The sequence below is a fragment of the Corvus kubaryi genome, unplaced genomic scaffold, assembly GCF_017639235.1.
Source record: "Corvus kubaryi isolate FWS band 111438036 unplaced genomic scaffold, C.kubaryi_AGA036_p1.0 133, whole genome shotgun sequence".
Lineage (NCBI taxonomy): Eukaryota > Metazoa > Chordata > Aves > Passeriformes > Corvidae > Corvus > Corvus kubaryi.
Genome location: NW_024580667.1, coordinates 26,282,495 through 26,353,287, shown reverse-complemented (window position 1 = coordinate 26,353,287; position 70,793 = coordinate 26,282,495). Strand labels below are relative to the sequence as shown.

Below are 70,793 nucleotides of genomic sequence, written 5' to 3'. Positions count from 1 at the left end.
AGTGAACGCCTCAGCACAGTTCCTTGCAGCTGGAAATTGATCAAAAGGTTTCAAGGAGATCAGCTCTCTGCAACTGTGCCTTAGGTGGCTCAGAAAGTCCTAGGATCTTTCTACAACCTTGATGTCTAGATTTCTTGTGGCAGATGCTATTAGCTTGAAAAGTTTAGGAAAATGAACTGTGACAGTAGCCACTATGAGAGAGTGGGTCCTTGTGCTTGTATACGTCCTTCAGATGGTATGATAGCGTAAACTGAAGTCATAGGGTAGTTGGGTTTTAGAGTATGCACATTTTCCTGTGATATGGCAAGACCCCCTTAGGTTGACTCTTCTGGTGCTTGAATCTATCAGAAAGTGAGTTTTGGTAACTGTTAGGAATGAGTAAGTCAAAGGAAATAGTACTGCTGGGGCAATGGAATCACAGAAGTGAACAAGTGAACAAACTCAGGCACTAATCCTGTGGGTTTGTCTTGCAAACTCTTCTTCTCTCCTACTTGCAACATCAGTTTTTAATTTTTTTTCTTCCCTCTGCCATCAGGATTTAACTGCATTGGCAAAGGAATTGCGAGCAGTAGAGGATGTGCGACCTCCACATAAAGTAACGGATTACTCATCCTCAAGTGAGGAATCAGGGACAACAGATGAGGAAGATGATGATATGGAACAAGAAGGAGCAGATGAATCTACTTCTGGACCCGATGATGTCCGAGCAGTGTTAGTCCCTCTAACAGTGTTTTGCATCTGTTTTCCCTTACAGGGGATTGAAGGAAAAGGATGTTAGCTACTTTGGCTTGTATGTTAGTTCTTTCAGCTTACTACAATCTATGAGCAAGACATAGCAGCCTTGTATGTTCATATATTCAAACACTGAGGCTAATCTTTTCAATGTCCTTTCCCTCTTCTTCCTTGATTTCTTACAGAACAAGAAACTGTTTAACAATCTCTTGATAGAGAGGCTTTTCTAGGCAGCTTATGTAAATATTCTACTGGTGTCACAATATAAATTAATTCTGAGTATTCCATGATTCAGGGCAGTGACAGCCAAGGCACTAGTGCTGTTATCTCACTCCAGTTATTTCTTGTCTGGCAAATAGGTCAACGTTGAACTTGAGCAATGGTGAAACAGAGTCAGTAAAAACCATGATTGTCCATGATGATGTGGAGAGTGAACCTGCCTTGACTCCTTCTAAGGAGGGCACCTTAATTGTTCGACAGGTATTGCTTTTCCTTCCCTGTGCAGTGCTGCACCCTTTCTGTGCTCATTAACCCACTCGCTCATTCACCCATGCTGTTTCTACATTATATTTGTTGTTCGTATTATCAAGACGCAGCTGTAGTGAATTTCAGATGAGCAAGATGTTTGATGCATGCAAAGAGAACAGTAGCCCATCACCCCTTGCTTCTGTTTTGCATGCTTTCCAGTGACACTCATGGCAGCACCATGCAGAATATCTCAAAGTCTGTGGGAGAGAAGGGTAGAAAAGCTGCAGGTGTGTGGAGCAAGTACCTGGAGCAAAAACTTAGTTTAGTTTTACCACAGAACCAAATATGTGTCTCAGGAGTGGGGCTGGGAGGGAGACTGGGGTGGGAGCACTCAAGGTTTTTTAAAATTGTTTTGAACCTGTAGTTGAGGGCATACAGACCACCCAGATAATATACACACACATGTACATGTGATTTCACACAAGAGTCGGTGTGGGGGAGAGGCAAAATAGGTGGTGAGGCAGAGAATGTGGACAGAGCTAGAGTGCTGTGTTGTTGCCTTTGATTCTGAAAATATTGCATCCTTGTGCCTCTGAAAGATAATGGTTCCCTGTTAATGAGCTTGTGTGTTAATGAGCGTGTTAGCTTATAGGAGTTTCCTCAGTAATCGCATTTCTGAGTTTCACAACTGAATGCTGATTTCTTAATTGAGCCCTCTTGTTTGAAAATGAAGGTTTCATGGTTATTGTTTTAAATAATTAGCTGAAGGGATTCTCCAGAAAGTCCGAACTGCTATCTGTATAGGATCTAAGTTAGTTTAAAACAAAATAATAGGGAAAAAAATCCCCATCCCCAAAAATGTGCTTGTCCCTGTTGTGGTGTTGGACTTAGCAGCACAGTTATTCTTCTGTTAATTGGTGGAACTGGCTGTGCAAGTCAACCACATGAACCAAGCTTTTGCCTGCCGGTGGGAATTTGATGAATTCTAGTATCTCTGCCCACTTTCCATGCAGGCATCAAAGCATGGATTGTCAGCTTATTTAAAAAAATAATTAAAAAAAAAAAAAAAGTGAAAAGGTAGGAAGTGAGGGAGAGAAGGAGAGAGGTTGTTAGGGATATAGACCTTTAAGCAGCACTTGAGCAAGACAAGTGTGCCTGTTTTTTCTACAGAGTACAGTTGACAAAAAGCGTGCCAGCCATCATGAGAGCAATGGCTTTGCCGGTCGCATTCACCTCTTGCCAGATCTCTTACAGCAAAGCCATTCCTCCTCCACTTCCTCCACCTCCTCTTCCCCATCCTCCAGCCAGCCGACACCCACCATGTCCCCACAGACACCCCAGGACAAGCTAACTACTAATGAGGTATGTCTTACACCACAGCTGGCTGCTTTCATAGGGTTATAGCAGCATTGCCTAGTAGCTAGTTTGCAAAGGAACTCCAGCCAACCTCCCCTGCTTTTTTTTCCTGTCACCTTTGTTCCCACCTCCCAAATAACACATTTCAGTTCTGTGTAAGAAGCCCTTAACTCTAGAGCAGTCCCACGCCAAACTTGCCAGTTTACTATTTTTGCTTCCTTTTAGTGAGTCATTAATTGCATGGCGTTCGTTTTAAACTAAACTTGACTACTGCATTTTCAAGCCAATACTCTTTTTTAATTCTGTTTTATTCCGGGAGCAGGCTAATTGCAAGCAATGTGCCTCTTCAGAATTAGCAGTTAATTTTGGCTTTGTCAGTAAAGGCTGGACTAGTGTCTCCACACATATGAGGAGCTGCTTGTGGAGACTCACCCTTTGGGAGAGGAAGTGGCTGTGGAGGGATTTTGCTCACTATAGCTTGCCACGTGGGCTGGGTGAACAAATCAGGTGTTGCCTGGGAGGGTTGTAAAAACCTGAGGTATTGTTATTTTGAAATAATGAATGGGGGGAAATATTTGGGTTTTTTTCCAAGTATGTGTGTACCCTGAGAAGCAGCTGTGTAAAGATCACTGTTCTCCGCCAATGCTGATTGTGTCCAAGGGGAGAAGATTTCACTATGGGGGAAGCTCCCTCTTGCTGTCCTGGGCTGATCTCAGGATGGTGCCTTCCTTTACCAAGTGCTAGTGGGAAAGCCTGGTCCTTTACGTGTGTGTAACCCCTTGCAGCAGAGGATATGTATACATGGGAATGAACGAAGGGTCTTTTGCCCCTTACCAACCCCAGCAGTGAGCAAGGAGCCTTGTATGGTGTCACTCCTGGCTGGGTGGCCAGCCTGGCTTACAAGGAGAGTCTCAAGCAGGGGGTCATACAGGGCAAGCGAAACCCGGTGAAAAGAAGCTGCTGCTTCTCAGGGTACAGTCCTGCCATGTAGGTGTGCAAGTGTTGTGGTGAGGAGAGGTTGCAGTGAGCTGGGTAGGCTTATGGCAATGTGCATGTTTACCACATAATCAAAAATGCTTCTTAACCACGTAGCAGTAGGGTGGGTGTGAGGGAGTTTCCTCCTGGAAATTCATTTAGCATAATACTTAATTTTCAGCTATGCTTCATTGGTCTTTGATCTTTCTAAAAGCGCACTCTTGTAGTTTATAGAGATCAGTTGATTGATCCAGAGATATGCTTGCTCTTTACTTTGATCTAAGCAATACGTAAGCAGGGTTCAGTTAACTCAGCTTGGGAAGTGGAGGTTGTGGCAGTGCCTGGTGATGGAAGAGCCTTTTGGTATTGGGTTGTGCAGGGGAGGGATATACTCCAAAGACCCATTGCTATTTTTTTCTGTAGAGGATTAGGAAGATCAGAGGTTGAAGATTAGTTGATGCTAAAGAAGTGTCTTGTAACTATGTTTGCATAAAACTGAGCAAAAACCCAGTACTGCTTGGTATAACTTACCACATGCACACCCTTTTTATATATATACACACTTTTTTTTTCCCCACTTGTCTCATTCTGCTTCAGTATGATATGTTGTCACTGTAATACTAAACTGGCAAGGGTTTTTAAGTCGTTTCATTTCCACTTTTAACAGTTCATTGTTTCACTTGTCTTCTTTCTTTATGTTTTTTCATGTTTAGACCTCATAACAAGCACCAGTGATTTTATCCACTACATATTCATAGTGTCATATCACTGTTTGCTACACCTTCCACACTAATGAGCACCTTTGTTCGATACAGGTTTAATATGTTGCTTTGTCAAATAAAGGTGGAAGAATCTGCTGCAGCTTTCTGGCAAGAGGCTCAGGTTAAACGAAATAGGGAGAATGAACAGTAGCGAACATTGAAACATAGTCCATTATAGAAGTGAATGCTTGATCCCAGATGGTTCTGATTTTGTTGCACAAGCCAAGAGATCAAACATCATAATATATTAAACTACCTCAAGTCAGGAGATGCTTCATAAATTCAAAAATTGTAGATAGTGGACAGTGTGCAGATAAAATAGTATACATACATTTAAGCAGATTTTCAAAAGGAGAGACATTCCCTTGCTTTGTGCCTAATTGTAGTGGTCTGTCCTAAAAAACTTTGCTAGCAGCTGAGGTTCAGGGATGACAGTTTAGCTAATTACATTTTGCTGTAACATGTGCAGTGTGCATATGTATCTAGTTCAGGTGTGGTGCCTGCAGTGCATTGTGTATTAATAAAGGAAGGATAAAAGCTTGGGGAGGCTCTGTAGCATAATTCTGTAGTGGCTTTAAAATGTTGGTGTTTGTTATCCATGCTTTTTATTGTCATTAATATTAATAAAGTTGAAATTTACATTGCAGACTCAGTCCGCTAGTAACACACTCCAGAAACACAAATCTTCCTCCTCCTTTACACCTTTTATAGACCCCAGATTACTACAGATTTCTCCATCTAGTGGGACAACTGTGACTTCTGTGGGTAAGTAAAGTAGCTGAAGATGACAATTGAAAAAAGGGTTCAGTGATTTCAGTGGCTCTTTAAAGTACTTAAGAATGTTACCATCATGCTTTTTATTTGTTTTGCAATGTATTGCATAGTTTATTTTCTTTTTCCATTTACATTTCTTAAAAAAGAAAGACTTTCTCAGTATTCTGAGTTACTGATTTGAGTTGTATGATGTAGAGAATATATGGCCAGAATCTAGCACTGGAGGGATATTACATGCACTTTACGTTTTTTTCTTCCAGTAGGATTTTCTAGTGAAGCAATGAGATCAGAGGCAATAAGGCAAGACCCTACGCGGAAAGGATCAGTTGTCAATGTGAATCCCACAAATACACGGCCACAGAGTGACACACCAGAGATTCGCAAATACAAGAAGAGATTCAATTCTGAGATACTGTGTGCGGCCTTATGGGGTAATGCAAACATGTTCTTCCTTTGCCTCCTGCACTCCTGAAGTGTAGACATGCCAGTAGGAGCTTGCAGCCTTTGATAATGTATCTCCAAAACTGTAGCTGTTTCTCTGCATTTATTCAGTGCTTGTTTACATCTTTTTTGTTGCAAGACCTGATTATTATTGTGTTTTCTGCTTTGATATAATTTCCCACTGGTACGTACATGCTTCTGATGGCACAGTTTAGACTGAGCATCATAGAATCATTAGGGTTGGAAAAGACCTCTGAGATCATTTTTGACTCAACACCACCAGATCAGCTAGACCATGGCACTATGTACCACATCCAGTTGTTTCTTGAACTCTTGCAGGGATGATTACTCTATCACCTCCACTGGCAGCCTGTTCCAATGCTTAACCAGTGAAAAAGTTCTTCCTGGTATCCAACCTGAACTTGCCTTGGCGCAGCTTGAGGCAGTGTCCTCTTTTCCTGTCACTAGTTGTCTGGGAGAGGCTTCATGCAGTTGATCAGGATATCCTTTTCAGCTCTCTCTGAACCCTAGTACATCTCTTGCAGCTTTCGGGAGCTTATAGTAGTCCTTGCAGTGTACACCTGGTGCACACAGAGTATTTCTTTTGAAAAATAATCATCTTCTTCAGGCTCTTGTTAATGTACTGTTTCAGGGCTTGATTAAGATGTGTTGCGTAAGATGACTTGTCACCTCAGCCATCAGTATATGTAGGAAGTAAGAGGGAAAAGGATAGAAGGAATATTTTCCATTCTGAGACTTAGCTTTGTTAAGAGTGATTACTGCAGAGAGAAGCTGGGTACGAGATGTCAGCTGACTAAGTGTGTCTGGTCTTCTTGTCACTAGGGATAATTTGTGTTGGTGTCAGACAGTCAGGATTCCACACTTCATCAGGCTTAGAGCAGTGCCTGTTGCCTGCTACAGTGTGGAATCACTGCTGCAACACCCAGTGAAAGCTTTTCTCTGTTGTTGGTTTCTTGGCCAGAATCTATGGGGACACATGAATTTTTTCATTATCTAAATGTTAATAGTTGATGCTTGTGTATGTTACATACATGTTTATCTAGTATCCCTAAACTTGGCAGACTGTAAATGCACATGCAGCTCATTTTAAAAACTAAGGAAGAAGAGAATTGGCCATTGCCCTAAGTCACATGATTATTATATAGGTAACACAGTCCCCTCTCTTTTTTACATTTTTATAGCTCTTTCCAAGGCTTTAGTTCTCTTTTGGCGTTATTTCCAGCATTTCCTATTTCTCAGAACAGTACTGTTGTCCCAATCTTCTTGTCTGCAAAACTGTGTCAATTAAATAGCTCTCCCAACACCTTGTCTTCCTATCTGCTGCTTTCTTTATTTCCAGAACTTACTGGTAAGAAATTTTACCCCAACACTATTTCTGCTTGAACTTCTGTGTAAAGTTCTCTGATAAAGTTAAGACTTGTGCAAATGTAAACTTCCAGGCTGTGAGAGGGCAAATCAGAGAGAAATCGCATGGTGTCAGTAAAGATGACTCATAATTTCTCTGATCTGCCTTGTTTTGCCAGTAGCAATTCATGTTAATGGTTTTATATTTCTTTGATCTATGTATCTGACTGTTAGGGTAGTTTAAAGAATAGGTGTAAAATCCTAGAGGTGTTTTACGGCTGTAACACAGCCCTTCCTTGTTGAACATTTAGGGCCAAACTGATGGTGATACAAGTTGGTACACATTTGCTTCTTGGTAAGGTTTAACTTCCTTTACCCTTAAGAAAATTAAACCATTTAATGGTGATGCTTTTCATTCAAAAACAGGGGGACTTGCTTTGCTTTGATTTGATTAGCCTTACCAGTGGTAATGCCAGTAGTATCTGGCAAGCTGCTAATTGCATTAGGTCTCTGATACTGTGTCTTCTAGTTTTGAGTGGTGAAAGTCAATGTTAATGACATGGATGCAGTTACACAGATTTTTACACCCAGCCTCCACAGACAGCCTGTGCTTTTTCAGGAAGCATTTGCATTTGTTTGAAAAAGCCAGAACTGCTTAATTGTAGGGTGGCAGTAGAAGAGCTCTGCTGTCTGTGAGTAAGGAGGATGTCCGCATTGTAAAATTCAAGCACTGCTTGCCACCAGCATAGTACCTTGTTAGTTTCATCTCCAAGTGCATGTAGCCAAGGGAAGGGGGACAGGTGTGCATGAGAACTCAAAGCAGAAACAATTGCACCACAAAGGCAGCGGCAGGAGAGGTGAGGGTGGAGGTGGCAGCAATGGAGCCCTGATGTGCAAAGAGGAGAAGGGACCCTGAGGGAGCAGTTTGCACATGGCTTGCTTTGAACTGTAGCCCGCACTGGAAAAAGTGCAGAAATGCATGTTGAAGCTTATAGCTTTAGTCAATGGGTACTGGAGCTGCAGGAAGGAGACCAGCTGCTGGGCAGCTCCTTGGCTGGTTTGGTGCTGCTTCAGCCTGTGCTAAGCCCTGACTTGTGTGTGTCTAGCTCTCCCTGCTTCCTTCTGCTGCTTCTCAATCTGATGATGTCTCCCAGTATGAGAGAGAGTCTGTGTGAAATGCTCTTGGGTGAAATGCCTACTGCCCATGGGAGCTGTGGGATGGGATCCAGCTAGTGTTTAAAAAAAGATTGGATGTGGCACTCAGTGCCGTGGTTTAGTTGAGATGGTGCTGGGGCATGGGTTGAACTCAGTGATCTTGAAGGTCTCTTCCAACCCAGTGATTCTGTGATTAGTGCAAACCATGTGGGGGATGCGGAGGCAAGAGGTGGGCAGCAGAGGGATGAAGGAGGTGTCAGCAGCTAAAGGAGAGCCTGGAGGGTGACAGGCCTCCCAGGAGAAGTAGCAGAAGAGTAAATCCAAGCAAAAAATGCCTTGAGGCTGCTGGGACCTCTAAAGTTTTCTTACTGAGAAGGCTAGAGAGAGGAAAATGGAGAGATGCGTGATAATTTCTGAACTCACTATGGGCTGCATCTTTTTTTCTCATCCACCTAAAGGCTTTTAAGAGTGCTTCAGCATCAGCAGCTCAGCCCCCATCATTACTTCCTCTGGGCTGCAGCTCTGCTTCCCCCTAATACTCTCTCCCCTTTCAGAGATACTTGGTGTCCCCTGGGTCAGGCCTTCCTTTTTGCAAGCCACTCCCATGCCTGGTATCCAGGGTGTTGTTTAGGTGAGCAGTAATGCCCTTTTTCAGTACTGTAAGAAGGCATGTCACTGCTGTAGGTGCAGACTGCACTGAGACACACACACACACCTGGACACTGGGCACACCTGCTCTATCAGAAAAAGTTCATTATGGGATCAGCCCAGATGGCCCATTGGCATCAGTATAGTTGTGTGTGGGGTTAATTGTCTGACTAGGGATTAAGACCATTAAGCAGTGTAACTATGATGATCTTGTGTGAGTTTTGCTTTTCTTATTTCATTATTTTATTGTGCTAAAGCATGGCAAGTTTTATATTGGGATTGCAACATGGAAGCCTAATAAAGTGAGTCATACATTTGGTTTGATTTCCATTTCCTGTAGTGTATTTGAACTGTCTCTGCAAAATTTATGAGCTTCTGGACTTAAATATTATTGCAAATAAATAGTTATAAAATTTAAGAGTGATAACACAATAGGAATTTAAAACTTAGTCTCATATATATCTATGATGTAAAAAAAAAGTAATTGATTTTAAATAGTAAGGTTTTATGGTCTCTTGGAAAGTGTTCCAATGGACCTTTGGAACTTTGTATAAAGAAACTGGACTACTGACTTCTCTCGTCTATATTTGCTTGATCTTTAGGAGAAGCCTGTGGAAACACGAGATTACTGTAGTTCCTCTGGTTTTAGCATTCAGATGGAAAAGATTGGTGTGAAGCTGGGAACAAACCCAGTGCCTATCCTTTTACAAGAGGGCTGCACCACAATCTGTTTCTCCCAGTGGGAACTGTTTTTACTGCCATGTCCATGTCAAAAGCATCCTGCTACCACCCCCCTAACAACAGCTAATACGTATTTGGAATACACAGGCTTGCATACCACTTTGTGCCTCACTCCTCCTCCAACATTAGCATGCCTTTTTGTTTGGGAACTGGTGCTCTAGAAAGCTCTCCGTGGTCTTCCAGTCTCTTACTCTTTTGGACACCGTTTGGTGTCAATAGTCACTGTGGGCAGGTAATGTAGAGAGCCTCTGCATCGTAAGAGCTTTTAGGCTGCAGGCAAATGAGACCCAGTCAGCAGTGGTTAGACCTGCTTGAAACAAGTCAGTTGCTGTATCAATCATCACTTCATCAGAATATGTGGAAAAGGTGCTTACTAACTTGGATCTCTGGCTTTGTTTTTTCTAGGAGTGAACTTGTTGGTGGGCACTGAAAGTGGTCTGATGCTGCTAGACAGAAGTGGACAGGGGAAGGTTTATCCGCTCATCAATCGAAGACGATTCCAGCAAATGGATGTACTTGAAGGGCTGAATGTCTTGGTGACAATTTCTGGTAAAGTTAACTGTTGAACATTATATTTTTCCTCCATCTGGCATGGCATGGCAGAAAGATTTTCTTGGCAGCCTGTGTATTGAGGGGGAAGTCCTGACTGAAGTCAGTGGGTTTTCCATCATTTCACCTCTCTGAGTCTACAGTTTATTTCTGCAAGTGAATCATTTTCCACACAACACCCATGCCTGGTTGCTCCCTGTCCTTCCTTCTGTGGGGTGACATTTAAAAATGCTGCACAAGTTGGGGGAAATGTCTGGCTTTGTTCCCTTGTTCAGTATTTGAGAGCTGGAAATTAATGTTTTGTGAAGTTTGGGAAAATGGCATTCTTTCCCTCTGTCATGATTGCCTTCAACCTGGCCTCTTTCTAACCAAAGCACAGTGTGCTACTTGGGTTTAAAGACATTTTTCTTGTGCGTTAGAATCTGTAGAATGGGGAAAGCTCTTGCAAAATAGGGAAGTAAGTGTGATGCGCAGTAAAAGTGTGAGAGAGAGGAGTACGGTGTGTACATGGTGTGGAAATGACCAGAGAGCAAGAAGGGAGATTGGTGCCTGGTCTCTCACTGGGTAGAACTTGGGAATGACAAATTAATGGGAGATGAAGGGTGGTGGTGATGCTTGTGTTTGTTTTCTGTGTGCTGATGAGAAATATGTTGTATGAAGCTTGAGATTGCAGACTCTTAGACTCTAGAAAGTTATGGCATAAGGTTAACCTGCTGTTAGACAATTTGATGTGGTGCATTGTTAGTCTTTCTTCACTGGTGTTGTTCAGCCATTTACCTTCCTTTTGTTTTGGTTTGTTTGGGAAATAAGTCTTTGCTGTGCTGTGTGTGACTGGGAGAGGTTGTTAAATGAGGTTTCTCACAGGATTTGCTGTTGTTCAGACTCACCTAAATTTTGTTGAGGCTCCAGAATCTCTCTGAGTCTGCTGGAGGAGATCTCTGGCTCTCCCAACACTTATTCAAAAGGACACACAGTAGACAATTTAGTGGAATTTAATGCATTAGCCATGTGTTACCACAGATCCAAAGACCCATGCCCATGCTGCTGTCATCAACATGGGATTTGTTTCTGTCTGGAACAACTGAATTTTGTTGGTTTGTCACTTGCTGCATTCTCAGATACAGCTATGCTATGAAATCTATAAAAAGAAAAAGATGAATCAGGCAGCATTTAAAAATACACAACCTGCTGTGTGTCCTTTTGATGTCTAGTGCTGTATGTTAAAATATAAGCCGTTGGAAAGGCACCATTTGATAGATTTTATACTATAGCAGACCTTGTAAACAAAAATATTGTATAATCCAACTTGTGTAAAATCTGTTGGTTTGAAACATATGCTACACAATTCACAAGTGTCCGTGATTCAGTCTTGTGTATAATTGTTTTAAGTTTGTTGATGTTTGCGTCAGTCACAACTGGAGTACCCTGACACATCCGTTTTCTTTGTTTCCTTCAAAACTATTGCTTCCTCTGTGGAGACACGCTACATTAACCCTTAAGAAATCAGCTGATCTTTGTTCTATGCCTTTGTGTCTGTGCCATCTCCTGTGTTTTATGGGAGGTTACTGGAGTATGAGGCAGAAGAGGCATCCTTGCCCAGTGAAAGGCAGGGCTGGGGGAGCATATTCAGTGAAACCATAATGCTGTTATGCCCAAGCTTCCCCTTATGTCCTGCTTTTGCCTTCTGTGCTCCACATCTCAGTTTTTTACTCTCATGCTGGACTTCCCTAAGCATCTTTTTATTTGTGATGAGTTGCTTCACCACTCCAGGCAAAATTGGGATGCTGGAATGAAGTTATGTTTCTGCAAATGGTGTGTTTTGGCAGATTAGTTATTGAACTCCCTCTGAGCTTTGTCCCCGCGCTGCTGCAGCTTCGCTGGGAGTATTGTTCAGCTCACTGTGGTGCACTCAGCTGTATGTTCCCCTGAGTTTTTTGGGAAGTGATGTGCTGATGGTGGTAGGGTTTGAAAGGTGTCACTGCGTTGTGCGAAGAAGCTGCCGTGTGCTAGGATTTTAAGAGGATTGTCACCTAAACTTGGTTTTAATAGACACACTCTTGAGTCTGAAAACATTATATCAATTCTTGACCCAATTTATATTTGAAGTACAGAACTTTTTGACAACAAAGCTTTTGATACTGAGATGCTGAGCCTTCTAGAAATGGTACAAGAAAGCCGTGCAGGTAAAACAAGAGTAGTTGATTGGTTCTTCAGTTCATGCTGTTGAGAGGCAAAAAACATGGTTTCTTCTGCTGAGATGATACAGTGCAGAGTCATAAAACTGCTGGAGGAGAGAGTGGCAACATGCATACAGAACACGCTCCAGTTGTGGCTCCCTGAGGGTTTTGCCAGCCCAGCTGGCTGATGGTGGCACCAGGAAGGTAGGAGGAGATGACAAAGTGGAAGAACTGGTTGGAATCTGCCTGCTCAATAATTAAAAACCACAGTGACAATAAAAACAAAAACTCAATATAGGGAAAAGGACTTTGCCTTTGAAACTATGTCTGTGGGAGAATCCAGCCTGGGAGTTCTCATAGAATTCATTGTCTGATTAGTTCATTTGATGGCTGGAGCAGAGTTTTCTTTCTTATTCAATGGTCATAATGATTAGACCCCTGCAAAAGATAAAAAAGACCAGATTTCTGAGAGCTGTTTAAACTGACTGGTAGAGCTTTACAAGGAGAAGGATCTGATCTCTGCACTCCAAATGGGAACATTAAGAGCAGCAAAACTTGTTGAAATACATGCATAGCCATGTTTATATAACTAACTGGTCCAACTCTTTTCGTGTCAGGCTGCAGAAAGGCAAAGGAATTTCCTGTCTTGTGACTTTTCCTTGTGGTCTAGACACCAAAACACAATGGGAACACACTTGAGATATTTCTCAGTTGTTTTGAAAAATATTTCTGGTTGGAGAGAAATACCCTGGTGCACATCATGTGAACCAAAGGGAAAAAATGTAGCCGCGTGCTGGGAAATTCCCATGTGTGCTGTTTGTTCTGAGTCTTCGAGTTTGAGTAAGCTACTGGGGAAGCTACAACCATGGAAAAATCTGAGGCAGAATTTATCTCCTTGTGGACAGGGACTCACGATGGTTTTAAAAGCATTTGGAACATTGTACTGACCCTGAGCCCTCTGAGTTCTTCCTTGCCCAGAACTGCAGTAGCTTCTGATATGAACTATGTTTCCTATTTTTCAGTGTTTTTAAAAGAGCCCTTGTGGCTATAATTTGCAGTGTTTTCATGGAAGGACCTTTCCTTGGTTACATGTGGGACTTCTGGAAATACTGTTTCCTGCTCTAGTCCTCCAAATCTTGAGAAAGCTACAGGAGTGGTAGGGCTTTACCCCTTTATGAAACATGGCTTAATAAATTTTAAGTCAGGAAGTAAATCAGGGTACTCATTTACTGCCAAATCTATAGTCCCATTTGTAATGGAGATAAACAATAGATGGTGCAGTGTTACTTCACATTTCATTGCATGGCATCAGAACAGAAGGGCTTTTAAAATTGAGTGACAGATCCAGTATTTGCAATTACCTCTCCAATTCCACTTTAAATTTAAGCTCAGTGAACAGATTTTTTACTTTGAAACTGCCTCTTCTTTTCCTCCTGTCCTTTCCCATCCAAGTAGTCATAAAAAGATCTTTTAGACTGTGTGTATTTTTAATGCAATGGCTTGTGGTGCTGGAGTCGATGGAGAAGCCTGTTTGCAAGCTGTGCTTCCCCATGTTGCTGCCTCAGCCCCTGCAGATGCTTTTCCTGACAAGCCTACCTCTGTTGGGGATCCCCTGCCATCAGGGTAGGGGGTCTGTGCCAGCACCGGCACAGCCAGCTCCATGTGGAGGATGGTCTCAATGCCTGGGCCTCATGTCCTGCTGCAGCCAGTATCCCCTGAGCAGCCACCTGTGAACTAATCTGTCAGCAGGCATCCTGTGAAAACTTAAATGACAAATTAAAGACATTTAGCGGAACTCTATAGCTGGATCTGGCTAGCAGGCTGCCAGGTGGACCATCTTGATAGGAAGTGGCTTTCGACAGCACAGACCAGTACAGTGTCGCTTGGCCAGCCCAGCAGTGACTGCAGTGACTTCTCTAGCAGCTGAGAAACACTGGACAGGCACATGGCGCTTCATTGTGGCTGGTGAAGAACAAGCATGGAGCTACCCCGCTGACAAGTAGGGTCCCTGAGAGCATCTCCTGTTTCCTTTCCTTTCACAAGGACCTCATGGAGCCTTATTAAATGGCTCCTAGTCAAAGCAGGGGTGATCTCCCTTCCTCAGCCGCAGCTTCATCTGTGGAACTGTAATGGCTTCAAGCAGCAAAGCAGCGGGAGAAAAGAGGATGCAAGCTTTGTGTATGTGCATTTAGGACTATCTTCTCACTAGTTCAGCAAATGCTTTGTAGGCCATTAGTTGTTAAAGAATCACTGATAAAGTTTGTCATGAACCTTGCATTCATTTAAAGAGGCCTTCTCCTATCAAGAGTTAAAAGTCTGAGGCGTATTTCGATGATGTGGCAGATGCATTGTCAGTTGAAGATAGGGCAGCCTGGGCAGGTAGCTTCTCTCACCTGTGGAGAAGAAACACCTTTCACAGTTTCTGTGTGCAGTCTGATAAGTATTACACCCTTGCAGTTCAAGGGAAGGGCTGCTGACAAAGCAGTCATCAGCTTTTAGCAAGCAGATGAAGTTTCAGGTCTCATATTCCATCCTCCTGCTCTCCTCCAGTTTTGTGTCAAAAAGAGCCATTCTGACTCAGCTATATATATATATATATATATTTTAATCTCAGTGCATGACTCTCTTGTGCTTTTGTTGTGGGAATTCCCTGTTCTAGTGGAAGTTGTCTAGGTCCTAAGAACCAGATAGCTGAAGAGTTATTTCCTTGAGTTTGTCATTTATGTTCGTGTAGTATTGCCATGTGTCTCTGTCATTGATTATCGGGAAAGTGCGTGTCTGGGTGGAGTCTGGAGTGAAGCTGTTATGGATGTAAAAGCTAAGGGAGATGTCTGTGGTTGCAGCATTTTCTCCTTCATTGTTGTTTTGGTTTGCTTTGCAGGGCTTTCTGTTTGCCTGGGTAGGGCTTTTTGCAAGTATCTTCCTATGGAGATAAACCATTGTTTTAATTTTGTGGCCAGGTAAGAAGAACAAGTTGCGAGTTTACTATTTGTCATGGTTAAGAAATAAAATCCTTCACAACGATCCTGAAGTAGAAAAGAAACAGGGCTGGACAACGGTGGGCGACTTGGAAGGCTGTGTGCACTATAAAGTTGGTGAGTAGCAAATGCAGTAATCAAATAGTTGGGACAAAGGATGGCTGAGAAAGGGAACTGCAGTGCATGTAGCTATTGGGTTTAAAGTTCGGTCGGTTTTATTTCTAGCTGTCTTACCTGTTTCTCAGGGTGAACTTGATGGCAAAGCACCAAAATAGATGGCAAGTTACAGGGTTAAATTGAAGATGAGAGGGATTTTGTGGTGAGACGATGGGCTGGGAACTGGAGAGTGTGCGAATCCCATCTGTCTCCTTCCTGTAATGGATGCAGCTTCCAGAAGGGTGCTGATATGGGCAGTGAGGGCTGGTAACATTTCACCAGGTCTATTAGACCCTTTAGGTAATAGAGGGATTCTTGTCCCCAGCAACTGTTTTCTTTGCTAACAGGTTTCCCTGATCTTGTACCATGATGAATTTACATGCTGGAATAGATTGAAAAAAGTCTCTTTTTAATTAGATTTTAGAGACTGGGGGAAAAAAAAAGAGTGGGAGGAGAAAGGAAGCCCAGGTAGCAGATGAGCTTTGGGGAAGTATCTGGGAACAGAGGCATGTCTTTAACTTCAGGATGATTCATTGATTCCCCTTAGCTCATGAAATTCCCTAATGCCATCTCAGATCTGCTGCAGTACAGTTACAGAATCAAGTGTGTTTTCATTAGACAGGTGCCCTTTGAGTGGTTTTAAGTAATTTAAATGGATTTGGCTATAGAAACTTCCACCAAAGCTGGTGAAAGACATGTAGCATTCACAGCCAGCAGAGTATACAGTGAGCCTGCTGCCCTGCAGGTGGGAATATGAACCAAGAGCTCTTTCTGCTGCTTCGGTTTCATGGTGCATCCTAATGGGCACTGGATGTTGCCTCTGATTTGATTTTCTCCCAAGAGCCAGCTCAGTTCCTTTCCAGCTGTGTCAGTCGGTGTGGAGCAGCAGCAATCAAACTGTTCTCAGTCTCCTCCTGTCATGCTCGTGCTCTTGGAAAAACCTGCTAATGGGGCGTAATCAATAACAATGGCAGTAAGTGACTGCTGAACCAGGAGCTTGACCCCAAAAACAATTAATAATGCACTTCTCTGGTATCATACCCCAGGGTGTCAGCAGCATAATGAAGTGGCCTGTTAACAATACATCAACAGCTATTGAAAGGAGGCTTTCCAGCAGGGAAGCGTCTGAAACAAAGAGCATTCTCTTCCAGATGAAGAGGGGTTTGTTACCCTGGGCTGCAGCCTGGCACTGAACTTCCCTCTGAACCACAGAAATACAGTAGACTTTTTCAGGTAGTGAGAGGCCTCTTTGACAGCTGCGCTTCAGTTCCCAAGAAGGACAGCTCTGCCAGTAGTTGGGCTTGCAGTCTGGACGCTGTCACCGAGGCAGCTGGCACTGATCACTTCCTTGTCTCTTTGATGCAACAGGGGTCTCCGATGTCAGGGTGAAGTGGTATTTATGGATCTCAGTTGCTTCAGGCAACTTTTGGCTCCTCTAAATGAGAAATTGCTCTTTTGAAACTTAAGATTTGGGTGAATTCCCAGATAGCACCCAGAGCAAATAATAAGAATTATCAAATGTCCCCTTTCACAGATGAGGTGGTTTTGTTCAACACCCCCCTCTTCTCCGTGAAAAAATTCCAGGAAGTCTTGTAAGCTAGACAAGACTGAACAAAAGCTCTGTTTTTAGTCAGTACAGCTGTGGAGGTTGAGAGAATTTATTTTGTCTGTTGAAAAAGTGTCAAGTCCCTTAACACTTACAGTTCAGTAGTCTTGCTTTCCTGCACAGCTAAAAGAGCAAGCAGTAGTGTGGATCATTATTGTAATGATGCTTTATTTCTGATTATTTCTGTGAATCTTTTTTCTTTTTCTCAAATGAGTTATGTCAGACTTTAGGGACAAAGGAAAGTGCTCCACTATCAAGCTTGCCTTTTGCTTTTGAAATTGAGTTATGTTGTAATTTTTTTTTTCTTCCTCCTTTCCTCTGGGTAGTTTCTCCATCAGCTCAAAGTACCACTGCCAGTGCTGTGACTGGAACTGCCAGTAATGGACTCTTCCACAGTCACGGCCTTCTTTTATTGGAATGTCCCTGTCTGAAAATTCATTTTCCTGTCTTGATGACTAAGCACTGTCCAATGTGGAAAAAAATAAGTGGAAATAAGTGTGTACTGACTAATTAATTCTAAAGATGGTGGCATGGTCAGTTGCTAATAAGAGTAATGACTTTTGCAGCATAAATGTATCAAAGAGCTTAACTTCATAGAAGTAGCAATCCTAAAATATAGTGTTACTAAAACTCTCAGTATTTCTTCATACTTACATAAATTGTCTTCTTTCTTGATGTAACTGGAATGACTTTGTAATTATGCTGAATTATTTTTTGTTTTCTTTAATTTCAGTAAAATATGAAAGAATCAAGTTCTTGGTAATTGCATTGAAGAGTTCTGTGGAAGTCTATGCATGGGCACCAAAGCCATACCATAAATTTATGGCCTTTAAGGTAACAGTATATTTCAGCCATAGGTAGGATTTTCCCATAACCACTTGCAGTTATCCCTTTTACAAAAATGTTCTGACATTGTATCATGGCCATGTTCCAAGTTCTTTGGTAAATCTCCACAAACTTTGTATTATATTTTAATTTAGGAGGGTTTTTTTTTTTAATTCTAGGAGACAATACACTTAAAGGTCTAAATTGTAACCGAGCATAAACTAATAATGACACAATATCACAAGTCTTTGTTTGCTCTGAGTGATACTCAGCATTGTTATGGGACTATTTTTGAATGCTGCTAGAATGAAATTAGCTGGCTTGGTATAATTGCCAGGCTGATTTACAGACAGTTACTGTTGGTTGTGCAGATAGAAGTAAGTACTACAGGAGTGCTGAATTGCCCTGAACTTTGGGGAGAACAATTCTTACTAAAAAAGCAAACAGGCCAAGTAAACCTGACAGAAAATAGCTTAGGTGATTGAAATGCAGCAGTTTGCAGAGTAATCTGTCCTTATTCATGAGAGACATGTTAGCCTAATGGGTCTGGTGTCTAGGGACCAGAGGGATGTGGAGGAATAAACCCACAATGTGTGCATGCGAGCATATTTTTATAAACCCCACTGTTTTTCGAAGCACTAAAGTAAATCTCACTGATGGTTGTCTCACAGTCATTTGGAGAATTGGTACATAAGCCATTGCTGGTGGATCTAACCGTAGAAGAGGGCCAGAGACTAAAAGTGATCTATGGCTCCTGCGCTGGCTTCCATGCTGTTGATGTGGATTCAGGATCGGTCTATGATATTTATCTACCAACACATGTAAGAGCTGCTGCTGTGGTTGGGTTTTTCTCTTTCTTTCTGGTGGATCACACCACCTCCTCCCCCCGCCCCAACCCCTTCCTTTCCCCAAATGACTGATGTGTCTGGCTGTCCCTGTGGATCACTGCCAGATGTTTGCAGTGGTAAATTGGATGGAGGGGTCTAAGCAGATATGGCCACATTTGCCATGGGGTTTGTGCCTCACTGTCAGTCCTCACGTCATAGTCAGTATGTCTCTATGGTCTGGAGTTGCCCACTCAGATCTGACGTGGACCAGTGTGACTGTTCCAGGGGTAGCAGGTAAATGGCCAAGTGCCCTGCAAATGCCCAGCAGCACAAATGACACAACAGCCCACTGATGGGTTTCAAAAGGGTTGGCCTTAGTGGTAGTTTTTGTTCTAAGGCCAGGTGGCCTTAGTTACCAAGATTTCCTGTTGGTCATTGTACACAGAGGTGTCAGATGGGCCACCCCAAGCACTATCCAGTGCAGTGCAGAGATCTGAGGTCTGCATCTGCAGTGCTTGCTCCAGGCTCCCTTTCTGCCCATGAAAAGAAATAGGCACCCCTACAGAGGAATTAATCTTTCCTTGGTTTAGATGTCTGCCTTAGGATGAGAGGATTTATGCTTCAAGGGTTTACAGGTCTTGGTCACCGTGTATGGTGTCTAGCTCGAGGGGAGCAGATCTAGTGCTTCTAAAGTGAGTGAATTTGGGACTAGATGATCTTTAGGGTCCCTTCCAACCCAATCCATTCTATAATTCTGTGAATCCCTGATGTGTCAGCCAAAACCAAAACCCACTCATTTCTTTCTTCTAGCACAGGATCTGCAGCATTAAAACAAAAGTTTCCTCTTTCTGTCTCTGTAGATCCAGAGTAGTATCCAGCCTCACGCAATCATCATTCTCCCAAACACGGATGGGATGGAGCTACTGGTCTGCTACGAGGATGAAGGAGTTTACGTCAACACATACGGAAGGATAACCAAGGATGTGGTTCTGCAGTGGGGAGAAATGCCAACTTCAGTTGGTAAGTGCCTCTGGTGTGCCATGTACGATGTGCTCTTAGGGAGTGTGAGTCTGTGCACATGGGCAGAAGGAGGGAACATCGAGTGTGCTGCTTCTACATCTGAAGTCAGTGCTGTATTATTTCTGGAAAACAGCTGTTTTGGCTGAAGTTTTTGTGAACAAAACCCAAACAATCAAATTGTGGAGTTCATGATTGAAAAACTCACCATGACCTCTGTAGGCCGCTGCAGAATTTTTGCTAGATAGCCACAAAGCTGTAGAAACCTTTCAGTATAAAGGCATATAAAGTGGCAGAGGAATAAAATATTATGGGTAAGTCCATGTGGATAACAAAAGGTGTACCTCATTTGATGTCTTTAATTCACCTTCAGATTACTCATCTCTCCAGCTCAAAATAAGGTTGAGAGTGAGAACAATAAGTGTAGTACACAAGTACAGACCAGAATCCCTCTTGCTTGTGCTGCTGTAATTCAGTGCGGAGCATAGCGTGGGCTGTGGTCACACCTTCCTTTTGTTGGGCAAGCACATTGCATTTTATGGGCTGTGGGATGCCTGCACATATTGGGAGATGACTGCTGATAGCTGTTTGAGCAGCAGGAACAACAATGGAGGAGGAAATTTAAAGACATTTCATGCACAGCATGTTCACTCCTGTGCTGATTAACTCTTGACTAGATCTAAAAGCAAGCAGAATATATCAGCTGGCAAATTCCAGAGCCTTTGGAGATTGGAATGCTTGTGAAGTAGTAAATGGCACTGAGGCAGCCAGCACCATTTGAACATCTTGTCTGGCAATTTTTAGAAACTATTTGGCCCAGTTAGCACTAGTGAAATATTTAAAAATAAATAATTTTCCATCAGGATGGTATATGCACTGTTGGTGTACATTATATTGTAGTAGATAATTTGATTTAATTTCACTGAAAACTAATATGAATATGTTATATAAAAGGAAAGTACTGCAAAATTAAGTATTTTTAAATTTTTCTGGCTAGGAAGTAGTTTTTATTTTTCTGTTAAGAATGCAAATCAGAGGCAACAGCTTAGTCTTCATTAAGTTCCCCATATGTTATTTTTGACAGCATTCCTAAGACTATCCATCAAACTGCTTTGTGAATATACCTTTGCATAATGCTGGTGACTATACTTTTTATTTAATTTTCTTACTCCTGTCAAAAATAGATTATTTTCCTCACACTACTACTAATCTTGTTCCCCTCTGACACTAAGGAAAAATGTTTGATTTGTTGCTTTATTTGTACACAAAGGAATGCAGTATGTCAAATAATAATATTTCTACTTTGAGAGTTTAATGTGAACCTCTTGAGAGATATACGGAATGATTTTCAGTTGGCTTTTGCAAGGAGATCAGTTTTTCAAGTATTACTCCTATTAAGAGAGCCTAGGTAATTTTTTTCTAGTTTTACCTTTCCCTCTCATTCTTTGTTTTTGCTGACAAACTCCTTCAAGGAGGGAAAATAACATGTAAGACACAGAGCTGGTGCTTGGGACACACTGTAGTGGATGGGCTTAGTCTATTTAAACCTTGGCTTCTGCTTTCTCCTAGTCAACACCTAATTAATCCATCTCTTTGTCCCAGACTTGGAGAAGAGGCCTGTGTAAAAACTCAATGTTCCCTCAGTTTAATTAAAGGTTATAGAGTTTCCTTTGTTACAAATGCTCAAGGAAGAAGTATATAACATAGAAAGCACGCAAAAGAAATTAAAATAAAAAAAGGTATTTTTTAGGTACATGTTCTGAGGACAGAAATAGCACTCTGAACATGTGTGTGGCTACAATAACACACATGCAGGTAATTTTTAACTAGAGTGTATCAGGATATTCTGTGCTTTTTCCATTTTTCCTGTTGCCCCCTGCCCATGCTAATGTGCTGTTTTCTCTCCAAAGCATACATCCGATCTAACCAGATCATGGGCTGGGGAGAAAAAGCTATCGAAATCCGGTCGGTGGAAACTGGACACTTGGATGGTGTGTTCATGCACAAAAGGGCACAAAGACTCAAATTCTTATGTGAACGCAATGACAAGGTACATTCCCTCCCACCAAGTTTGTTGCCAAGATGATAAACATGTGCTTCAGTTGGGTACTTAGGTTGGGTTGACCCTGACCAGCAGCTAAACACCCAGCCAGCCTCAAGCTCTCTCCCCTCTCCCATGGAAGGGAAAGAAAATAGTCAGAAGGCAAAAAGACTCATGGATCGAGATATGGACAGTTTAATAAGCCAGCAAAAGCTGTACGTGCAAGCCACACAAAGTAAAGAGTTAATACACGGTCTCCCATGGGCAGGTGGATGTTTAGATGTTTTCCACACATAATGCTTTCTTGGGAAGACAGATGTCATCACCACAATGTCCCTCCTATCCTCTCCCTTTCCCTGAGCCTTTATTGGTGTACATGATGCTCTATATTATGGGACATCTATTTGGTCAGTTTGGGTCAACTGTCCCAGCATTGTCCCCTTCCAGCCTCTTGCCCATCCCAGCCCTCTTGCCTTTTAGGGGTGAGGGAGCTGGAGAGAAAGCCCTGATACTGTGAAGTATTGTTCAGCAGTAGCCAAAACACTGGTGTGTTAACAACACTGTTTAACACAGATGCAGAGCCCTGAACCCACAGGCCACATGAGGAGCATCAACTCCATCCCCATCAGCCCAGACCAGCACTGCAATTGCACTGCAAATACTGGGGACAGTGAAGGCACATTAGAACCAGTGCTGTCCTACCTGTTGAATTTGCTGATCTCTTTTCTTTGCAGGTTTTCTTTGCCTCCGTGCGGTCAGGTGGAAGCAGTCAAGTCTATTTCATGACCCTTGGCAGGACTTCACTTCTGAGCTGGTAGAAGCGGTGGGATTTGGAGAGGAATTGCTGACATCCAGAGTCTGAGATCTTCATAACTTGGAATTATTTTCAACTGGAGTACAGACCTGCACGAATGCAGCACTCTGTGTAAATGTGTGTGCAGGCATCACTGGTGTTAGGTTTCTTTATGTTTTTCAACTGAGGCTGCGACGCAGCTGGTGCTGTAAAGATATTGCCATCAGGTGCTACAATGTCTTTGAGATTTGGGATCACGCTAGAAAGCTACAGGTCTTCTTTTCCCTTCAGCTCCAGGATTCCTAGGATTTGAAGGACTCTGTTTGTTAGTGTTAAAACAGAGAAGGGGGAAAAAAGGAAGAAAACCAAACCAGGCTTACCATGAATATGCTGTTTGTTGAGTGGACAGGAGGCAGGCAAGAGAAGGTGAGAAGTGGTGTAGAGAGTCAGACTGGCTGAAACAGAGGGCAGATCTAGTCTAGTAATGTTAACAATGTATTTAATTGACATTTCTTTTTTGTAATGTGACAATATGTGGACAAAGAGGAAGGTGCAGGTTTTAAGAAGTTAATATTTATAAAATGTGAAAGACACAGTGACTAGGATAACTTCTTCTTGGGGACAGGGAGGGTGGGAAGGGGCTTGGGGTGGAATTCTTAGGGTTTTTTTGTTTCTGCAGTTTTATTTTGGCCTGGCCAATAACTTTAGTCATTTTCTGTGTACCAGGTGTTGCCTGAAACATGTGCAGATGATAAAAAAAGAAAAAAAGGAAAAAAAAAATTCATTTTCTATAATGATTCTGTGTTAGGCCAGAACTTGGTTATGTCACAGTATTAGCACTGCCTCAGTTAAAGGTTTAATTTTTGTTTAAACCTAGAAGTGCAACAACAGTTTTACCACAGTCTGCACTCGCAGAACTAAAAAAAAAAAGAAAAAAAAAGAAAAAAAGAGAAATAAAATCCAAACTACATATGTTTATTTTTTGTGCCTACCTCATTGTTTTTAATGCATAAAATAAAAGAGGTGGTTTAGTTTATACGTTTTTAGAAGAAAACCATTAATGTCTAATTTAATCTTAATACCAAAACTACCAGATTGAAAGGTTTCTGACTGTTATTGCATAGCGAGCTTCAGCAGGAGGAGAGAGTAGTCCGTGGGGGCAATAGTTGTAGCGGTATGGCAGTGAGACACTGATTAATGTAATTTGCTTACAAAATTTGGTAAAGCAAGCATTTTTTAAACCAGTTTCATCCTTAATAGAAGTCTGAATTTAGCCTAAACCAGAGGTTTCACTCTTCTAACACGTGGGCTTAGTAACAGGCAGGTAAAAGTAACTAGGCTAGTTCTATAAATTGTTAAATGTTGTAGGAAACATTTTGGGGCGGTGATGTTTTTCTTTTTTAAGAATGCAATGCACTAAAACTCTTTTAAGAATGTAGTTAATACTGCTTATTCATAAAAACAGCGTATACCTGTGTTTAGATGTAAGATCCCAGCTCTGGCTTTTTTTCTTTCTTTTTTTTTTTTTTTTAAGTCAGTTTTATTTTATGAATAAGTTCTGACATTTTTAATAAATGTCTTGAGAGTAATAATTTGTTTAGTGGCTACATGTTCATTACTTGAGAACTCTTGAGTGTATAATAATCTGTTGATGTTGTAATAATGCACAGTGTCACAATTCAGCCATTTTCCTTTTTGTTTTCTTTTTTTTCTTTTTCCTTAATTCCTTTGGTGGGGTACTTTGCTGACAGCTGCCTTAAGCTGTTCATTCAGTGAACAGGCTCTTAGTGTTTCATGGGCTTTGTCTTCTGCTGTGGTTAACTTTCCTTCATGGCATGACAGGTAGGGCTTTTTAAACACGTATTCTTCAATTCAGTCAAGCTGATGGCTCAAGCGACTGGTCACACAATCAATTAAGAGCCAAGAGCACCAAGTGTGCAAAGCTCAGACTCAACAGACCCTTCTTTTGGTGTCAAATCTGACTGCTGTAAATCCTTCAACCCCAGTCAGCGCTGCTGCTGAAGACTCTCCTTCGAACATCGTAGATGGTTGCAAAGTGAGCGGTAAATGCGTACCTCCAGCGCATGCATGTGCACACAGCAACCCCCACTCCCCCACCCCCCAAAAAGAATCAAAACTCAAGAAAGCCTTACATTTGCTGGCGGAGGAATACCTAGAACTATTTTTTTTTTAATTGTATGACTTTTGGATAGTGTCGAAGGTGAAGGATGTGTTCTTTTCAGGCCTGGTGTGGTCAGCCAGAAGAACGATCAACCTTTTGTACTATAATGAACTAAAGGGGACTTGAAAATGCAACGTGATGGTAGACATGGGTGTAATCACAGAGCTGCCCTGTAGTGTAGTTTGCCGAAGCTGATTCGATCGAATGTCAGTCTGCGTGATTTAAATCTTCCAGTGCTATGTGGTCAAAATTAATCTAGTCCTTGAAAGCTAATGCTATTCACCTAGAAGAAGATGCTCCAGTGCTGTAGGGATGCCCAGGTCATGGATATGTGCTGTTGAAGTTTTGAGGCTCCGGGGGAGGGTGGAAATCTCCTTCCTTCAGTGGGTCTGCCCATCTGGCAGCTTCTGCCTCCGCAGAAGTGCCAACATGGCAAGGTAAAAACAGTATTACAAAACCACTTCATATACCAACATCGAACTCTTCAAACAGTGCTTTTGTAAGCAAAGAAGAAAAGAAAAGCTCCTAGGTTTAGTTTTAAGCTTTAATAAGTAATAATTTTCTGTATCTTTAAGTCAAAGTAACCCTAACTTGTATGACTGCAGTGTTTTTATTTTTTATCTTATGCACATGTTATGTTGGAGAAAATGTTTACAAAAATGGTTTTGTTACACTAATGTGCATCACATATTTATGGTTTATTTGAAAGTGATTTTTGTGGGTTTTTTAGTTTTTCATAGTAGTAGTAGTACACTTTTTGTGATTTATAACCCCAAACTCTGCTGATTATAAAGATGCTAAACAATAATACAAAATGACAAACTGCATTAAAATTACTAATCGTAGAGCTGCAAAGCAGACTGGTGACAAGTAAAACACTCAGCCTTTTTTTTGCAGTGCTATCTAACTTGTCTTCTGTGTATTATGGAAATTACTGTTTTTTCCCCGTTTTTCCTTAAATAAAGTCAAATTGACACCTATTGTATGTGGAAAGTACTTTGAATATCTACTGGCTGCAGAAGTCAAGCTGCATGTTGCCTAGTTGCATGTTACCATAAGAACAAAAGTCTTATTGTCAAATCTCATAATTTTAGAGACTTTGACAATAAATACAGGCTTTTGAGGGCTTTTTTTGTTGTTGTTCTTTTTTTTTTTTTTTTTCTAAAGCCCAATCTCCTGATGCAGTTGCTCTTTTGAGAATTGCAGTTTTACTTTTACAGTGAAAATCTTAGAAATGTGAGTGTGGGCCCGGAAAGAAGTTGTGCAAGGAGAGCTTGGGTGCATTGTGAACGTGCCCTCCTGCCACGCCGCCTTCAGGCATGTGGTTTTTGTAAGCTGGTATTGCTTATTGTCAAGAGTGCAATGAACGGCAGTCCAGAACCAGACTCTTGCACAGCATAAAAGCATGGCTCCAAAAAAGCCAAGCTTTCCTAGTCATAAGCCACAAATACTGAGCAGGTTTGATGCTAAGTTGCTGTTTTCATCCCCAGGGTTTCCCTTGGGCTTTGCCTGTGTTTTTTCACCACAGGCTGTGTCTGTTTTCTGAAGTGGAGATAAACAGTAGACGTTTCCTTCCGACTAGGCTGGTCTCTGTGTGAGGAGGAGGAGGAGGAAGTCTGTGGTCCCAGACTTCGGCCTTTCCTTTCACTCTCATCTGCAGAAGGCATGGGGTGTGGTGTAAGTTGAAAAATGTTTCAGGGTTTCACTTGCTTCCTACAGACAAAGGTATCTGAAATCCTTGAGCCTCACAGCTTTTCCGCTTCTGCAAGGATAGATATTCTCTGAGCTTAAAGAGCTCAGGACCAGACAACTGCTGGTCAGGGTCCTACTGGCTCTGCTCCAGTTGCTGCTTCAGAGCTGCTGGTTTTCCTCAGTCATCCATGACCCACTGAAGGCTTCCCTCAGTAAAACATGCTTAGGTGCAGTTGGGTGAGCACCGTTAGCTGGTCGTGAAGACAGATGTGAGCTGATGCTCATTCAAGTGTGCAGTAAGTAGCTGAAAGCAGCAACCACAGATGCGAGTTTTGGAGCAGGTGCTGGCAGAGGCAGTGGAGAACAGGGAAAACCTTTGTGCTTCTGTGAAGAAAGGCACAGTTATGGTGACTTACAGTAAGAAGGAAATAAAAAAGATAGCATTGGAAACCATGCAGCAGATCTAATTCCTCTATGGGACTTGTGTAGGTAGCAGTGGTGAGAAAGACACAAATTTTTACTTTGCAAGGGGGGGAGGGATGTTCATGGGGCAGAAGAGAACAAACAGTGCAGCAAAGGAACATGTGCATCTTAAAACTGAACTACTGCCTTAGTCAAACCAGAGAAAGAAATGATCAAATGTCAAAATTGAAACAGTTTTTTTACAAAGCTTTTAAATATGGAAGTTAAATATTAGTAAAGTGCAGAACACTTACCCAGGAGATTGAAGCAACAAAATTCCAAATTAGAAAAGATACAAGAGCCAGCCCTTTTCAGCAGGTTGCTCTGCTGGCAGTCATGTGCTAGAGCAATAGGACTGTATAGAACCTTACATGAAGGTGGGAAAGTCTTGTTTTGTGGGCTGCTACCTTTTGTGCAGAGACCTTGTTAATTCTTCTGCTTGTATTCATGTGGTGGTCTGGGAGGAGGACTGTAATACTGCTGAAAAGAGTCTGAAGTTGCAGAAACTTCAAGTGCAAGAAAAGAGCTGATGGCAGAGAGGGGACTCAGCACTGTGCATTCAACACAGGACTCCATGGTGTCAGAATGGTCCGTGGCAACAAATACAGTAGTAGTAACGGGACTGCATTTCCACCTTAGGGCCCAGTGCCTTGTGAGCTCCAGCATCTCAGCCCAAAGCTTTTTCTCTCCTCTAAAATCACTGGAGAAATACTAGCACTGAGTTGTGCCACTTTGCTTAAGCAGTGGTCGTGGCCAGCCTGGGCTACTTGCTGCTGGCTCTTACTTTGCCAGGGAATCCCAACCAGTCCAGCAGGGGAACAATGCTGGGAACTGAACTGTGAGAAGACTTCTTTTGCCCATGAGGAATAAGCTTTATGGCTAGGACTCCATCTGCACATGAGGGGTGTCCCTTGCCTGCTGTACTATACTGGCGTGTGTAAGGAGATGTGGGTTCAAAGAGCTGTGTGTGCCCAGCAGCTGTAATAATGTTCGATTGTAGCTGTCGTCCAGTATGTACAAATTCACTGTTGAGCTCCAGCACACAGCTTTTGGCCTATTTCCAACCCATTAAAGGCAGGAAAGCTGGTAACAACGGTCTTCTTTTGACTTAACTTTTTTTTTTAAAGGTTTTTTTAACATGCTGCTGTGTTGGTGCTGCTTGGGGAGGTGTGAAAACGCAGGGTCAGGCCAAAACTAGCACAGCCACTATAGCCATTGGACTGCTGTGAATGTAACTGGGTGGGGGAATTAAAGATGAAGATCAGGTAATAATTGCAGTTGCTTAATTTTTGCTCCATGATTGTGTGGCTCAGTGCAGCATATAAAGGGTAAAATCTCTGCCCTAGAAATACTGATAATCTTACTCTCTTTATCTCTCTGGTTTATTCCACTCTTGGTCTAAACAATGATAAACTAGGGGGAGAAGGAGGGAGGAAGGTGTTTCATTGTTTAAGAAAGTAAATCCCTGACTCAATCAAAATATGCCCTTTCCAGCTGAGGAAATGACAGGGGTACTTTCTTTGTTAAAATAGGAAATTGACTTCAATGTTTCATTCTCAGGCTCTTTTGATTCTATGGGGTAAATATGTGGCACGGGAAAATCAGATTAATTTGTTCCATTGCTGCATGTGGCTCAGATTTTACTTGCCCTCTGTGTGAAATTTATATTGCAGAATCGCATGTTTGTCATTCAGCTTAATTTGTCCATTAAAAGGCATTACCATACTTCCATTTTATTTTAATATTTGCGTCTCCCAACCGATTTTACCCAGACCATGTTACCCATGGAAAAAAAAAACATTTCTGTCTCTGAAACAGCTGTTGGAGTGAAGGGATTGTAAATGCTGTTTGTGTCATCTCTTGTCACAGGGAGGTTACAGACAATTTCTGGTAGAATCCTGTCAGTATAGTTAGCAAGACTCTAGTCTTAGAAACAGGGAAAGCTGAAAGACAGAAGAGAGTAAATGATGTGTTTGGCAGCTTTTAGTTGTCAGAGGGATAGCTAGAAAACAGGTTTTTAGTTTTAAGATTCTTCAAGTCAACCATTAAACCATCTTGGCCCCTTTGGGTACGGGTGTTTCCCTGGTGTTTGGTGAAGGCAGTAGAGTGTGACCCACACGCTCACGTTTCTGGGCCAGATGCTGACTAACCCTTGGCAATGGAGACAGGAAGGCATTAGCAAGGTGAGATCTGTCAGAGAGCAAAGAGCATGTTTTCTGCTTTATTGCAATGATTTTACCAAATTTTCTACCTCTGCTAAAGGATACATGTGCATGTAGTTTGGTATAGAGCATGCTTACTTGCAACAAGGAAAAGTCCTGGCTTTTGGCAATCCTGTGTCTCTTACTGGTGGTGCCACCAGGCAGAAAGTGGACCTGGGTCCTCCTAGAAGAGCCTTGTCAAGAGCTTTCTCAGGCCCACTGCAGACCTAAGCATTTACTTTATCTTCAAACATAACATAGACACAATCTAACCTCTCTTCTCCCAAGCACTGTGTCCTAGCCTCCAGCTAATGCCGAAGTGTAATCCCAAACCTGAAGGCAGACTTCCTGCTGTGATGATCCCACCATGGTGCAGCCTGTTGGAACCCTGGGTTCAGAGAATTTCAGCCTTTCAGTGCTGACAGGCAATGATCTTCAAAAGCACACTGCATTTGACCTGAGGGCTTGGGAAAGGCTTCCCTTATTATGTGATAGCACTGAGGTTGTTGCTGTGTAATTAAAGTTATATCACTGGGTGGAATATGTAGAGATGTAGAAAAATTAGGTTTATGGGATTTAGTAACAAGATGGAGGATTTTGGGTGTGGGTTTGCTCTTCTTCTTTCCTCCTTCTTCTTCACAAATCTCAGTGTTTTGGTATTGGTTCAAAAAGCCCACAGTGCGGATCATGAATAATTAGTTATTGGATTATAAGTAAAAATAGATTAGTTGGCATTCCATAATTGGATAGTGTGGACTTGAAATGGCCTTGGAAGTTAGAACTCGGGGCCATCGTCACCTTGTTAACTTAGAGGCATATCCCATGCAGCTGTGCTGTAGATAAGAAATAATAAACATCAATTAGAAGAAGGAGCCTGGTGTCTCCTGTGTTTTAATCTGAACTCTGAGTAAAAGGACTCACGAAACAGAGGCAAAGAAGAAAAGAAACAAAACAGAGAAAATGAATAACTGGTGCTCCCATGTGAGGACTCAGAGTTTGGACTTCCCTGAAGAAATGAGAGGAAAAAGAAGAAAAAGCAGCTTAGAACTGGAAAAGAAGAAAAAGCAGCTTAGAGCTGGAAAACGAAAAAGAATATTCCCCAGGGAAAAAAGGATCTCGGACCCTAATGCTGGTGAAAGGAACAGGGCCGTACTTCTGAACAGTTACGGAACAGAGGGAACTGAGGAAAATTTCTGACGGCAAAGTCAGGTATGAATTATATGCTTCAGGGTTAATCCTGAGTTCATAACGTTATGTCAAAATCGCAGAGAGATGCACTTAATAAGCTAGAATCTATGGTTAAAGAACACCCTACAGCTGTCCCAAAAAACCAATTAAGAGATCTCGGTATCTCTGAGATTCTGTACATCTAAGACTATATAATACAGCCTCTCTTGGAAATGGTCCCGCTGCAAGGCTTCTTCCCGTTTGCAGAGTTGTATACGAAATTATGGCAAGCAAATTCCCTAATCAAAATCATGTAGAACAGCGCAGCAAAATGCCGGCAGCTTCTCACAGCGACACAGCTTGCGCGCAGCCTCTGCAGCCCACGCAGGAGCGGGAGGGGACCCCACCTCCTCCTCAGGTGGCAGGAGCTAAAATTCAAATGGAACAGAAGGAGTCTGTAACAGATCATGAGCTGCCCGAAATGTTAAACACAATTGCCGGTGCAGCAGATATGGCAAAAGCAAAGCAGATAACATCTGAGGGGTTGCAGGGAAATGCGGGTTCATCCCTGGTTGATTCACGAACCACGGCACAGACCGACCTGGGACTGGAGCGGTCAAAACAACAAAAGCCACCCCAGACAAGCCAGAGAGAAGCAGAATGTGATACTTTACCCGTCGCTGCGGCGTGTAGTCTCCCTCAGTTGTCTGTTTTTATGCAAAATCCTATAGAATCCCCCACTGCCGTGGCGAGCAGGGGACTTGTGTTTTTGCAAAATGGTGGCACACAGCTTACCTCTGCTGTACAGCAAAATGGCAGCGCGCAGCATACATCCACCATACAAGAAGATGGCAACACCCAGCGTACTTCCGTAAACAATGCCTATGTACTTCCACCTGCACCATCTTGTGACCAACAAGTTGCTTATCCTCCAGCTGCAGTTCTACAGCGGGCCGCTTCTGTTATTGCATCCTCAATTATATATAATACACAGATAAAAACACAACCGAATTTCTGTATGAGGGAATAAGGCATGAATGCAGCTTTGAAGCCAGAAGGAAAAACATCTTTACAAGGCATAAATCTACAAAATACAAACAATCTACAGAATGCATATAGAGAATTAGTCACATTTTCTTCTAATTTAGGTGTATTTTCAAGCAATAATCCAAGTAATTCTTCAGAAGATACACCTAACTTCACCAACTGGGCAGAGGTTAGAAGAAAGGCAGTAAAGGATGGAGAATCACAGAGCAAACAATCAAGCCACAGGAGATACAACTTAGAACCTGCATCAACAATCTGCAGGATCAGCAGCTCCTGGGAGAAATCAGTTGAATTAGGCCAATTTTGGGGATCACCAGTGATGAACTTGCTCCAGTTTTTGACTTGCTAAGAGGAGACTGTGACATCATGTCTCCCAGGACTCTTACTCCTGAGGCTCAAAAGGCTCTTGACAGAGTGGCAAACAGGTATCAACAAATACTCATTTTTTGGAAAATATAAGGATACCCTTCTGCCAGTGGATACATTTTACAATGCAGTCTTTGCCTCCTTACACACAGGAGAAACAGCGAAACATGCATGTCAGCATTTTCTGCAAGCATTTGCATCATTAGGTGTGCCTCAAGAAATAAAAACAGACAATGGTCCAGCTTACGTAGCAAAAGAGCTACATAAATTCTTAATGAATTGGGGTGTGTGTCACTCCTTTGGTATTCCTCATTCTCCTACGGGGCAAGTAATCATTGAAAGAACACACCACACTTTAAAATCCCTTTTGGACAAACAAAAAAGTGGGGGGGAGGCAGAGGCTACGCCTCAAATGCGCCTCAAATGTTTTAAACAGCTCTTTTGCAGAACCAAATCCACCAATAATCAGGCATTTTTCCATTACCACACAAGAAAAGTTAAAGGAAAACCCTTTTGTTTTGATCAGAAATCCAGAGACAGGGAAAATCAAAGGTCCGTTCCCACTAATAACCTGGGGCAAAGGGTACACTTGTGTCTCTACAGGTGCTGGTCCAAAGTGGATTCCTTCAAAACACATGAAGCCCTAGAAACCACAGGAATATGCAGACACCCCCAGAAGCAGAGAAGCAAGCATGCAGACGTGAACTGCAGAAGGACCGCAGCTGATGATAAACATCTTTTATCCCACGTGCAGAAGCTGTCAACTTTGGGTTTTGTGCCAGTATAATAGTGTGGGAATTGTTGGTATCGTAAAGCCTTGTTGACAAATGTGTGGTGTGGATCGTGTTACGATTCAGAATTACATACAAAGTGTAAGGCCACTGAAATTTTAATTATATTAGGTCATGAGGAAGGAAATAGTCTGCGTCTCCATGGTAATTGGAGAAAACTTTAGAGAGAATCCAAAGAGGTCCAAATTTGCGGAATTGAATGCAAAAGAAATAACTTTCATGCCTTACGCTTGGCTTGTCCCAAAACGAGATTGAGAAAAGAAACCAAAGAGAAGTATGAAACTAAATCAGATATCATACTTGTACCTTATTATTTCATTGTTTGCCTTAAGTAACGCCATTCTACCTGTGAGTCAACCAAAACCCAATGTTTGGGTGACCTTAGCCAATGCCTCAGACCTGGATACCATTTGTTTGACTTATTCAAGTCCAGAAAAGCCATTCTCAACCTGCTTGGTCGGTTTACTGGTAGACAGTTGGCCAATACCAAAAAATGTCTCTTCAAATCCCACAGAGGAATGGGGTGTCTGGACTAAATTTCTTCCTGAGACACCCTATGAACCGAACCTCAAGAACTGGAAATCTTTGACTCAGTAGAAATGGATCAAGGATCTCATAAAAATGGGAGGTCTAATTATAATTGTTATCCTTCTCATTTTTCTCCTTGTGCCGTATTTGTTCTCCTTTCTGCAAAGGGCACTGCAGAGGACCACAAACGCTGCATTTCTGGTTGAAAAATAATCCTCAAAGTTAAAAGAAGATCATGGTTGGATGATCTGTTTGATTGGTTGAGCCTCGCTCTGTTGTGGAGAGAGCTTTTGAAATTGGCCGTGTATGTTTCGATCGTCATTATAGTCATCATGGTACTTGTACCTTGTCTACTTCAATATATCTGACAATGGTTTAACAAAGCAGTTAAAGCAGTGTTCATGGTTCAAACAGGAGAGGGAGATGTTGGAACCCTGGGTTCAGAGAATTTCAGTCTTTCAGTGCTGACAGGCAATGATCTTCAAAAGCACACTGCATTTGACCTGAGGGCTTGGGAAAGGCTTCCCTTTTTATGTGATAGCACTGAGGTTGTTGCTGTGTAATTAAAGTTATATCACTGGGTGGAATATGTAGAGATGTAGAAAAATTAGGTTTATGGGATTTAGTAACAAGATGGAGGATTTTGGGTGTGGGTTTGCTCTTCTTCTTTCCTCCTTCTTCTTCACAAATCTCAGTGTTTTGGTATTGGTTCAAAAAGCCCACAGTGCGGATCATGAATAATTAGTTATTGGATTATAAGTAAAAATAGATTAGTTGGCATTCCGTAATTGGATAGTGTGGACTTGAAATGGCCTTGGAAGTTAGAACTCGGGGCCATTGTCACCTTGTTAACTTAGAGGCATATCCCATGCAGCTGTGCTGTAGATAAGAAATAATAAACATCAATTAGAAGAAGGAGCCTGGTGTCTCCTGTGTTTTAATCTGAACTCTGAGTAAAAGGACTCACGAAACAGAGGCAAAGAAGAAAAGAAACAAAACGGAGAAAACTCATAGCAGCCTACACAGAGCAGTTGGCAAAGCCAGACTGGTGGGTGCATACAGAAGCTGTGTCCTAAGAACTGTCTCTCTAGGCTTCATTAAGTGCTAGACCAACCCCAATCAAATCCCAAAACCTTCGGGAAAATTCGTATGGAAATTTTCTTGGTGTTTCGGTAATGAAATTAGCTGGAAGATAAGAAGAGAGCACATACTGGCATAGAACGTTAAAATGCAAAATATGTAATTATAGGCTCACAGTTGTAATGACTCTAATGGATATCAGAGACAAGTATAAAAGGAGAATAAATTATTTCAGGGCATAAAGAATCAGTTATGGGTAATTAAGCTGCAATTATCATTACTGTGCTGCTATGATAGGTTTTTTTAAACTAATTTTTCTAAAATTGAAAAATGCAAGTTAAGCATGAATTCATCTATTATTTGCCATTCAGATAAAAACATTTTTCTAGTGCTTTTCAAAATGTGCCAGTGGGACAAATCTCAGTTTTACACTAGAGAGAGTACCAGGGATTTTATGAAGTGATTTATTTCACATCACACAGCTGTTCAGCGGCATCATTAAACTCACATTCAGTGACGTGCATAAACTCGTGCCCACTGCCAGTCATGGAAGACAGCAATCAGGTTCTTCACATGTTTAAGATGAAGGGATTTGGTAAATCTGAAGTCCGGGGCTCCAATTCAGAGCAAGGACATCACAGCTTAGAGTGGCCAGCTTTGTTCTTGGTTCAGTCTGCAGTGCTGAGATGGCTGGACCTGGAAATCAGCTTTTAAAAAGCTGCAGTTTATGAAATTGAGACCAACGCTCATTGGTGTCACCTTGCTTTAAAAGGGACCTTGTAAAACGTGTTGGGTGAGTATGTGCTTCATGAGCAGCTGTGGTGTGGGAAGGATCAGTAGTTCTGCTCATGAAATCAGAGACCTGAGCTGGCAGTGGTGTTACAGATGATGAACCCAGGAAGGCACTGAAGGCTTTGCAGCTGGAGAGGAGCTCCTTACTGGTACCAGTGTACAAACTCAGGGATTAGAAGTGACAACCCAAAATGTAGATAGAGGACAACTTTGCCTGTAACCTGCACAAAGCAGCAAGGAAATTAATTCCAGGTTTGCTCCTAGCACCATCTCTCTATGGATGACCCAAGGTAGGAGTATTTGCTGAAGAATTACTTTGAGTTCCTAAAGCCTTTGTGTCCTTTGGTATTCTGGTTGGCTTCCAGCTGCTGCAGCAGAAATGTTGGGATTCCCAGGGAAGTGGGGTTGTCTCAGATACCTTGGACTTCTGGAAGAGAGCCACATGCTTGAGTTTAGGTACCCACATGCCACCTGGGGTTTTTTTAGCATGTTTGCCATGACACTAAACTCCTCAGTGCAGAGCTCGTCATCTGCTGCATGTGTTTTTAAAAAAGGACATTTTAAAAATGCTGAAAATTTGGAATATAACAGGTCTAATGTTCCTAACTTAATCCAGACACTTCTTTCTACTGCTCAGCATTTGTAGACTTTTCTTGAAGAGCCATATTCCCTCTACAACAGATGGTCATTGTGAGACTATTCAAAAACTCTCTTTATCCTCATTAATTAGGTTGTAGCCTTATGTATACCTGGATATCATCTTAAGTACTTTTTTTCTCACAAGTACTCTACACTCCTGTTGAGGGAGAGTTAGAAGCATTTTTTTTTTCTAATATTAAGGTCCTAATTTGAAATAAAGAACAAAAGGTTAGATTTATTTGTTTCTTTACAAAAGAGAATTTAAAAAGCATTTTGTTTCAGAAAATTCAAAGGAAAGCACTGCAGTATTTGGTCAAAAATAATTTCTTCATTTGTAATAATGGTAATATTTTGCTTTTTGCAAGAACCACGAAGATATCATTATGCTGACTATAATTTGAATTCCAAAGGCATTTTGATGCTGCTGAATTCATTAACCCTATACAGTGCATATTGAATGGACAACTTCTCTCATGGCCCAGTTCACAAAGTTTGTCTCCAAGGGAAATGTGTTGCTTCAGGCTACATTTACAATTTTGAGGGGTTGGGTATATGTATAAAACCCCATGTGCTGCATTAAAGTGCTTTACAAATTTGATGCCATTGATCAAGTATTGCAGGATGTATCAAACAAAATATTCTGTCTCGGTCAACCTGACCTCCTCTTGCCTTTCTTGACCAGAGTGTCTCTATTTCACAAGACTAGCATTTTTTCCCATGAGTAGTATCAGTTAAATGGCAAATTAATTTTCTGATTAAAAAGGAAAAGACTAAGATGGAAAATGCTTAGCCCGCTGTGATTTTTGTATATGAAGCACTGAAGTGAGGTTCTGTCCAGCTGGCCAAAGTTTTCACTCCTGAGCTGCCCCATCTGCCCCAGGAGAGAAGCCCCTCATTGTTGTCAGGCCATGGCACCCACAGATCTCAGCTGCAGACTTGTGGACAAACAAGTGCCAGTCACCCATATTTTGGGCAGGTGCCTCAGAGTGATGGTTTTGTTACAATAACTGAGACTTGGGGCAGAAGGGGGAAAGCATCAACAACTCAGGCTCTGCCAAGCCCTTCCTTGGGTGCACTAAACACAAGCAATGAGAAATCCTTGGGGTTCAGCCACCTGTGTCTCCAACTCACTGAGGGACAAGGGAGCTTGTGGCAGATAATTTCATTAGAGAGGAGGTATAAGCTAGTTGTTTTCTGAGGAAAAGTGTGCCAAGTAAAACAAAAAGAGGTTTAGGCAGAAAATGTGGAAAAATGGTGATAGTGCTGTGCTGTAAAACCAGTACCTACAATGGGTGCCTGGTTTCTGATACCTGTTTTTCATGCTTGTCTTTGGAAGAGGATTTATTCACTGCTTTTAAACACATGTCTTCTTCCTAAAGGTGCATACCTTGATCTTTATTTTCTGAAGACAGTACAAAAGAGATTTTCCCACAAATTCAATTTGAGGGCTTTAAAATAGTAGTTAATTGCATCACTGATGGTTTGGGATGTGGGCATAACCCCTCATGCCACAGCACGTGGGCAAAAGGAGCACATCCCTTGTGTTCCTTGTGGCACATACACGTGTCTGCAAATCAAACAGGGCTTTATTCAGCTGTCATTGATCACACTGTCACAGTGAAAGTCTCACAATTTGGGTTCTTAACTGAAATCAGTCCAATATATTTTTCCCCTGGGATCAGTTTGCAGCTGAGATTCACTGCAGCAGTGAACAAAGTGAAGCGGTTATCATATTTTTGCTCCACTTCTGTAAATAGAACCAACCCTTTTAGCTTCAGTTTTGTTTCTAGTCAAGAAGACCATGGTGTACATTCCTGTAACTGAGATAGTTAAAAGGGCTCTTAGGTCTTCTTCCTAGTCTTTTGTAATAACAGCTCTGGGGGGAGGAAAACATGATTTCCTAGTATCTGTGAGATGTTTGCATGATGAGGCCAAATACACCAGAAGTCTCTGGAGACCCCTGGGAGAAGGAGTAGATATGCCAGGGACTGCATGCCAGTGGAGCTGGGGTTGGATGCTGCCCACAGCTGTGCCCCACAGTTGGAGGTCACCGGCTCTGGGCAGGCTGGTGAGGCTTTGTGCCTGGTGCTGCACCTTGGGGTGCAGCCAAGCTGGGTGCCACCAGCTGGGGAAAACTCCCATCAGCAGATCCCACAGCTGGGTGAGACCTGTTTAGGATTTTCTCACACCTGGCTTCATCTGCAGCAGGAGATGCAGCTTTCTTCCCTCTGCCAACAATGCCTTTAGGCCCTGCAGGACTCATTAACTTTTCAGAACTTTGAGAAGCTTATATTTTTGTGGCAGCTGTAAATTCAGTTTTATTTGAAGAAATGTTATTGTTTCTGTTCCCTTCTGCTTTTATCAGCTTCTTTTTTTTTTCTGCTGTCTGCTCTTCCCTCTTTCCTTCCTTCCTTAACTAGCTATCATACTTCTGTTTCTGCCAAAGAGCAGTGTTTGTTTTGCAAAGTAATGGGTTGAAGCAACACACTGGAGATTCTTTTAGTGGATGCAGCCATTGCTACTTCTAGCAAAGACACAACTGTGTGGTACTGGGATTGTATTTCTGCTCTGCAATGTGTAACTGTGCATGTATCCTGGTGCAAACTGTCCTAAGACACTCCAGCTTTTAATCAAAGAGCTTCAGGCTAATATGCAAGCAAAGGAGTAGTTTCACAAAGGGCTGAAGCTGCAAAATGGTTCCCTCTTATCTGTGGAAGTTTTGATACTCTGTAGATTTAGTAACAGCCTGCAAGATCAGAGACTGGAGGGACCAGATAATGCAAATATTTTGTTTGATTTTATGTGGATTGCTGAGTTTTACATTGTGGTCACTCTTCCAAATCCAGGTCCAAGACATACCAGCTGGAGGCTGAATGTTTACAAGCAGCATTGTCTTAGAAAGTGCCTTGCAAATCGCAGAAAACCTAAGTGCTGCAGAAACAGGAGGACCTCTCCTAGAAAACTGCAGCTGAGACATTTGCTCATAGATGTGATGATTAGAGACATGGTTTCATGGTGGACTTCGCAGTGTTAGGTTTATTGTAGGACTCAATGACCTTAAGGGTCTTTGCCTGCCTAAATTATTCTATGATTCTGAGAAGTTTTGAGCAGGCAAAATCTAAATCTTGCTTCTAAATTTGCCATCTGTTTGTACAACGTGTATCAGCAAATGCTATACTTTCACATTCACAACTTAACTTTGTTCCAAGTTGACTGTGGTAACTCTGAGGCTTGACTAATGAATTTTGTCATAGCCACCTTCACTACTTTGGGAAGTATTGTCTGTGCTGATATTTCTCACACACCAAATGCAGAGGCCTAGAAGTTCCTTTTGGATTTGAAATATGGTGCCATTAAGCAAGCTCATTTTCCAAGTTCTAATCTCACCCTAGGAAACACCATTCTTGTGAAGATATGGCCATCAGAAAAGTGCGTCCGGTTTCTTTCCTGTAAGATCTTGGATGAGTTCATATCTCTCAGCAGAGATGCTGAGTGCTTGCTGGCACACAGGATAGCTTCTTAAGGGAGTTTTGTGCAATGGCAGTAGACTGGGAGATGCTCAAAAATCTGAAGTTTGCAGAGGAAGTGGCAGTAAATATTTTTTGGAAGCTGTCATGGTCAGAGATAAAAAACTAAGGAGTGTCCTTTTGAGGTGAAAGCATTGATACTATGCATGTAAATACTTCTAATTGCGGTGCTCAATATCTGCTTCTTGCAATATCTTGACAGCTCTGTATGTGACAAACATTTCACTTTTTTTTTTCACTTGTTTGGATGAGCATGTGAGGATAACCTGCTTCAATCCATAATCTAGAGAGGTTCACATCTCAGGTGAAGAAGGCTGCATTGCTATTTTATGGTAAGAGGCTGTCAATCTCACCTTGGAAAGTTTTAACGATGACCATATCCATTCTCAGATTCATAAGACTTTAACATACAAGCCTACTATAAAAAGGCATCCAGGAAACCGAAAATTTCATTCATCCACAGTTAAAAAGCAGTTTGATTAATTCTAGCACTTGGTGTTTCTGTTGTGGTTTTCCTAAAGTAGGGAGGCTCTTCCTGGAAGGACCTTCAGGGTCACTGCTATACTCCTGCCTCAATGATTATTTCAGGCAAACTCCTAGTAATGCATAGAAGGTAAGAATCCTTTTGCAGTAGAAATATGGCACATTTTTAATGCACAGTCTTAGCTTATTGGTGGAAGTAGCTGTTTCCTTACTATATGTTTTTAAGATGTGTTGTGGCAGGAAATTTCAAGAGACAAAGCTGGTTACTGTGAAAATTCATTTGTGGCACCTTGATATTTTTCCCTTCATACTTGTCTGAGGTTGGTGGAACAACGCTGCCTGCAGAAGCTGGTAGGGAGCAGCCACTAAAAGAGACATTAGGTAAGACTGGAGACATCCTCTTAACTTTTCCTTTAGATTCTTCTTTCAAAATTTTCCCTTCAAAAAACCCCCAAAACCCAAACACCAAAACCTCCAAAGGTTTTGTCTAAGTGCTATCATTTAGATGTGTTAGAAACACATTTCAATGTCTTCATCTATAAAGAGATAAAAATTCTCACTTCACTACACTTAAAAGCTTCAGCCTACTGCAGCTGAGTATGATTTGAGTGCCAGGTCCATCCATCTTGGAAAGGCATTGTGTCTAATTTTGCTCAGGAGAGCCGGCGATCTTGTGACGTTTGACTTGTGCTGCTCACAACTTACTACAGCACCCAAACACTGGCAAGCCCTTTGTGCATCCAGCAGAATGCATCAGTAGTTGGATTTCTTCAAGGTTTGAAACAGATGGTTTGTAGTCCGTTTTGCTGTCATTTACCAAAGGGATCCCTCTGAGGTACAACATCTTGTGTTTTGTTCTCCGCTCAGTCTCTGATCTCCAGGTCTAGGAACTGGCAGGTCTGCTATTTCTTGAGTACTGTAGAACTGTGAGTGTATAATTTCACAAGTCTTGAAATAGTGCAAGTGTAAATGTCAGTAGCTTTCCACATAGATATGTTGCACTTTTTATATTGCTTTACTTATTACGGTTTTATATTGCTTTTTTATTTGCAAGAGAAATGACATTAAGCTTACTTATGATCTTTAAAAGGTACTGCAGGGAAATCAAAATGCTGTGTAAATAGACCCTGACTAGAGACCTAGACTCTACCTCATTGAGACAATACATCTGAATTCTTCAAGAGCTGGACTTGGGCAAACAGGTTTGGCCATACTTTACCGAGTTGCCCCCCATCACCTTTGGCTTGTGCAGTGCTGGAATGGGTAGTCCTGAGACAGGGTCAGATTTTTTCAGTGCCCAGGTCTGAGGTTGTTTAGGCCAGATGTGTCAGTTTGGATAATCCCAATTTAACCTTTTTGCATAAGGTTGTGTGAATAAGTAGGTACATTAATGGACTTGTTTTTCCCCTCAAGTCTGTGATGGTGTGTTGGGACTTAAACTGATGGACCAAACCTTACTTTTTTTACCACTGTTGGAAACTAATTTTAACAACTGATGCATTTGAGGCATATATAAAGAATGTATGCATCCTTGAAGTGAACAGCATGTGATATGTGAAAGAAGAGGAGGGAACAAGCAGCTAAAAAAGGTAAAGTTATCAGTGTGTCACTGGGCACAGACAGATGGATACCAGCTGTCTTTTTGGTAGATACTAAGATATGCTGTATGAACTGAGGAAGAAGAATGTACTTTTACTGAATTCTGCTAACCCTGTAGAATAAAAAAGATGAAACCGAGATTTTAATTTTTTTAATAAGTAGGGCCATATTCTTTGTAAAGTATTCAAACGGGAAGATATTTCAAGTTGTTTCAGACTCCAGCACTGCTGAAAAACCTCTGGATTCATGATAAAATGCATATTTATTATGTATCACAGATGGAGAAGAGAGCTGTTATTTTTGGAGCCAGAAAAAAAAAGTAGTTTGGAAGCATCCCACTATGTGGAACAAATTCCTTGTCATATTTGTTAGCAGAAAATGATGCAGGTAATGTTAGTTGCAACAGATGTCTTGCAGGATGGCAGAATTAGTAATTTGAGCTAGGATTCCCAAACTCCTATGTCCTAGGGACTGCAGAAAAAAATTTGAAAATATACATCAGCAGGCCACATTAAATTTTAAGACATGAGTGATTATAATGCTCATTTGGCTTGGTTTCTTCCAGGAAGAATTTCCAGAAGTGATTTCTAAATGTTCTTGGGTGCTCTCCTCTTATCTCATTCCACAACATTGCTGACTTGCTGCAGCTGCAAACTGCATCAGTTCAGCCAGGGTAAGACTATAGTTGTCAAATGACCAGCAAACCTATCAAAATCAAAATTGTAAAGAGGAAGCAAGTTGAAGCCTCTTGATGTGTGGCAATTCTTCCGGAACAGGGCAGGCAACACGCAATCTTGGACAGCCCCCAGGGACTGCAGATCAATGAATACTTGCAGGGAGATGTTGCCTAAGTAACCACAGTCATGGGGTTGTATTTCACAAGCGTGTTTTCCTATTACTTGAGTAGTAATGGGATGCTTGTGGTACAGTGAACTCTGGATGCCTCATGGTACCTCTCTCACCTGGGAAACCTGAGGCCTACACCTTCATAAGCCAGAGTGCAAAGCATGAGGTTTGGCATGGGCTGAACTGGGAGTGCAAGGCCTGAATTGTTTTCAAACCTGATGTTGCTCTTTCAGCTCTGCACTTGTGTTGGAACAGCGTAAGGTTGCGTGAGCAGTACATGTACAGTACATTTTGTTCTGCAATCAGTGCCCATAGATCCCATCTTGCTGTCGCCCACACGAGCACAGATTGCTGGTAAGTGCTGTGTGTTCTGGTCAGCTGTCAAATGTTGCTCCCACAGGTTTTCAGGAAACTTGTGCATGTTCCACACAGTGCCCTACAAAGCACAGGACATCCTGGGCTCACTGGTATTATTCCTGCAACTCCAATGCTCTTGCAAACAGGTCCTGCAAGTCCTGACTGTTGCATGCCCTACAACAGATTATAGGGTCTTAAGAACACCTGGAAGTGCTTTTCTCTAATTTGTTTATTAGGAAGATTTTTCCCATACATATGTGTTGCTTTTTCTCCTGGTGTCCAAAAGGACCAGAACACTTTTTGTTCTTGTCTTACAAAGCCTTTTGCTGGTAAAAGAGTCAGCTATTTCCTGGGTTAGCTGCAGCGTGTACATAGGTGTATCTATGCATGCATTTTTAGGGCAGAAAAGCAGAGAGGGTCTTGTGCTCCATACTGAACTTTGCTGAGAAACATCTTCATATCACAGGAGCTGCTGGCTGCGATGTGGGCAGCCTTCATGGGTGAACCAGGTTCATGGCTGAGAGGCTTCTCTACAGTGGTGCAAAGGTGGAAAATGATGCAGTAAAACTCTTCATGGGAACAACAGCCTCTCCTGCATTTGTACCACTCTGTGCCTTGTCTGTCTCCTGAGTCCTGGCCTATTTCCTCATGACCTTTTATTGTGGCTGCATTGGTAAGTAATTTACCTCTGTACAAAGTCCCCCACTGAAATATGTGATCTGGTTATAGCAGCCTGGGCATGACTGATAAGGGCACGGGGAGGACACAGGTCTGCAGCGAGGTGAGGGTTGTGGATTAGAGCAGTTCAAGAGATGGACAAGAACATGTATCAGAGGCACATCAGAACTTGGCTCAGGGTATGGATGAATTTGCATCCACCTTGCTGCAGGTGAACTTGTTCCTGTCTAGAAATGTCTGTTTCTGAAAGGGGCTTGATAATGTGGATAAATACTACAGAGTTTGCAAACCCTGCATTTTATTTGTTGAGCTGAACCCAAAGCCACATGAATTTACCCATGGCAGATCCTAAGTGAGGCATGAGGTGTGTCGAAAGCCTCTTCAGTTCATTATTCCTCCTATGCACCAACTTCTGTTGAAAACTCCTCTTACATAAACATCAAATTTGGCACATTAACAGAATCCTTTCCTCAAGGTGGTGTTTCTTCATCTTCTCAGAAAGTACAGCCTTAAGGCAGAGCTCTGCCTGGCACTTTTGATTACAGCATTACAAGGTTTTGAAAGGGTCAGTTAAGCAGAGTGTTAAAACTGCTGACTGCATACACTGTTAAGAAAACACTGAGAGTCTCCCTTTGGCAGATTGCTGTGCCAGAAAGTGTCAGACCTTTCCTCTGTTCCACAAAGCCTTCAGAAATAAGAGTGATTTGATGAGGATATACTAGAAAAATCATACTCTTCTTTTATAGTAGTTATTTGCAAAAATGAGAAGTAAGTTTATCCTAAGACAAAGAGAGAAGTGGTCTGAGCAAGGTCTGGAGGGTGCCATCCTAGTTCTGATGGTTCTGTGAATGCTGAGATGCAGGGGCCCTGCCAGATGCTGTCAGCCCCTAATAGACATGGTATCATCAGCAAACTCATTAATGTATTTTGATTTAAATGACACAGCACTGCTGCTACTGAAGTTTTTAATGATGCCCTATTGTATAAAGTAAATTCTTTTTAGTATAGCCCTTGGGTCCTCCCTACACATGTAAACATCACTAAAATGCTATTAGCTATGTTAATAATAAATAAACTTTTTTTTTGCTGGAGTTTTGATGTAAAATAGCTTTGAGTTATCACAAACATTTATCAGTTTACATGGAGGAGTTTTGGCCAGATTACTGTGGTGTCCCTGTAGAGCACATCCAGCACCCTGTAACTGTCCCACTTTGCATGGGGCAATGGAAAAACAGACTGCAGAGCAGGAACAGAAATCCTCAGGGCTTTCTTTTCTACCCTTCTTCTGGTGACTTTTGCAATTTGAATACAACCCTTTCCTCTCAGCAGGCAGCAGCCTCTAAGTTTTTCCATGTATGGATACATACATGTTTCTAATATTTTTTTTCTTTCTCTTTGTCTCTATGTATGGAGAGAGTTGCCAAGAAGTATGTGCCTTCTTACTGATCTCTTGTCTCCAGTATTTCACTTGGATATTTAAAAGTCCAGCAAAAGGTCCTGTGCATGGGACATGTAATTTCAAGCCTCTCATCTCAGGCCAGTATCATAGGCACGTCATGAAACAGGCAGCAGCTCTGAACCACTGAGTGCCATGTCCTTGTTGTGCAGAGCTGCCATTAGCAACTTCAAGGGAGCCAGCAATGGTTAAGGTTCCAAACACTGCTGCCATATCATTATGATATGAAATGGCCAAATTTAGTTCCCCTTTTTTTTGTCTCTTGTTCCCATAGCTATGGTATCAAGCCAAGAGCTTATCCATTATTCATATACCCTGCTGAAACTCTTCTCCCTGCGAAGTCTATTCACAAAACTTGTACATTAATCAAAATAGTAACTGGTAAAGGTCCTGGGATCTTTCAGCTTTCTGCGGAGACAAGGGGAATGGCTCAGCACTTATGAACTGGCCTTAAAATAAGTGCAGGGCTCTGCTGGTCCCCAGTGAAATAAATGCCTCTGAGATAACAGGTCTTTGAAGCTACAGCCAGAAGGACCAGCAGGGATCTGAGTTTTATTAGGAAGGAAGCTCTCAACCCAGGAATGTTTTGAAGGAAAGCTCACCTACCAGTTTCTTGCAAACTTTCATTAAAGTTACCCAAATTTTCCTGCAAATGGTAAAGCCTTCCAATTAACCAAGTCTGAATGAAAACTCTTCCAGCTTGTAATCAAGGAAAATTTGCATAGCAAAGCAATACTGTTGTTAAAATCTCTTCTTTTTCTTTTCAAAATACGATTGATAGCAATGATTTAAACAAATAACATTCAATAGTGTCTAGTGTAAAATCCTCCCAAAAAACCAGTTGCTGAAATGATGAGTTCCCTTTCAAGCTGGTACAGAACATTATGTGCTGGAGAAGCAGTCTATGTTGCATCTAATTATTTGTTATTCACTTATTTGTAACCCCCTGTTCCATAATATCAGAGATCCAGAGCAAGTCTTTCTTGCTCAATTTTTTCTTAAGCAGCTCTTGATGCCAGTCAGAATTGCTGGTCATTGTGACACTACGTACAGGACAAGCACAAAGAGAGAATGCCAAGTAGGACTGCAAATTTGTTGCCTCTGTTTCTATACCGTATGCACTTTCATGTGGTATCTCCCACCCCAGCCCCCTCCAAATCCTGTGATAATGAATTACACATTAGTGCAGTGGAGTAGGGAACAACTACCTTGGGTAATTGTATCTGCTACATGAATTTCATATGACTGCTTCTTAAAAGAAGTGTGTGAAATATACTTGTGTGTCAGAAGGACAGTAAATCTAAGATAAACGAGAAGATTTACTGCCTGCATTACATAAATGATTTCATCTTCTTGGTGAGACAACTACTTAATCAGGAACATGTAATAAAAAAGTAACATTTAATATTACCCTCCCAGTACACCTACATTAATATATGATACGTACCAGCTCAGTTTTTCCTTTATCACAGGCCATATATTTGTCACTGTTTTTCATAGCTATCAAGTTACTTTTTCCCTACTAAATTTAAGTTCAGCCAACAAAAAGGCAATTATGAACAAAAATCTTTGTCATCTGTTTTTCTCTTTGCCTCTGAAATCCCTGTTTGCTGGGTTGGCTGCTCCAGCCAAGCACCATAACTGGTTTAGAAATTTTCTATTGTCCCTGTTGTTCTGGCTCATGTAACTCTATATGACTTCATGGTCTTCAACTGGACACAGTTTCTCCTCTATCTGCTGTTACCGTGGGCTTTTTGTAATCACTGCCGTGTTTTTAAATCCCTCAACACCTCTCACATGAAAGACCACGGAACACATTATGTTGTTTCGTATATATTATAAAGACTGATCATGATTGCAAGCGAACACTATGATTTTGGAACTCGTGGAAAGAAAAAAGCCACTCAGCAGTCTTAGGTTTGCTTTTTTCTTAGCATGTCCTAATGCCCCACTGACTCACTGCCTGTGGTCTGAGAAGGTGCCAAAGTTGTGGGAAATGTCTGCTTGCTGTTCTTCTTGGTATCGCTGGCTCCCAGGCAGCCTCACCTCCCAGCCCTGACATGGTGAGTGACCGTGTGGTCACTCACTGTGCAGCCTTGCCTGGAGCCCTGCACTAAGGCATGGTAGGTGCTGTGTGCTGTGGGCTTGCTCCATCCAAGCAGGGGGGATGGCTGGTAGCTTGGGGAAGAAGCAGGAACCTCAGCGTGGTGGTAGCAAGTTGGGGGTTGGTCTCTTCTCCCAGGTAACAAGTGACAGCACAAGAGGAAATGGCCTCAAGTTGTACCAGGGAAGGTTTAGACTAGATATTGGGAAAAATTTCTTTGCTGAAAGGATGCACAGGCTTTGGAATATGCTGCCCAGGGAAATGCTGAAATCACCATCCCTGGAAGTGTTTAAAAGGCATGTGAATATGGTACTTGGGGATGTGGTTTAGTGATTAACATGGTGGTGCTGCGTTAATGGTTGGACTTCATAATCTTAGAGGTTTTTTTCTGAACTGAATGGTTCTGTGAATGGCCCAGATTAGAAAGATATAAGGGCGGCAATGTTGGGGCCCTGCAATGATCCCCTTGGCATGCCTTTTCCATCCCCAGTGTCCCTGGAGCCCTAGGCACTTTTACTCTCTGATCCCTAACCCTAACCATATCCCTGAACACAATTCAGCACATCTATGCACCATTTTATCCATAAGAGAATGAAGAACAGTAAAAGATTTTTTTTTTTACTTTTATTGTCATTTGAAAGATGCGCTAGGATGCACTGATGTTTAGACTGTCACTATTTAGCAGTTTAGATTATCCTCTTCAGTTTATAGGGAGAGCAATATCACTTTACTACTTTCAACAAACTCAGCTTTGCAACAGCACTCCATCACTGCTTTTCCACATAGCATCACATATTAAGTAGGCTGTGCCTAGGGATTGTTTTCTACCTTAAATAAAATCCAGAAAACGCCACTTTTTCAGAAATAATTTCTTTATTTCACCAGTCTATGGCTGTGTGTCTGTGCACAGAGACTCTGGGCCTCTCTAGATGTTACTTTGTCCCTTCCACCCTGTTGATTTTTACACTGAGGGTGTCCTCCTCCCTGGCCCTTCCAGCTCTTGAGAGTATAATTATTTTTCACAGTTTGCCTGCTTTCTGTTGCAGTGGAAGGGTCTTTTGAAATTCCAGGAACTTGTAGTGGTGAGGAAATCTGTAACCCAGCCATTGCTGCTCTGGCCAAACTAGCACTCCCTCATGACAAAGTGGATCCCTTGGCACATCACCTCCTGTTTCTCCCACTTAGTCATATACAACTGGGGTATGTCAGCACTTACTCTGCTGTCTAAGCATGCAAATTCCTGTATTCTTGGAGTCTGTTGTACATTGTGCTAATCCCTCTGTTTAGTCTTTCTCTTTCTGTCACAGTTATTTGGTGATTCTCAGAGTTGGAGAGCTCCTTTTCTTTCCTTTCCTTTTCTGTTCTCCTCAAGACCCCATCTGGAAACTCTGCACAAGGGTATTACAAATTATTAAAACCAGGTTTGCTCATATCAATAAGCCATATAACATGTGCTGGTGCAATAGTTGTGGTTTACTTTGCATCTGCTTGCCAGTCAGCTTTCACCATTCAATATTTCTTAATGCCTCGTTACCTTATTCTTATGTGAACCAGAGAAATTTTCTTCAGTTTTTAATTGCATGAAGTTTGCTTAGCCAAACTGGATAACAGAATAAATAACAAAGTCCAAGGGACTGCAGTTCTTGGATACCAAACATCATCAGCCACAGAGCCACTGGAACAGGGTGAGTTCCTCCAGGAGAAACAGCAGAATCTGGGAGCTGCTGTAAGAAGCAGGCACATTAGCAGTCCCTTGTAGAAAAGGTGTAATCCCCATTCCATGATGCCTGAATTTCCATTTCCCCTTCCGTTGACTAGGGATAATGAACAGACACCTTGCTTGTGGAGGCCTTTTGAAAGTCTGTGTTGCAAGGACCTTCCAGAACACTAGATATTTCTCAATATTTTGATTATTTTATTGGGATGTCCAAGGACAGCAAAATCCACCCAAGTGAGGCAAGGCACTGCATGTAGCCCTGGTGTGGGAAATATCTATCTAGTGAGATGAGCAACGAGTGAGACATATGGGGAATAGTCTGGTCTCCAAGTTAGGAATTTCACAGCTATGCTCCAACATCTCGAGCTGTATAAATGAATCATCAGCACAGCGAAACCACAGAATGACACCAGCTTCCCTAAGAGAGTACCTCTATATATATAGCTGCTAGACTTGCACATTTCTGTTTATAAATTACTCAGTGATAGCTAACCGCATAACAACATGGCCTTCTCAGCAGAAATCTACTAAAAAGAAGTCAAATTCTTGTTCTATCTTTCATTTCTTCCTGAGTTATTTGAAACCAGACTTTTGCACCTCCAGAGAAACAATTTAAGCTCAAGGTCCTCATACTGCTGCATGTGATCAAGATATTTTCTGGATAAAAAGACAGCCAGGGCAGAACTCTTCTGAAGAAAGCTGTTTAAAAGTGTTTATCCTTGTTAGATGTATCTGAGGATTTTATTCTATCTGGGAACTGGAGTCCCTCACTTGATTTCCCTCTTCTAAATAAGTGAAGGCCAAAATTGCCACAATTCATAACCATTTTCTTATTCCTCGTCATGAACCTGTGTCATGGGTTAGCAAGCATAGTCCTGGAAGTGATGTTCTTGCAAAGGGGTGCTTACAGCTTCCTCTGTGACCTGACAGAACCTATCAACTGGCCAGTTTGAATATGGACAATTCTTTAAGCCACTTAAAGTTGTGACCGTCTCTGTGACACACACTTAAGAATAGAAACCACCCCCCCCCAGCTCTGTCTCGTTTCCGGTGCTGGGACAGGTGGCTGAGGGTCCCGTGTGGGGGCCAGCGGGCCCGTCCAGGCCCTGCTTGGGCCAGGCTGGGCTGGGCCATGGCCATCCTGGAGCCGATGGGCCCTGTTCCACCCACGGAACCCCCCCCCCCCCCAGCCCTGCTGTGGGCAGCCGGAGCGGCTTAGCTCCCCCTCTCCAGCGCGGCCAAGATTCAACTGAAGCTGCACCACTGTTGGCAAAGGATCATGTGACCAACAGCGATAAGCTTCATTCCAACTGCAAGGCCTAGGTGAGATTAACCCTTTTAGTGCTGTGAAGAGCTGAAAACCTGAGGGAGAAGAAAGAGGAAATGCTTCAAGCTGAAATTCTGTTGTAAAGCTATGATGCATCAGAGTACCCATTGTAATTTCATGAAGGCATGGGGGGTGGAGCGTTCAACTTGTACTTGTGAGCAAAAGCACCTGCACTGAGATAGGCAGATGCTGAAGCAGCTGTAATTTAATGAGAAGTTTGAACAGGGAGAGATGGAGGTGACGAGGACTTTTGCTCCAAATGGAAAAGGAGAAAACCTCAGTTCCTAGAGGTGCTCCCAGAGATAGTCCTAGAGATGAAGATGAGGAGGACCCTTTGCTCCCAGGGAAGGAGAAGGGCCTCTGCTCTTAGAGATGAAATGCTCCCAGAGATGGGTGAAGAGAACTTTTGTTTCTGAACGGCTCAACCTTAAAATTACACCCCAGTAGCTCAAGACTGGACCCTCGAAAGCAATCGTGGGAAGGGACTCACATGCGAGCAGAGAACCAACCCGGGCGGCTGTCTCGTTGTGATAATGTTTTCATAGCATGGGCAAGAGATACTCCTCTTCCTAAATGGACTGGACAAGGTTATTATGGAAGTGATAAACAGACTGAACATCTCACGGGTTGTCTTTTTACATTGTCACTGGGAGAAGGGAGAAAGGGGGGGGGCAGAGGAGAAGTGTTCTGAAGGTGTGGTATGATTTTTTTTTTCTTCTTTTAGGTCTGTTAATAAACTTCTTTATATTCTTTCAAGTTTGGTGCCTGCTTTGCGGTTCTCCTAATTCTTATCTCACAGGAGGTAAACAGTAATGAGTATTTTGGACCAAACCACTACAACCTGGAAACCAAGCTGTTATTTCTTTATATCCCATTGCAAGAGAGCCTTAATGTAGGCTGTCACACTAAAATGGATGTTAGGAGAGGAAAGGGGAATCAGCACATTTGTGTTTCACCAGCGATCTGGGAAATCACAGATTTATGTTGTCCATGAAGAGCTGGCTAAACCACAAAATGTGAAGATTGAGATTATTTGGCTGCTGTGCAATTATTCAGCTGCTGACTATGCTGCAGTACACCTTTTGTTACCCATGAGAATTTTTTTACTTGGGGTACTTGAGGTAGTGTGTGAAATAGTCATGTGAAGACATGAGTGTATGCAAGCTCCATTCGTCAGAAAAGGGGAAAATTAGTCATATATTTAGCAGTCATTTCCCCTTTCTTTGGGAAATCCAAACACATATTTTCTCTCTGTCTCTGCCTCTGTTTCTCTCATCCTCACTCTACGGAAGGGAAGAAAGTTGTGTCTAAAACGTTATTTGGTTTTGACACAAATCTGATTGGGCAATGAGAGACAAATTTCCGCTGTGGGTTGAGCTAAACCCTATATAAGGTCCTCACTAGGAATTTTCAGTCTGATAGCTTCTTTGAGAAGCTCATGGCTGAAAGACTACAGAAACACAGGTAAGTGAAGCTGATCGAAATTTGGGAATGAAAACTTTCTCTAAACCCTCAAATGGTGTAAGGTTCATGGAGTTTGTGAGTTACTAAACCAAAGGGACCAGAAAGCTATGAACAGAATAACCAAGTGTTTTTGTCAGGCAAAGGATCTGAAGAGAGAGAAACTCACCTTTTACAGGGTATTGATATGAACCATGGGACTTGTTAATGCCACTAGCACCTGGTTCAAGTGTAGCTGAGAGAGGCTAGAGCTCCATACTGATTCCCTGGAAACCCATGCTGATCTAAGAGCAGGGGAGATGACCCATGGTTATGAAACAGTATTATTGAGCAAGAAGTCGGTTTTGTGGTGCTGTAGAGATGACAACAAGCTGAAAATAGTTTATTGTAGTCAATGTCAGATATCAGATAAATATAGCTACTGGAACAGGAAGAAATTTGGATTAAAACCATTATGTAAGTATGAACATGATGGGATACACAAGAGATACTCAAAGGTGTATACCTGTGAATATGGCTTTATGTTGTTATATTGGTAGAAATATTTATTTTTGCTTTTGGTTTTGATTTGAAGTAGTTGTCCAGTCATTTAATATTTGTCATAGTTTTAAGCTAATGTTAAATGCATGCAGTTTCAATTTCTGTATGTAAAATGGAAATAGTGCAACGTATCATGTGGATATGTGTACTGTATTGCTCATAATTTCCTTACATAGAACATAAACTAGTGCCTCTATCCAGCATGTTTTATATATTTTTGCCCAAGGCACACCGAGGTAAAGCATAATTCATCAACTGAGTAGCAGGAGCTGAGGCCTCGTGGCAGAGCAGAAGCATTCAGTGGTGTACACAGACACTGCCATGCCCATGCCAGGCCCATACAGATGACACCTGATGAATGACTGGCAGCGGAGAATTTAATTTTCCCTTTGTGCCAACCTATGTGATTTTCAGGACAGGTTGTTCGGGTTTTCCTTATCTTTTTTTTTCAAAACAGATGGTAGTAGTGTCCATGCTGAAAACTTACTTGTGCACCACCAGCAAGATGGGTATACATGCCATGGGAGTCTATGTTTTTTGTCCCAAGAGAAACATTTGTTGTAGACAAGAAAGCTTGGCTCTGCTTGTAGCAGGGAGTTTTCCTGTAGTCTGATTCACACTAGCTGGCCTACTGTGCCTCTGTGTTCACCCAAGCTATTACACTGCAGCTCACTCAAAGAAGCTGACCTGTGCTTCAGTCACATTGCAAAATAAGCAGAGCTAGATTTTTCCACCTGTAGCTGCTGCTCTGAAAAGCTGTGGGGACAGCAGCATCTTGTGGTATGCTCTTTTCATCTCCTCAAGTGAAAGGGAAGGGCCAGAAGTGGTATGTGTGTGCCAAGCCAGATGTTCTGGTTCCACAGTTCAGCCCCCATAAACTAAGGATGAAGACAGCTTTCTGCTCACTGAGGATGAACCAAAGCTCCCCAGGTCTGGAGCAAGAAAAATAGCAGTTAACTCTTCAGATAACATTGAGTATTTTCATTATATCTTCTATCTTGTAATAAACTTCCTTGTAGGTTTCAAAACACTTTCCTTTGACCCCCTCCTTCTGATTTCCCGTGGAAAAAAATGCGTGGGCTCTTCTTTGTCCTAGTGACATGCACAGCAGGTGCCTCTGCTTTCAGACTCCAGCAAGTCAAAACCACGGGTAAGTGCATATTTGTCTTTTTTCCTTCTGTTTCCCTCACCCTTCTTTTTAATATTCCTGTCTGACAGTAATGTAAAAATATCTCTAATTTATATAGAAAACTGCCCAGATCGCACCGTGTTTTTCAAACACTACTATGAACTGCATGGAGAACCTGTGGTTCTGAAATGCCCTTCTCCCAGATACAAACATTTGGATTTCTCTGCCTTGACCCCTAATGTCACATGGTATAAAAATGGTTCAAACCCCATGATACCAGGAAGAGATGAAGATTTAAGAATCTGGGCAAAAGGAGATGCACTCTGGTTTTTACCAGTGATGCTAGAAGACTCGGGAGTGTATATCTGCACAAAAAGGTAGGTATTTAAAAGAAAATCTAGTTCACTAACAAAGTGGCTATGTCTACATGCATTACCTTGATTTTAAACTCCAGTTATATTCAGAGCATTTCTGGATAACATAATTTCCTTGCTGACCTTGTTAGAAAAAATGTGGGAAGTCAGGACCCTTAGAGTGCGCTGTATGTTTCCGGTAGCTACCTCTACTGAAATCTGGATACATTTTGACACATGGTTGCCATTTTGACTACAATCTCATAGGAGAATAGTGTATGGAGAGTTTGTTCTGGTTACCTCTGAGCCAGTCAGTGCTATAGCAAGTGAGGCACGCTGCAGGCAGGGGGTGTTGCTGAGCGCAAATACCCTTGCTGCACCTCAGACTGCCTTATGAAACATATATATGGCATTGTGGCTCTGCAGTGGCTTTCCTCTTCCCTCTTCCTATCCCCGGTCTTCACTTTTCTTCTGCGTCATGTTTTAAACCAGAATTTGATTGACTTGGTATTGTCAATAAGACTTTTCATGAGACCCAGTGTATATTTACTAGACTGGTACCAGATTTGTGGTGTTGCAATGAGTTGAGACTTCAGCCATGGCTCTTTTCAGCCCTATTGGTAATTTTTTTTCTGAGTGTTTATAATCTGACAGCCCACTGTACCACGTCAAAAGAGGTGCCAGGGTCTGGATTTGTAGAGGACTGAGGAAGGCAAAAACTCCCATCACCCTTAGAGCCTGAACTTCAGAAGATATTCCAGGTCCCTGTCCCTTGCCATCTCCTGCAGCCAGGCAGCCTCTCAGTACCTCTGGCACCTTGCTCTGGAGAACGTATCTCCACATCCCTGAAGCTGCTTGTGGAGAGCACGGTCTCCTTGCTTGCAAGGCACACCTTGTTAGTGATGCATGTCAGCAGTAGAAGAGGCGGACAAGTTGAGAAATCATGCTCAGTGTATCAGGTTGGCCTTTCCCCACATGTCTTAGCAGCAATTTCAGTTGTGGAGCAGAAGAGAAGACACTGACAGTGAGGCCCAAACAACAAAAGGTTCCAAATACTGTTCTAGAGCAGAGTAGTTGCCTGGGATGTTCAAGAGTGTTTTTTAATCCTCTTTTCAGACTATTCTGCCTCACTTTGTCAATATATAACACTATGGCAGTGTTACTGAGAGATCTAGTAAAATGCTGGGAAGCATATTTGGAAAAGACATGCAAGAGCCAAGTACATAATTTCATTGCTAGCGTTATTATAGGATTAATAAAGTGCAAGCAAATTGCATTTCCTCTGCAAATTATCCCACAGGGAAGCCAGCAGATTTTTTTATCAGCTGTGTAAAATGAAGGTAGTGGTAAACTATCACAGATCTCTGCTTCTGTGTTCTGTGGAGCAAATATTTTGGATTTGGGCATCTGGCCTGTATGTGACAGATGGCCACAGTGCCCTGGCAGTAGTCTCAGTCTGTCTGCTTGCAGCCCACAGCTGCTGTCCTGGAGGTAGCAGCCCAGCTCCCCTGGCTTTGCTGTCCCCTTCAAGGATCAGGCACTGCCCTGAGTAGAGGCATCTCCAAAACAGGCTTCCAGAGGTTGTAAAGGATATAATTTAAGCACCTATCTCTCCTGGTTCAGTCTTCATTGGGAGTGGAATTGTCACTTGGGGCCAGAAAAAAATGTTGAATATTGCAAACCTTTCAAAGCCAGAATGCCTTCTTTGCTACACAAAATGACACGTACTCACACAAGTGTCTATGGTTGTGCAACAGTAACTGCAGATGTATTTTAATACATGCTTTAAGCTTTTTATTTCATTATTAGCATTTTCACAGTCAAAACCTCTTCCAAGGAAATGATGGAAGGTTCATGACACACCTGCTATTGTTCAGGTGAACATGTTCCCCCTCCCCACAAAGTAAAAATCATGCTGCAGCCTAAAGGTGCACAGGAAACTTGTACTAAAAAGAAAAGGAAAGCCTAAAGGTCTGAGGCAGATGTGTCAGCAACATGTTTAGATTGTTCCAAAAGAACAGTACCAGTGATTTTCCAGCATCCCTCCTGGTATGATCTCAGTCTTGGTCTATGTTAAAGAGGGAAATGGAGCCAGGAGGAAACGAAGGGTGTCATTCGAGTTCCCCTCATCACTCTTGGGGGCTCACCTCTCCCTGCTCTGTCTGCAGGAACTCCTTCTACTGCGCCGAGGTCTCCATCCACCTCACAGTTGTGGAGAAAACAGCTGCTCAGGAGATTGCCTATCCCCAGGTCCTCTTCACTTTCACCTCTGGAAAAATCGTTTGTCCTGACCTGTGGGATTTTACACCCAATAGGACAAGCCTGGAGCTCAAGTGGTACAAGGTAGAACTTTCACTTCCTCTTTGTGCATAGCCTCATCCCAACTTGGCACATAAATCTCCACTTCACATTTCTCCTGAACATCATGTTCTTAGTCATGAGCACAGTGTAATACACTGGGAATTTTGGGGCAGATGTTTGCATTTTAAGAAAAGTTCTCTGGGGTACACTCAGCATGGGGTGAAGTGTTCCACATGTTTTCTGCTCTCACAGGCTGTGCAACTGTTTTTAAGGTTAAATTACTTACCCAACTCCAGGGTTTGCCGCCTGATAACAGTCTTCTTCTCTTTGGCTCTGTGCTTCTTTTTATGGCACTTCTAGTGAATCCCATAAAGTAGGACCTCCCAGGGATGCTTCCTCCATGTTCAGGTGAGGTAGCTTTCATTAATCAACTGGAATACAGCATTTGGAAATACTGGATGAATTGCACAATGCTTGGAGTGTTCTCTTGCCTAACTGGCCAGTTTGCTGCTTTTCAAGTAGGCAAGCCTGGTTTTGCCTCTAAGATCAAATACAACATCCTCAGCTGTTCAGTGTCACACTGGAGAGCAGGGGATTCTTCTTACATTTCCAAAACACCTCAGTGTAGCTTTTATTTACAGTCCCCTATGATCACACACTCTGCCTTGTGCAGCTGTAGCCTTCCCACAGGATGCAATATACAGGCTGTGCCTAGGCTGTGATCTGTACCATACCAGCAAAATGTTGCTGCTCAGGACTCCCTTCAGAAGTGGGAACACAACCCACCTTATCTAAGCAAAAGGCTGCTCCCCTCAATGTGGTTCTTGTTACAAATGTAAGAAAGAGCTACCCTGCCTTCATGAGGAAGGAACATAATTTCTCCTAGCAGGGCTCCAAACCGTGTATGAGAAGAGCCTTAGGGATACAGAGCAGGATTTTCTAACAGTTTATGAGATCTATAGGATAAGTAACAGTTACGTGAAATCCTACATGATCACAAGTATTTTTCTTCAAACAACATCTTAGAATATTACTCTTTTGAGGTCATGTATGGAAAGTGATAACATTTTGAAAACCTTCATGGGTGCTGAAATCTTGGGTGACTGCTCTTCAGATGACTCAGGGAAGAGCTTGTTATATGTTTTCCATCTTAAAATATGCACTTTATTGAAGAGCTATGCACACACATTATATATAGATTAAAATAGCAATTCTTCACACTTCGTATAGTGCCATGAGGCATTTTAGAGATGGATACACATTCAGAGAACTTGTGCTTTGGTGGGAAAGCAGAACTGCTCAGATTTCCCAGTGATAAGTGAACTTCTAGTAAGAGAGAGGCAGGGATAATCTGTCTGGGAGTTACACAGGGTGTAACCATAGCTATCTGAGTCATAACACCAGTTTCTGTCCTTTCTCCAGGATGCTCTGCCTTTGGAAGATGATAATGAAAGATTTGTCATTCTGAAAGGTTCGGGTTCTCTGATCATGACATCTGTGCTACCAACAGACGCTGGGTATTACACCTGCAAGATGTCATTTCCATTTGAAGGTGTGGCATACGAAATCACCAGGACAATTCAACTGGAGACTGTTGGTAAATATGGTATCAGATGATCAGAGGGATGGAACACCTCTCGTACAAGGAAAGGCTGAGACAATTGTGTTTGTTCAGCCTGGAGAAGAGAAGGCTTCAGTGTGACCGAATTGTGGCATACCAGTACCTGAAGGGGGCTTACAAGAAAAATGGAGAGGGACTTCTTACAAGAGCATGAAGTGACAGGACAAGGGAGAATGGCTTCAAGCTGAAAGAGGGCAGGTTGAGATTAGCTATTAGGAGGAAGTTTTCTCCTGTGAGAGTAGTGAGGCACTTGCACAGGGTCCCCAGAGAAGTTGTGGATGCCCCCCCCATCCCTGGAAGCATTCAAGGCTAGGCTAGATGGGGATTTGAGCAACCTGGTCTAGTGGAAGGTGTCCCTGCCCATGGCAGGAGGATCAGAACTAGGTGGTCTTAAAGGTTCCTTCCAACCTAAACCATTCTGTGGTTCTGTGATTCAATGACTGACATATTAAAATGTTACAGCACATAAGAAATCCTCTTCTTTGCTGACAAAACTCTTGAGAGGAGCTCGTGCTCAGCCTCTCAGCCGTGCCAAGGGAAGGGTGACACTGTGAGTGCTTGTCCTGGCCCTGATGGGGCTCCCACAGCACCCCTGGCAGGGTGGGGGTCCCTCCTGCAAGTACCTGTGTTTGTTAACCCGAATAATTTATGCCTCGGGGGCAGGAGGGGGTGTGTCACTGCCAAGGGCTTCAGAGGGGTTCGGAGATAAAGCATTTCGCGGTGGCTCAGGGCGGAGACAAGCCGCTGTTTCGCAGAGGGGGCCCCGGGGGGCCGGGGCGCTGCTGCGCAGAGCGGCCGGCAGAGGGCGGCCGTGCCGCGAATTCCTCGTGTGCATCCCTGAGGATCGGGATGGGAGCGGCGTCCTGCCCGTCCCCGCAGCCGCGGGGCTCGGCTCGGAACGGGAATATCTGTTCGCCAGGGGCTTTAGCAATCAAATCCTTTCCTGGGAGACGATGGATGTTGGGTGAAGTGGCATGTTTCTAGTTCTGGGGCCATGCTCACATTTTCTCTTGCCTTAGCACTGACTCTGTTCTCTTTCTCTGCCAAGAACAAGAGAAGAGAACTACCCCGATAATTGTGTATCCAGCGCAAAAGACAATATCAGCTGCTCTTGGTAAGGCCCAACATTATTTTTGGAAACATTTAGTTAGAGAAAAATTAGAGCAGGTCCTGTTACGGTGTAATTTTTTGGCTTAAATTTTTACAGGTTTTTTTATCTCAATTATATTAGTTGAGGGTCAGTGCTAGAGTATTTTTTTGCTTTTTAATGTCTACAACCAGATGTTATCTTCCAGGTAAGAGAAGCTGCAGAACTGCTGTCAATTTTAGCCCGTTACCATGCAATAAAAGCATATTTGCACCATCAGCTCAGCTGTCCAGAGTTCTCACTTCACTAAGAGCTTTTCTTTTTCGTATTTCCTGAAATTGGTTTAGGTTGTCGTGTAGCTTTGAACAAGCCATCTAGCTCTTTTGAAAGGAGTCTTTTTTCATTCCTTTTTGCTGTTTGAACTAGACAGTTGTTAGTTAGCAAGTACTTTGATAGGATCTCAATTTTTCTTTGAAGATTATATGATGGCAACAAATTTCTGTTGTATTCCTTCTTCTCAGAAAATGCCAGTTACATTTTACACTAGACATTTTAATCTGGGTACTATACACACAGCTATGTCCTATGATGTTGTTAGTTTTCTCTGCCACTTTTCTCTCCATCAGTGTAGGCCAAAGAGTTGATTTTTTTTTTTTGTTTTGTTTTTTTTTTTTTCTATCTGCCTCTGTGTGGTGTTTTATGTTCCTTTTATCACTACCTGCACAGGTATAATAATAACATTATTTCCATTATTGAGCCCTGTGTTTTCCATATCATATAGACACCAGTCTGGAGTCTCCTTATCCCAGTGTTACAGTAATTATAGCAAAGTTTCAGAATTTTTGCAAAATCACTTTATCCGTGGAGGTCCCACCTTGAGCTGAATGTCCTCACCCACAGCATCTCTGTGTGAAGCTGTGCTGCTGGTTAATGCAGTTGCTCCAGAGGGGTAAATCACACAGTGCCCTTTGGACTGCAGTACGTCAGAAAGGGCAAGGCCACAGGGACACAGCTTTGCCTCTAGGGAATGTGTTTAGTGCAAGAGTTGCTAACTGTTGCAATAGGGAAATTATTTGGTTAGCAGCAGGGAAGTACTGCCAAACCGAGGGGTCTTGCTGCCAAGGAGTAGGGGATCAAAAGCAGTTTGGAGATTAACTTCAGTTATGAAAGAAGTGGTTCTTGATGTTTGTGGGGTCTCTCACTGGAGTTGTTGGTTTTCACCAAAAGGAAGAGTAGTTCTTCATATGTATCCAAATTGTTTTTCAATCTTCCTTTTTTTGACAGGCTCCAAGATGACTCTCCCGTGCAAAGTGTTTGTTGGGCTGAGCAGCCATTTCCAAACTGATGTGGAATGGCTGGCAAATGACACCAGAGTTGACGTGGTTTATAAACAAAGCAGAGTTACAGAGGGAGAACGACAGTAAGTCTGGCTGAAAGTGCTTCCTTGTGCTTATTGTTTCAACCTGCAGTGCTGCAGGGGCTCTTGGTGCAGCTGAGTGCCAGGTAATGAAATGGGAAATGGACAGATCTGAAGTGAAGGTGAGAGCTGAGAAAAAGAAAGGGCAGACAAGCAAAAAAAACCCAAGCCCAACCTAGTCAGTCAAATAAATTCTTTATCTCTGTTTTTCGTTACATGGTATTTTGCAAATGAGCCAGATTTGAGACTTAAACTTTAAGCACGTTTTCATGAACAACTGAGACAATGTAAGAGCTGAATGCAGTGGAAAGCAAGGAGACTTGATTTTTCCCAGTGCTTCTCTTATCTCTCTCCTTACCCCACGCCAGCAAAGTGGCTACATTCTGTCCCTGACATTCATGAGGTTCTCTGAATACACTAAGACAACAGAAAATTATCTAGTGGTTTGTTGGGTTTTGTTTTCATTTTTTTTTAAATAACATCGTTTTTCCTTCTAAGCTTGTTCTTTTCCACATTAGTGAGTTAAACTGACTCTCACAGACACCCGCTGAGTGCTAGAATTGATGCCAGAGTAGCACTGAAGGGGATGCTGGTGGGAGGGAGAAACAGGATGTTCCACATCCTCTTGCCCTGATTCATTGTGTCTCCCTGTTTTGAGGAGCCTTCTTTCAGCTGCCTCATAGCTGCATGCTGCCAGGCTTCCCTAGCTGCCTCATAGCTGCGTGCCTCAAGGCTTTTCCCACTAGTTTCTTACAGTTATGGATGTGAGATGGTTTTGGCAATTTGTGGCCACCAGTGCCAGATAACAGCCTGGCCATGGTGCAGCCAGAGGCAACATAGTAACTCAGCTGTATGTCCCAGCCTTTAGTTGTTTTCCCATTCCCCACAGCATGATTGAGAAAACTAATTTATAATCTTGTTCATCTGGATAAGTGAAAATGCATTGGACCTGTGGACAGGAACCACAAAATGTGCTGCAGCTATAATCTCTGCAGGCTTTAGAATAGAGCAGCACTTTCTTACTTGGACTTTAAAATTTATTTTTGTTATGCCTATCACTATCATTATTGCTGTTATATATTATCATGCAATTGCACAAGGACAGTGACAGTGACAGCTGAGGCTCCTGCAGGACCCACAGTGTGCGAGACACCCCAGTTCTGCTGGAAGCCCTCATTATGGCAGCATGACAAAACAGCTCAAATGCCACTGGGAAAACAAATTCCCTGCAGAAATCTCTGGCAAAGACCTCCTGAGAGGAGCGCCAGGGAATTCCATTGCTTCTGTGCAATGCAGGCTCGTGATCTGACCATTTAGGAGCAGCTGGACAACTGCTCTGGTAATGACTAAAAGATATCAACAGACAATATTTGACTCCAGCTAGAAAATCACTTGAAAATAGTGGGACTCCTGAAATAATCATGTTGAAATAAGCTGGAAACATCTTGGACAGTTTCTTGTATTGAGCAATTGGCTTTGAGCACGTGATAGACAGGAATGGTGGTTCAGTTTTCTCAGAGAGTATTTGCAGGGTTATGTTCTCCATATGTCCTCTTCCAGCTGGTCATAAGAATTAACCTCAGGTGGTCAGAGAGAAGGAATTAGGTCCTTGCACAATGCTGTGAAGTGAGCTCAAAGATACACAGAATTCTACTTACCTTTTTTCCCCTCCCTTTTCTTTGTTTTTGCAAGACAAATCCAGATTTTTTTTTTTCCTCTGGACTCCAAAAAGTGCAGGATAGGTACTGCCCACAGAGACACAAATAGCACAACTGGGTTACTGAAGACAACAGGTGTCCATGAATGCTGAGGGGCTGGTTCAGAAATGAGCCAATATCCAATGCATTTTCTTGCGATGTGCTGTTAGAAGGGACATATCAAATAGAGGAAAACCATCTTATTAAAATATTTAACTTTAAATCTTTCTTATTCTTCCAGAGAAATTGTAGAAAATGGTGAAAACTTCATTGAAGTACCATTGATTTTTGATTCTGTTGAAGAAGTGGACTTTTACACAGACTTTACCTGTCTGGCTGAGAACAGATATGGATACCAAGTACTGCCAACAAGGGTCAAGCAGGAAGGTAGTTATTTTGACTGCTTATTTTTGATAATTTTTATTATTATTCTAATGCTAAATTATCATCTGATCTGTTTATACTGTCAGAGCTAGTGTTGGGATGAGTTATTTCCTGGGGAAAATCCAGTTGCTTCTTTCACCTTTAGTCTTTGATATAGCCTATTCACAAAATACACCTACTACAGCAGGTCATTTACTGACATTTTATGAAGGGATAAGGACCCATCTGTGCTGGTATATCTGTTTGTCGGATGAGACTTCAATTTAGATACACTTTGTGCAATAATTGTTCCAGCGAGACTACTGGCACACTCTCTTTGCAGCAGGGCCAAATCTCCAGTTCCTCAACAAGCAGGGAATAAAAGGACAATAACAGAATAAATGATTAGAGTGTTCCTTTTCCTCATGCACAGACTTCTGCCAAAATAACAAGAAGTGTAAATTATGATGGGTGTTGTTATTTTGACTCCTAGTGATGGGAAGAGATATCTAAACTCAGTGCAATTAATGTTGCAATGTGATAAACCATTGGCCAAGAACCAGCTGCATAAACAATGTGAAGCAATGCTAATTGTTTCTTTGCATGACGTTGGTGAATTGCCAAAGTTTGCTCACGCTCTCTTAGAAAGTCACATGAACACTTTCAGCTTCATTATCAGTTATGACTCACTCCAGCACCCTATGATGAGGGATTTGTATTCAGTTTGCTGGATCATGTGCTGCTCTTCTCTTCCATGAGCTACATAGGTATAACGGCAGAGGAGGCAATATATATTGGAATAATCCAAAATGGTCTGGATAGACACTGGTGTTGGAAATCAGCCAGATTTGTGAAGAAGTTCTGAGTCTTGGGTCAATCACTGCTAATTTATAAACTGCTCTGTAGGAGAAAGTTATTCACACAACTTGTGGGTGGACTAAATGTTAAGTACTCCTGCACCACATGGTGCTTGGATTTCCGGCTAGGAATGTCTCTGCTTTTAAGAAACCAAGATAAAAAGGACACAGCTGCTCGGATCACGTGTTCAGAAAGCTGGGTGTCTGCAAAAGACTGAACCTTAAATTCTCACCCTCTGTTGTTTTCCAATCCTTCCTCCCATCTTCATGAACACATTTCCCAGAGTGCTCAATCAACAGACCTATTCCTTTCAAAGGTGATAAGCCCTGCTGGAAGGTTAACTTGCAGACATCCTTTTTATTGTGACTTCTCCTCTTCCCACTTGAGCTTAGAGAACTACGCTCCTGGGAGTTTGTTGGGGTTTTTTCTGTTTTTCTAATATTTATTTTGTTTACTTTTCCAGCTGTTGGTCTGTCCTGGTACATTGCAATGATTCCTGTTGCGCTGGCCTGTGTGATCGTGGGAGGGATATACATGCGCAAGTACTGGAAGAGGAGAGCTGATAAAGGATATATAATACCAAAGGTTTAAAATCCACTTGGTTCTCCAACTGCCAATGGAACAAAAAATCACCCTGGCTGTCTTTCATGTCAGACACAGAGAGCATTTCCAACCTGACACAGCACATTCCCAACAGACTGATAATAACAGCTCTTTTCCACTTCTCCAAGTGTTCTATGATCTGATGAAGTTAAGAATATAAGTTTGCATTTTTATGCTGCTTAGATGCAGGAAATCTGGTTCTATTGTTCTGCATCTAGGGTGAAATCTGTAGAATTTTGGAATGCAAAACCATGCTCTGGATATGGGAAGGGTAGGGTAGGGAAAGGGAGGTGCTCTCACATTTTGTAATTCCAATAGATGTACTTTTTTTTTTAAAAAGGAAAATAAATGCCCTAAAATCTAAAAAAGGAAGATAAGGAAGCTTGCTACAGAAGGACTATTTGACACTAGAGTGAAAAAGCAGTTTTCCTATGCAACCAGCATAAATTTATTTTACTTCAGTCTAAAAAGAGCCATTTGTTTTCCTTTTTCCAGAGCCAAATGCAGTTGTCATGGCAACTGTATATCTATGAACTTCTCCATGGAAAAACTAATTTTGTTCACCATTTGGATTACTCTTTGCTTAAATAGACTGTCTCAGAATATCCCTCCCCCAGAGATAACTCCATCTGTATAACAGATAACTGTACACAGAAGAATTCAGTTCTGTTTTATCTACCAATATGTTACTAGGGATTCATAGGCAGCTGTAACATGTTGTCATCTTTGCCAAGGAAAGAATTGGAGGGATGTTTAAGTGTTTAGAGAGTAATTTGGCTAATAAAAAGTTTTATTCCTGGAAGTGATTGGACATATTGCCAATAATAATGTATAGTCTCACACTTCTGTGCCTCCAGCCCTTTTGTGGCCAGCCTGGTGTAGCTTCCGATTGTGTCCTTTTAATTGCAGTATGCAAATTGCTTACTCATGATGCAAAACACTGCTGGTTAGGTTAACCTAACTGGATTCTAGTCTTGACATAAATCATAAGGGAGCAATAAATAATCAGTGATCATGTTGTACTTTGAGGGTCAGAATGAGTAAAATAACTTGGTTACTTCCTCTTCAAAGAGATACCACTTACGTCAGCTGAGAAATCATTACATGATGCATAATGTGTATTATCTTCATCTGTATAGGAGGGAAGAGAACCTGCATTAAGGCCTAGATTACTACAGCTCCATAACTGTCACCTCTCACAGACACCAAACATAAAGCTTTTTGTTCATGTGAATAATCCTAGAGGATTTTCAAACTCCATAGGAAAAAAAAATCAGGAAAAACTTTGGCTCCAAAAAACCAAATTGTAACACACTGGAGAAGTGAATGGCTCACATCCATCTGGGAGAGACCATGACCTTATTCCTTTCCACCACCACTTCTAGTTGGCTCCGAGTTTAGCCCAATAAATATCTGGAAGGATTTTAAAGAGTAGGATGTGGCTTGAGTTAAGAAATCTTCACTCTCTTAGCAAGAACATTCATATGTAATGAGATTTAAACCAAAGCCTCCCTTTAAATATTCTAAATGTTTGTTGTGAAGATACAGGCACAGAGATCAGAGCTCTGACGCAGTTTGAGTCAAGGGCATCCAGAGAAAACCACAGGACTCACTGTTTCCAAGTGCAGAATATTAAAGATGATAAGGACTCCATGTATTTTATGGGCAGATGGGAAAAAGGTGGATGCAAGTGAAGAGGTCAGTCCACTTGGATATCGGTTCTTTGAAGGAAGAGAGCTGACCAATGTTGGAGGGAATACTGAAGATGTTTTAGGAGCATCAGGAATGCTCATTATTTTCAAACAACTGCTAGTCTGTACCTAGAGAACAAATTAGGTTTGTCAGTAAATGTAATCTTACAAACTGTGATTTGCTCTTTCTTTCCACCTGAATCTTCCAAGACTAGTGTGATCACATAGGTGGCTGTAGGGGCAGGGTTGGATTTCACTAAGTACTGCAAAAGAAGCAGAACTTTTGGTATACAGAGTACTGGTGCCATAAGAAAGTTAAATACCTCAGATCCTTCTCCAAACCAGAGAAGGAGAAAAAAATATGAATGTAAGATAAAAATTAGATATTTAGAGAATTGCTGTTACATACTCAGTGGCATCTTGAATGCAAATGGAAAGTAAAGAAACAAAGGCTTTTCTTTTATGAAGTGATGTTTGCTTCTCTGACTACTAGTATCATAATATTCTGAACATTTTCCTCATAAATAGATGTCTTCAGGTGAGCTACACAGTGTAAGTATTTTACAGGTAGATTTGAACAAGTGACCTACATAATGTAAATGTTTTACACTGATTTGCATCATTATACACAAGGGCAACATGGTTTATCTTAATTTTGAAAATGTTATGTGAAAAAATGGAAAACAAATAAAACCCAAACCAAAATGCTGGTGTGTGAGTTGAGTGGGAAGAAAGATGTGAGATACAAGATGGCTCTTTGAGGGTGGCAGCTCTCTCCCAGACCTGAAGAGAAGTACAGTATTAGGGAACATCAATTCATGTCAAGGATTCAGGGCTCTGCACCACAATGTGTCTCTTTGGAAAGATTACAGATGCAAGGAGGACAAGGTCACCTCGTACCTGGGACTGTGAGTTTATAGCATTTTCCAGAGAGCTAGTCTGTCTGCAATGACTTCAGAGGCACACCTATAGAGGGGAAAAGACTGGTGTACCATGGTCTTGGCATGAGTTAGCATCCAGGACAGGGGCTTCTCATGCAGAAGTTTTTCTCAGGAAACGTGAGTTTAGTTAACAACTCTTTTCTAGTTTAGTCCAGAATATGTGATCTTGATGCCAGCTATCCATCTAAATAGGCAGCATAACTAATGTTTGACCAGTAGCATCTAAAACAAACCTAAACATAATTTGAAGAGCAGCAAATAATTTTACCTGCTTGTTCCCAAATAAAACCCTTAAATAAATATGGGAACAAGTGAAAACAAGGGCTGACCTGCACACAGAGGTGATCTTGGCTGATCAAGACAAGAAAGTTACATTTTTTATTCTAGTAACTGGGGAGGGAAGGCATGCATGCAGGAGGACAAGGACCATGTTGAAATATCATTGCCAGGAATAGTGTTTTAGGTATGAAGAGCTAAATAAAGTGTTTATGATTAATCTGCCTCAATCTGCAAACAAGAGGCCCAGCAGGGCAAAAAAAGTAAAAAATAGTTCTTATGTTTTGGAGCTGAGAACTCCCTGTCCACTCACAACCTTGCAGCTGCTAAAGATAGCCTAGGGTGGGGTACCTCCCACCCAGCCTTCACACAGCCAAAAGGATTACAGCTGATCCAAGATAGCCACTGATGTTTCCTCTCCACTTAGTGGAGAAAGACTAAAAGAAATGGGTGAATTGTATCTCAGGTGTCTGTCTTTTTCCACCATTTTAAGACAAAGCGAGATGAATCCATTCTGCATGGATTCATGGATACAGGAATGACTGGTTGTGGATCACTGAATTTCTGGTTATCAAACAGGTTACAAAAAGAAACAGTCTAAAGCCCAGAGACACCTTGTCATGTAGTTGAGGCTGCTGGGCTTTCTTGGGAAATGACTTCAATGCTGGCAGCTCTCTGTGCAGAGCAAGCACAGGTTCACCCTAAATGAAAATACTGTGAGAGGCTGGGAGGCAGGCACAAAGGTGTATATTGTGGAATCCAACATAAGAGGCAGGCTGAAAATATCTAGCTGGTGCCTTGGAAAAATGTTTGTGGCTCACAGACTGCATGGTCATGAAGTGCCACAGCTCTTACAGGAAGAACAGGAAGAGCTGTCGTGTGTGCATGGCTGAAGTACAGAGAGCCCTGCTGGGATCAGGAGGAATTCTGCTGTGTGACTGCAGGTGAGCTGGGGCATGCCACCCTTTCCACAGCACTCAGCCAGCTCAAATCCCATGGTAGGCAGTGCCTGCCTGCTCCTTCCTGGCTCTGCTGGGCTACAGCAGAAAATTGGAAAAAAAGGTTGTATAGAAAATGAAATATCATAAAACTAGTCTGCTTTCAGTGGACAAACTCATGTCATTGATAAGGAAACCACTTATATACATACATGTATATGTATATATGCTCTGCTTTAGTGTGCTCATGTGGAAGCTATAGTCTCTATCAGTCTATACATTACCTGGTATATAACATGTAAAGAGCTTAATAAAGCAGCTGAAATATAACTCCAGTCAGTTTTCCACAAGGACATGTCATTATCTTCCTGAAATTCCTCAACCAGGCACTAATAAAAATAATGAGGAAACTTCTGAAAACTCATGTAGAACCAAGCTTACTTGTTAGAGCTTGGGAAATTCATCCATTTCTGAATCTTTAACTGCAAAGTGCAGTTTGGCTCTAATAGTTGTGTGTCTTTTCTACCCATTTTAAATGTTTGCACTAGTCTAAATTGTCTCAGAACCTGACAATGACTTCAGGCGTAAACAGCAAACTCCTTGCTTTGTAGCATGTTGAAAAAGTCAGTACCTCAGTCCTGATAAGAAGTGAAGGTCCTCTCTTTCTCACTGTTTTTACTGGCTTGTCATCTATTGAGTCATGCCACGGGAACTTCACTTACGTGTACGTAAATTTCATAGAAATGCACATCTTGATTCCTTTCTGGATAATGAGGTGTTTCTGTCTCATGAGGCTTGAACGGTACTATTCATTTAAAGCTGTGGAGGTCCTGTTCTGCCTTGGTTATAAAGCATTCATTCATCCATCTGCTAAGCTGTGGGATAAATGAATCATAATGTTTGCTTGCTTTGGCTCCCAAATGTGCTTCGTCATAAGTGCTAAGGAGGCCAGGCTATGACTGGAAGTAGTTGATGCTGTTTGTTTACTTGCAAAAAAGACTCTCAAGTGACTTGTGGTTTTCAAGTTGGAGACACTGCTGAACAAAGTAATTAAAGGGTGTGATTACATGTACTCTCAGTGTGTTACTACCGTTCTTTTTGCTTTGGCTGGGCCTTACCATGGCTGATCTTCAGACAGTTTGAGAACACTCCAGAGGAGAGTGTGGGCAAGACATGGTGGTTTCTTTGCTCTCATCATCATTACTCTGCTAGCCTGTGAATGCTAGGGCCTCCTTCTTATCATTAAATCATAGAATGATTTCAGTTGGAAGAGACCTCAAAGATCATCTAGTTCCAATCTCCTCTGCCATGGGCAGGGACACTTTCCACTAGAAGATTACTTAAAGCCCCATCCAGCCTGGTCTTGAACACTTTCAGGGATGGGGTATCCACAGGTTCTCTAGGTAACGTGTTCCAGTGTCTCACAACCCTCACAGTGAATAATTTGCTTCTACTTCCTAATCTAACACTACATTCTTTCTGTTTAAAGCCATTCCCCCTTGTCCTACCACTACATGGTCTTGTACAAAGTCCCTCTCCTGCTTTCTTACAGATCCCCTTCTTGTGAGTAGAAAGGAGCTATCAACTCAAGAAAGAAACAAGTGCCCTGCCTTTGATCATAGCTGATGGGTAGTTTTTCAGACGAATCTAAGCTAGTAAAATGCAGGAAGAAGCATGGTAGAGAAAGAACATCTCCACCTAAGAGTGGCTGACTGATTGCTCCTTAATAGGAAAGAACATGTAAGATGATGATGATGATTATTATTATTATTACTACTGTCTCGTTGGTGATGATTATTACAACTACCACATTGAATGGTGCCATTTAGGAAATATGGATTGCATGGGAGATCATAAATATGGGTGGAAGAGCATGGGGAATGGAGAACTTGTGAGAATAAGCAATATGAGCTTATCTTCTGCCCAGAAAGGCAATGACAGGCCATGATAACTGCCCATAAGTTCATCCAAAGGGAGAGTAAAAGTAAGGACATGTAACTATTTCCACTATTGAAGGAGCATGCATAATAAGATTGGAATAAGAAATGCATAACCAAAATTAATCACTGCAGCAGTGAGGTCCTGAAAGAGCATCTCAGCAGGAGTAATGGTAGGAAAAGGAATTACTTCAAACCTGGAGCTGGGTTACAGCTATGAATAGGATTTGATGTGTGTGACAGCAGGGGGTCTTCCTGCAAGGCTGAATCACGTCCTCTGGCTTTGTGTTCTTTACCTCCACTGGAAAAGGCTGGACAGCTGAAGATAAAAAATGCCATCCTAGAGTTTAATTACTGTCTTATTATTATTTCCTCAGTTAAATCTGCATTGCTCATATTTACAGACCTTATTAGCTTGTAAGGGCTGGAAGATCAAAAGAATTAAACACTAAACACAATTGCTGGATATGTCTTTGTAGACATGTCCAAAGTTCAAGTCTTTTAAACTCTGCCAGGAGATGCCAGCTGCCCCTGGAAAATAGCCCTTAATGAGACTTGGCTCCCTTGGTGGAGGGAATGGTCCAGTCTCTAAACAAAACCGTGTTGTAAGAGATAATTTAGCTCTTCATATGGCCCAAGTGTTATGCAAAGAGGAGGAGAAGGAAGTCCTTAAATGTTATGTTGTTTTCCACTCATTCTCTTAAATGTCACTTTCTGTTTATTTTACTGTTTAATGGCTGCTTCTGTGGTATTCACTTTTGGCCATGCCCTGGGAACCAAGATGGAGCAGTGTTGTCCCAGTGAGGGTCCCAGAAGCTTCCTGGCTCAGGCCAGCAGATCTGACAGACTGCAAGAAAGCAGCAGGAGTGATGTCTCTGCTGTGAATGTCGGGTCACTGGAGACAAGGAGCAAAGAGTGCAGTAATGATAAGTGGCAGTGGCATCCAGCTCCCATCCTTGGAAGAGCACTTTAGGACATAGAAACCAGCTGCTAAAACATGACTGCTGGAGTATTTTATAGTTTATGGGATTATATTTCAGGATTATTGCCAGTTCCTGCATGATGTTTTTTTAAAACCTTCATTATAAAAGCAGAATATTGATTTACACAAATGTGATCCTCTTACCCCTCTTAAATCAGTAACTCAAATTTTTCATTGTCTAGCCAGTATGGTACTCACTGATTGTGCAGAGGCAGTCTGAGTCTGTGTATATGCCATCACCAGCTTTGTCTTTTAGATTTAATGGTTGTCATATTTAGCATTTGCTCTCATTCTCTTTCTTTTTGATTGAGAAAACTAATTAAATCCTCACTTTACAATGATTTTTAAAAGTGGATCATGATTTAAATCTTGTTATTCTTTAAAACAAATTACTATGATGCAATACTTTGAGGAGGTCTGAGCATGCCACAGCTTGTTCACACAAGCAAAAGTTAATTTTCAGAGAATATCCTTGTTCCTAGATTTCTCTAGGTTCAGTTTCAGCATTTCCTTTTTTTCCATCTTTCTTTCATTTATTATGTTTGTAGCATATATTTGAACAAAGTGGATTCAAGAGGGCCAGCTGTACAATGAGCCTCCTTAGGGCGGTGGGATGGGAGGGAGAGGAAAGGGATGAGTCTCAGAGCAGCTCACCTGTGAGCAGTAGTCCTTCTGCTTGCTCTCTTCCTCAGGGCACCCTGCCTGCCCTCCAGACCCCATCTCAGTTATACCAGTGGCACATCTCTACCTTGGTGGCACAATACTCAATTTCAGGCTATTTGCTTTGGTCAGCAAAGTCCCAGGTGATGTCCAGCCACCTAAGTTCTCCAGGCCTTGTTGTTCTTCCTGTGGGGGTGTTTAGGTGCAGTTACTTTGAGTTTAGTTCCTGGGATGTTTTCCTCAGAGCTGGGCCAGTTTGGATTGGCTCAAGAGGTGGGAGCCTTTGACTCCTTGCTGTATATCTAACTTAAAACCAGACATACTTTTTTTTTTTACATCAACAGAAATATGGCACTAACTCATGGATGCTTGTGGTCTTATGCTGTCATTCATCCTTTCCATGTGAGCTGAGTAAAGTTCTAATGCATGAGATCAGAGGTCACCAAGTATTTATGTATGACAGTAAAATAATGTGAGCCAAGGCATTTTTAATGGATTATTTTTAAATGCAG

At 42.1% G+C, this 70,793-nt stretch overlaps 2 protein-coding genes across 14 annotated transcripts in view; both read left to right on the top strand.

Annotated features, from left to right (window-relative positions):
• MAP4K4 (mitogen-activated protein kinase kinase kinase kinase 4) overlaps window positions 1-25,547 on the top strand; it is a 166,586-nt gene extending 141,039 nt beyond the window's left edge. For 7 of the 12 annotated variants that reach the window (XM_042040228.1, XM_042040237.1, XM_042040211.1 and 4 more), the window contains 12 exons: window positions 536-711; window positions 1,092-1,212; window positions 2,371-2,562; window positions 4,940-5,057; window positions 5,327-5,497; window positions 9,822-9,965; window positions 15,103-15,237; window positions 17,616-17,716; window positions 18,379-18,528; window positions 19,395-19,554; window positions 21,462-21,601; window positions 22,327-25,547. In XM_042040228.1, the coding sequence (XP_041896162.1) occupies window positions 536-711; window positions 1,092-1,212; window positions 2,371-2,562; window positions 4,940-5,057; window positions 5,327-5,497; window positions 9,822-9,965; window positions 15,103-15,237; window positions 17,616-17,716; window positions 18,379-18,528; window positions 19,395-19,554; window positions 21,462-21,601; window positions 22,327-22,410 (1,692 nt within the window). In that variant the 3' untranslated portion in view covers window positions 22,411-25,547. The remainder of the gene's footprint in view (window positions 1-535; window positions 712-1,091; window positions 1,213-2,370; window positions 2,563-4,939; window positions 5,058-5,326; window positions 5,498-9,821; window positions 9,966-15,102; window positions 15,238-17,615; window positions 17,717-18,378; window positions 18,529-19,394; window positions 19,555-21,461; window positions 21,602-22,326) is intronic. The other 5 variants (XM_042040256.1, XM_042040247.1, XM_042040292.1 and 2 more) reach the window with 2 other exon arrangements.
• A 9,066-nt stretch (window positions 25,548-34,613) lies between these two features.
• Window positions 34,614-64,725, top strand: IL1R2 (interleukin 1 receptor type 2). Of its 2 annotated transcripts, none has more exons than XM_042040184.1 (9): window positions 34,614-34,983; window positions 52,447-52,577; window positions 52,675-52,933; window positions 55,078-55,252; window positions 56,633-56,807; window positions 57,880-57,945; window positions 59,203-59,338; window positions 61,274-61,419; window positions 62,717-64,725. In XM_042040184.1, the coding sequence occupies exons 2-9, from the start codon at window positions 52,499-52,501 to the stop codon at window positions 62,842-62,844; spliced, it is 1,164 nt and encodes a 387-aa protein (XP_041896118.1). In that variant the 5' UTR covers window positions 34,614-34,983; window positions 52,447-52,498; the 3' UTR covers window positions 62,845-64,725. The 2 variants fall into 2 exon arrangements, with proteins under 2 accessions (XP_041896118.1, XP_041896113.1); XM_042040179.1 differs by lacking the exon at window positions 34,614-34,983 and adding an exon at window positions 50,764-50,890.
• Window positions 64,726-70,793: the final 6,068 nt, after the last annotated feature.

Coding starts and splice junctions, on each gene's coding strand:
- IL1R2 (XM_042040184.1), top strand. CDS start 52,499: ATGCGTGGGCTCTTCTTTGTCCTAGTGACATGCACAGCAGGTGCCTCT. Junction 52,578..52,674: donor CCAGCAAGTCAAAACCACGG/GTAAGTGCATAT, acceptor TAATTTATATAG/AAAACTGCCCAGATCGCACC. Junction 57,946..59,202: donor GACAATATCAGCTGCTCTTG/GTAAGGCCCAAC, acceptor TTTTTTTGACAG/GCTCCAAGATGACTCTCCCG.